The sequence below is a fragment of the Haemorhous mexicanus genome, chromosome 2 (assembly GCF_027477595.1).
Source record: "Haemorhous mexicanus isolate bHaeMex1 chromosome 2, bHaeMex1.pri, whole genome shotgun sequence".
Lineage (NCBI taxonomy): Eukaryota > Metazoa > Chordata > Aves > Passeriformes > Fringillidae > Haemorhous > Haemorhous mexicanus.
In genome coordinates this window covers 14,443,394-14,501,798 of record NC_082342.1, presented here as the reverse complement: position 1 = coordinate 14,501,798, position 58,405 = coordinate 14,443,394, and the positions used below count along the sequence as shown (strand labels likewise).

General features: G+C 39.2%; 1 protein-coding gene across 1 annotated transcript; it reads left to right on the top strand.

Moving 5' to 3' along the window:
- Nucleotides 1–7,200: 7,200 nt before the first annotated feature.
- On the top strand, nt 7,201–17,389 carry MRPL39 (mitochondrial ribosomal protein L39). The gene is made up of 10 exons (XM_059873043.1): nt 7,201–7,301; nt 8,528–8,734; nt 8,957–9,096; nt 9,730–9,829; nt 11,078–11,145; nt 12,476–12,588; nt 14,123–14,188; nt 15,377–15,530; nt 16,541–16,588; nt 17,258–17,389. Exons 1-10 carry the CDS (start codon nt 7,259–7,261, stop codon nt 17,342–17,344), a joined length of 1,026 nt encoding a protein of 341 aa, XP_059729026.1. The 5' UTR covers nt 7,201–7,258; the 3' UTR covers nt 17,345–17,389.
- Nucleotides 17,390–58,405: the final 41,016 nt, after the last annotated feature.

Below are 58,405 nucleotides of genomic sequence, written 5' to 3'. Positions count from 1 at the left end.
ATTACACATAGAGCCCAAAATGGAAGAATTTGTTTGAGATGCTCAGTTTAACAGTTATTTTTGGAGAACTTTCCATAGACACTCCTTTTTAGAATAATAAAAATAGTCTATAATTAACATCTGCACACAAAATGTTAGTCAAGAATAGCTATCTTATTTTGTGATAGCTGTTCCAGGCAAGTTCTTTGTATAGAAAAGCCTTGAAAAATTGACTGTAACTGCAACATGATTTCAAGATTTGGATGTTTTGTAGCAATCCCAGGAATTAATAAAATGAAAGACTGCTCTCATTTTATTAGGCAATATTTTAGATAAATCTACATTCTTACATTGCAATGGAATTCTTCCTCTTTTTGATGAAACTTTCTATTGCAAATGTGAAGTGCTGATGATAATCTGTTCTAATAATGAGTTGACCTCTTTTATTATTGCACCATCACTGTGTTATGGTCCAATTTTTAGAGTTATTAGAAATGCCTCTGCTTGAATTAAGGTGCAAACAAGACCATATGCCAAAGTCAATAATATGGGTTTTATTTAATTAGAAATATGAGAGAGACAGAAAGAGAGAAGGAGAGAGAGAAAGAAAGAAATAGAAAAGAGGTGAGGGACAGAAAGAGAATGACAAAGACGGATCAAAGAAAATATCACTACTGTGTGAATCCCAGCAATGTTCTGTTGATCCTCTTCCAGCTGGTCTTCTTGGTGGTGAAGGTCCCCCCTGAAAAGTATAGAATCCTATGGATTAATGTACCCTCAGGCCAGGCCAGCTGAGAATGCCCAGGTACCTCCCCTGGAAGGAGGCAGTCTCTTGCAGCAGACTCAGGATCTCTTGCATCGTTTTGCATCCATGCAGTGCTGTGGTGCTGGGGAACACTTTCAGGATCATTGATGGATTATGACACCCCCTCAGCTGCCTCCCATGTGAATGTCCCATGGATGTGGCCTGTGGGGCTGGAGGTTCCACAGCTGGGCTGGTTTGTGTAAGGGAGGATGGGTGTTCACATCCGAAACCTCCTCCTCACCCCTCGGGTGGGGGAGTCGGTGCAAACCTGGCCTCTGTGGGCTGTGGTCTCCCCCAGCCCAAAGCCAGCCAGGGATGGTTCTTTGCTGCATTTGGCTTTCTTGTGGATGAATTCATTTCTCTCAGCCTTGTTTGTTTCTCCCCAGACTTGAGATGATTGAACATAATGTTGCATTTATCTTATCTGGGCTGCTTAACTCACAGTCCAAAGTTCCAGTCAGGCATCTTCAAGGAGGGATGGGCTTCTGAGGCTGTAACTTCTTTATACAGTTTTTGCTATAAAGGGCAAAACTCCTTCATAACAATGTTTAAGGCATGAACCACTTCAGTCTGTGACATACTGTCAAAGAGTTCTGTTCTCCTCACCTAACAGAAAAACTGTCTTGAAAAATAATTTGTAAAAATTCTGTGAAAGACCATAAGACTCTGGCTCTTCACTTTCACTCTTCACATTTTATCTTTCCTAGCTGTGGGATGCTAAAAATGAATAAAGAGAAATTAAGTTATATTAAGAGAATCCTCCTTTTGGTTATATCTCCACTCAAAATATATCTTATTTTGCAGGAGGAACAAAAACGCTCTAGATTTATTCTTATACAATTAGCATGCTGATTTCTACAATAGCTCTGATGTAAAATAACATCAACAAAAAATCAGTATAACAAATTGGAACTGCTAAATTTGGTTGCAAAGGTGTAGCCAGGCTGGTCTCTACTCCCAAGTGACAAGTGATAGGACAGGAGAAAATGGTCTTAAGTCATGCCAGGGGAGGTTCAAGTTGGATATTAGGAAAAATTTTGTCACAGAAAGGGTTGTAAAGCATTGAAACGCTGCACAGGGAAGTGGTGGAAGTGTTCAGAAAGTAAGCAGGTGTGGTACTTTGTCATATGGTTTAGTAGATATGATGGTATTCAGTTAAAGACTGGACTTGATGGTCTTGGAGGTCTTTTCCAGCTTCAATGATTCCATGACTCTATAATTCTATGGTGTTATGAAGAATACACCTCTTAAGATGTAGTTACACTGCATGTTGTCTTACAAGGCTATTGCTGCTTCTGGTCATGGATTACTGCTCTCACTTTGCTTGTGCATGAAAATTAGTATAAGAAATTATGTTAATCATATGAATAAAAAAATTATCTTTCAGTACTCATCCTGCAAATTGTATCACTTCAGCGACCTTGCATTCAGTGCCTTGTACAGTGCTGCCACAGTTGTTTACCTAGAGGATGAGCAGAGAGAAACAGCCAAGAATGGCAAAGGGAGGCACAGGAATTTTTAAGCCAATTTTACTTTTGAAGCCATCTTTAAGTGAGCTCAGAGCTGGCTTTGGGACTATGAGGCTGATAAACAGTCATGGTTTGTTGCTTACACTCTTCTGTGGGGTCGCATACCATGGCATAAGAGCAGTTAAAGGGTTCCTGTTGCTTCAGAGGGAAACCTCATATTTTCTTACCATTATAAAATAATAGACATTGTTTTCCTGAAAGTTAAAGGGCTTTATGGAAACTGGTAGGTTGTAATTATTCTTGGACCGTTCTGTTGAGCAATGTCTTCTTTGTTTTTCTTTAGGCATTGAGGGTGGGCTGCCCAGGCTCCTTTGGATGCAGCCCAGGACACAGTTGGCTTTCTGGGCTATGAGCACTCACTGCTGGCCCATGTTCAGTTTTTCATCAACCATCATTCCTAAATCCTTCTACACAAAGCTACTCTCAATGAACCCTGGGTGAAATTTCCAGCACTTTTGGATGTATTTTGATTGTCTCTGGGTGGGACAGCTTTGCACTGTCATTGGCTGAGGGTTACCAAAAGGCAGATAACCTTGCTCCTCTCTGTAGTCTTCAATGTGTTACAAATCCCAGATTTTTTTAAATCTACATTGTGCTTCCAGAGCTACACCAAACATGGAAAAGGACAGAGCAGATATGCTACCATCAATTCTTTCTGAAGATTTAGCTGAATAAAAAGTTGCAAATACTTGTACAAAAGAAGGTTTAGAGATTAGGAAGTGCCAGTTTAATGTAGATATGTATAACAAAGTGTGCAGTATTAAGTAGGACTTAACTCCTGTCATTCAATACTCCCTCTGAGTGACAGAACAGGGTTGTTTCTGTCTCCCATTCTCTGAACATGCTGAATTATCTACTTATAGAATAAAAGTGTTCTTTTGATACCGTACTCTAGTAACCTTGTTTTGCTTATGGTTTTTTAACCATTTAGACCAAAATGATTTGTCATATGGTCATTGACTGCATATGATTCCTTGAGTTAACAGGAGAAATGGTGTAGTTGAGGTGTAATTACGCAAACACTGGCATCACTCTATGTAACTTGTATTTAACTCATTTTAAAAATGAGGAAGCAGGATGATTGAGTTGCTGAAATTCTTAACCTATCAAATAATGTAACCAAAGGCACAAACAGCTACCTTACTCACACCCCCGGTTTTATGGATAAGAGCCCAGGTAAAGAGGGAAGCCAGTGCAGGTACCAAACCAAGGGGAGCCAGCTGTCCCCTTGTGTGTTTCCACAGTGGAAAATGACATGTCTTTAATTTTTTTTGATGTTGAGTTTAATTACATGCTTTAGATCTTAATGACACTAATTCAAAGTAACTGTCTGACATTGGCTTCATGATGGCTACTTATATCATTGCCAGCTGAGGATTGCAATGAAGGCCATCATCAGCTAAACTGTAAAGCATCAAAATGAACTCTTCAGTTATTTAATAAATTTATTTTTTGATGTGAACTATAGTTTTCCTACATGGGCAGCAGCTAGCTTCTACTTGTATTCAATCTTCTGGGGAGGAAGGACAGTTGGGAGGTGTGAGGGGTTGGCCTTGGCTGGACACCAAGTGCTCCCTAATCCACTTAATCTCTTCCCCCCTCAACTGGACAGGGAAGAGAAAATATAGTGAAAGGCTTGCTGGTTGAAAGATCACTCACAAATGACCGTTACCAGCAAACCAGACTGAACTGAGGAAAGTTCATCTAATTTATTGACAAATCAGAGTAGGGAACTGAGAAATAAAAACAAGTCTTCTCTCATCTCTCCCTTCTTCCCTGGGTTCACCTTTACTCCTGATTTCCCAACTTTACCTCATTCCTCTCCTCAGTGGTGCAGGAGGATGGGGAATGAGGGCTGCAGTCAGTCTGTCACATATTGTCTCTGCTGCTGCTTGATCCTCATGAGGAGGACCCACACTTTTCCAATGTGGGCAGTGGAACCTCTGCTCTGGCCCCTGGAGCACATTCTCTCTCTCCATCTGCACTGACCTTGATGTCCACAGGGCTGCTCCTCTCATGCATTCTCAGTCCCTCCTTATCTACCTGCAATTGCTGCTTAAGAGTGAAGAGTAACTCTTTTCTCTTCTTAAATCTGTTAGCCCTGAGCACTACCACTATCACTGATGGTTAATTTTGGCCAGCAGTGGGACTGCCTTAGATCCAGCTGGCATTGGCTCTATTGGTCACCAGGAAAGTGTATCTGATATCTTCTCACATAAAAATAGAGGGGTCCTCCCCTTTAGCTCCCCTGCTCCACTCCTGTGTTGGTTTTGCATCATGGAAGTGATGTTTTGGGAGAGGCTGCTGGCAGCTTCTTTCGTGTCTGATAGAAAACAATCAGTGGTTGACTTTGGGAATTGACAATCGGATGAACCACTGCAAAGCTGTACATGCCTCTGTGAAAAACACATGTTAAAGATGAAAGAAACCCGTGAACTTTCTCTTTTCTCTCCTGGCCAGCAAAGAGGTCTCAGCCAGGCTGGGCCAGATGGCTCCTGCTGGGCCCCACTTTTGGCTGCCAGGCAGGGGAAAGGAGAAGCCCATGTGTGTTGGCTGCTGAGGTTGCAGTCACTCCGAGCCACAGTTCCTGCCCCAAGCTACTGAGCCCAGCCAGGTTAGTGACCATCTGCAGGCCCCAGGCAGGACATTACCACTTGCAATGCTTCAATCCTCCCTCAAGTGAGAGAATGAGACAAAAGTGCAGACATGTAAAGAAACAACATGAAGATGCTGATGTCAGTGAAGAAGAAGTCAAGAAGTCCTCATCCTTCCCATCCAGATGGGAAGGATGAGGAGATGCCTTTAGTTTTAAGCTGAAATCTTCTTGTAAAGCTTTCCCTATAGCGCATGAAGGTATGGGGATATTAAAGTGCCCAAATTATAAATATCAAGCAAAGATCCCCATCTAAAGTAAGTAGATTTTAAAGTAGCTGTGATTCTATAAGAAGTTTGAACTTCTAATAGAGAAAGAGTGAAAAGTGATGAAGATCCTGTACCCCCAGGGAGAGAAGAAGATGATCTCTGTTCCTAGAGATGAAGATGATTTCAGAGATAGATAATGAGAACCTTTGCATTTGAACAGCTCACCTTTAAATCAGTACCCCATAAGTTGACATGGCCCATAAATGCAGCTGTAGGAAAAGCTTGTGGAACATGGGAGTGATTTCATGATTGCAGATGTCCCTGGGCAGCTGCTATTCATAGAAATTGAGAGCCACAAGAGAACTGTTTTCTTGTAGAGAAGTCCCCATAACATTAACAAGAGGGACTTCTCTCCCTAAGTGAACTGAAGAAACACTATTCTAGAGGTGGTAAACCGACTGAAAATTGTAAGTTTTTCTGTTTACATTGTCAACGTGAAAGAAAAGGTTGTAGGGGGAGGAGAATTGTCATGAAGGTTTTTGTTCTGATTCTTATTACTCTTTCTTTTAGCTGCTGTTAACAAATTTTTCTTTATACTCTTTTTTAAGTCTTGAGCCTGCTTTGCCTTTCTTCTAATCCTACCCCACAGAAAGAGACGAGTGAGTACACTAGTGATTGGCCAGCACTGAACCCACCACACTAATTAGTGCATTGGCTGAAAAATCTCAAATTAGCAAACCTAAACCACTACACGAAATTGGTGTTTCCGCCTTGTTTCAAACTGAAACTGCCACATCTTCCCAAATCCTAGCCATCCAGGTGAGCAGTGTTAGCAAAGGGGAGCAGGCGGCCAGTGGTAGAGGTACAACATTCTGGGATGATGTTTCTGCCTAGAGTAATGCTCAGAACTACTCTCCAGGACACTGGAAACAGCACCAAGACTGTCGGAGTTCACAGTGTTTGGACAATGCTCTCAGAATCACAGAATGGAATTGGGAGACACTACCTAGTTCAACCTCCCTGCTTAAGCAGGGTCATGCCAGAGCACATGGCACAGGATTATGTCCAGATGGTTGTGGAATATCTCCAGTGAGGGAGACTCCAGAATTTCTCTGAGCAAACATGGTGTGACTCCACAACCTCTGTCTCAGGCATATGGTGGTGGGATTCTTGGGGTAGTCCTGTGCAGGGCCAGGAGCTGGACTGGAATCACAGTCATAGATTCACAGAATGGTTTGGGTTGGAAAGGACCTTGAAGGTCATGTAGTTTCAACCCCTTGCCATGGACAGGGACACCATTCACTAGACCCGGTTGCTCCACGCCCCTCCAACCTGGCTATGAACAATTCCAGGGATGAGGCAGTCACAGCTTCTCTGAGCAACCTCTACCAGGGCCTCACCACCCTCACAGGGAAGAATGCTTTCCTTGTATCTAATCTAAACCTACTGTCTTTCAATTCAGGTCATTTTTCCTTCTTCTGTCACTACAAGCCCTGGTAAATAGTCTTGCCTCTCTTTTCTGTAAGTTTTCTTCAGGTGCTGGAAGGCCACAACCAGGACACCCAAAAGCTTTCTCTTTTCCAGGCTGAACAATCCCAATTCTCTCAGCCTTTCCTCATAGCGGATGTTCTCCATCCTCTGATAAACTTGGTGGCCTCCTCTGGCCTGGCTCCAGCAGGTCCCTGTCCTTGCTGTGCTGGGAGCCCAGAGCTGGATGCAGCCCTGCAGGTGGGGTCTCAGCAGAGGGGGCGGAGGGGCAGAATCCCCTCCCTGCCCTGCTGCCCACGGGGCTCTGGATGAGCCCAGCACTCGGGGGGCTCTGGGCTCCCAGAGCACAAGGGCGGGGCATGTCCAGCCTCTCACCCACCAGGATGAGATCGTCTGATGATCGCTGCGGGTCCCTTCCAAGGGAGAATACGCTTTTGTGGCTCGGAGTTGTGGAGGGGCTGCTAGAAGTGGCGGTGGCAGCGGGACCCGGAGGCTCCCGCCGCCCGGCGGCCGCGCTCGGGACAGCGGCGGAACGGCGCAGCTGCGGCCGGTGTTCCTGCCGGAGCGCGGGAGGTGGCACCGGGGCTGCGGGAGCATGGCCGCGCCGTGGGCCGCCCGCGGGCTGCGGGCCGGGAAACGTGAGTGCGGGAGGGAGCCGGGAGTGCGGGAGGGAGCCGGGAGCCGGGAGTGCGGGGCCGCGCCGAGCTCGGGCTGGTACTGCGGCGGCGCTTTCAGGGGCTGAGGGGGCCTTATTAGGCCGCGGGGGAGTTGGCCTGTGTGAGGGAAGGGCCTTTGCAGCCAGGGAGCGACATTAACCTTTGCATAGAACGAACTACCCAGAGTAGTTAGGGCTGGAAGAGACGTCTGGAGATCATCCAGTCCTGCCACGAGCAGGTGACACAGGAACATGATTTGGAATGTCTCCAGGAAGATACTCCACACCCTCCCAGGGCAGCTTATTCCAGTGCTCTGCCCTTTTCCATGGAAAGAATTTCTTCCTCATGTTGAAGTGAAACTATTTGTGTTTTAGTTTATGGCCATTGCTTCTCATCCTGTTGCTGGTCACCACTGAAAGGAGCCTGGCACCAAACTCCTGGCACCTGCCTTTAAGATATTTATGTGCATTAATGAGATTTCCTTTCAGTCTACTCCTCTCCAAACTAAACAGGCCCAGCTCCTGCGGTCTCTACTCATAAGAGAGATGCTTGAGACCCCTCATCATTTTTTTGACCCCTTTTGTTGCCTCAGTCTTGTGTTGTGACTTTGGGCAGGCAGTGCAGGGTCCCAGCGTGCTGGAGCTGCAGAAGTGCTACATTGCACATATTGAGACAGACAGGTGGGTGATCGGTAGTGTGGTAAAAACCAAAACCTTATAAAGAAGCTTTGAAAATTCAGAATGAGTCGCAGAATGTTTGAGGTTGGAAGGGACCACAGTGGGTAATCTGGTCCAACCTCTCTGCTCAAGTAGGATCATCCCAGAGCACATGGCACAGGATTGCATCCAGATGGTTCTGAAATATCTCCAGTTAGGGAGACTCCACACCCTCTCTGGGCAATCTGTTTTAGTGCCTGGTCACTGTCCAGGAAAGTTCTTCATGTTCATGTAGAACTTCTGTGCATCTGTTTCTGCCCCTTGCTTCTTGTCCCATTGCTGGGCACCACTGAGCAGAGCCTGGTCCCTGCTCTGACCCCTCCCTGCAGGCACTGACAGACACTGATGAGGTCCCCTCTCACTCATCCCTTTTTGAGGCTGAACAGCCCCAGTTCACTCAGGCTTTCCTCACAGGAGGGATGCTCTGTTGGTCTCACCCCAGGGTTGCTTGCTCTGGGATGATTGCTTACTCAGTGTCTCTCCTGTTCCCAGGGTACATCTCCACGCCAGCTTTCTCTCGGCTGACGCCCGATGAGGTGGTTCGGATGCGAAATGAGCTCTTCACCAAAGAGAAAGAGAGACAATTGTCTCTTCACCCACGGATTGAGAAGATTGAAGTGAAATACACTGGGAAGCTGCACCCTGGCAGTGTGTTTGTCATGAACAAGGCTCTGTCCACACCGTATAACTGTGCCATGCGTAAGTGGATGGATTTCTGAACTGGCCCCTCATGGAGAATGTAGTGCTGCCAGTTGAAATAGAAACAGTTAATTTTTGGAGGCTTATTTCGTAGTTCATCCTTCCAGGTCATTTACAAATATGAAACTTGTAGTTGTTAGAAATGCAGCAGTCTGAACTGCTAATCCTGAAAATTATGGTTAATAACTAACTAATACTTCAGGGTTTCTTTATTTTCTTCAGATTTAAGTGAATGGCATTGCAAGAACTCTGTTCTGGCTTTTGTGGATGGTGAAATCTGGGACATGTACAGACCCCTGACCAAATCATGTGAAATTCAGTTCCTTACCTTCAAAGATGAAGATCCAGAGGAAGTAAACAAGGTAAGTTATTATCGTGTTCCATTGTAGGTGACCCTGTCTCATTGCAGGTGGCCCTAATTATGCCTTCTTGGTTTTTGATTCTGTGTGCACCTTTCAGTTCCATGCCTGTCTGCTTTTTTGAACTTTGTTGTCATTTAAGTTCAGACATTTTAATGCCTTTTTAATGGTGCACTATGGCTATCATTAGCTGGACTAGTGTGTGGGCTAGGTGAATTGTTGACTTTCCTTTCAACTGTTGTATTATTCTGGGATTTCAGATTTAAATAACTCCAGGGTTATATCTGGCTTGCATTCTAAGTGCAGTTTTGATTTTTTTTTAATTTGGTTCTGTTTGGAGAATCATCTCTGAATTGAATTTTAAGTTTTAAAGAAAGTAATCATAGAATCATGGAAAAGCTTGGGTTGGAAGGGACATTAGAAGCTCATCCAGTTCCACCCCCTGCCATGGGCACGGATGCCTCTCCACTAGACCAGGTTGCTCATAGCCCTGTCCACCCTGGCCTTGAACACTTCAGGGGTGAAATGCTTGAGTTGGCAGCTAGGTTTGTGCATCATCCAGTTAAGCTTTGGGAGATTTTTTGGGAATATTTAGCTTCTAGGCATTAAGTTCCTGTCCTGAAATTCTCTTTGCAGGCATATTGGCGTTCCTGTGCCATGATCATGGCGTGTGTGCTAAAGAGAGCATTCAAGGATGAATACTCAGTCAATCTAGTTAAAGCTCCAGAAGTGCCAGGTGGTAAAAATGTTTTATATTGATTGTCTTTTGCTGCTTCTCAAGTGAAAACTTAGAAAAAATTATTTCCAATGATTGATGGTACTTAGCATTGATATGTGTATTGCATGCTGTTGTAATTGCCTTTAATTTATAATAACCACACTGAAAACAATTTTGTTATCAATGTTCAGAAAATAGATCTGTGTGGCCACTGGGTTTCAGACCACTTAGGATTTCATAGCTGATTAGTAACTAATTGTGAAGTGACATGAGCAAGGTTTCCAGATGTGATGAGACAGATATGTTTCTGTGGAATTTGCTCTAATTACTGCATAACCTTGTCCATCACTTGAGTTTCTAAAAATGACCGTCTACACCAAATTGGAAGATTATTGAGGTACAAACAAGCTTAGTAACAACTGCTCATCTGTGATCTTATTTAAGATTTAGAAAAGTGAGAAAATGCACAAGAGAAGAGGTTGTTTCAATAACAAAATCTGCATAATTATGCATTTAATATATGAGAAGATTGGTTGCTGGTCATATGGACTGCTATAACTGCTTCTCTTTTTAGCAGTTTTAGCATTTGTTGTAATTAGTAAGTACAGGTAAATATTTCAGTTCTACCAGAGTTTGGAATAATCTTGGATATACTCAGCTATATCATTATACTGCATGTATAGAAATACTGTGATCTTACTGTGTTCATATATTTGATTTCTAAATAGCCATAAGTCAATATACACAAAAAAGTGTTCTAACAACTGTCAGATAAATTTGTGTTGCCTTTACCAGAAACTTGTGCATTGCTTGTGTCATGGTTAAACAGCTCTAATGTTGTCTGATTTCTCTATGCAAAAAATTCCTCTTTGTTATTTAATAGCTCACATTTATTGTATGAGGCATAGAATAGAAAAATGGTGAAGTATTTTTAAAGTGAGTGGTTTTGGTTTTTTTTGCAGAGTTAGATGCAGTTTTGTGAAGCAGTTTATTTTTTCCCCTCTTTATTGGGATTCTCTTATACTGATGTTGCATTAAAACTCCTTTCAAATTACTTTCTCATTCAGTGAAGTGAAATTAAAACAACACAAGTTCAATCTGTTATTTTATAGTATAATCAGACCTGAAAACTTTTATGATGAATTTCTAGAAGTAATTCTGTTTTTCTTTTTCTTCTAATTTATTTTGTTGTAAGAATATAGTATGATTGTGAGATCATACTTTGTTACAAACATGAATGTTTTTCTCTTTGGATTGGAATTGCAGTGATCTCTGGAGCTTTCTGTTATGATGTGGTTTTGGACAATAAACTGAATGACTGGAAACCAACAAACGTAAGCACTTTTCCGGCATAAACCCAAAAAGTTCTAGAGCTTGTGTCCTTGTCCAGTTGTTCTTTTTTGATAGGGGAGAAGAGACAGAGCTTTTTTCCCTTTCTGTTAGTGCACATTTGGAGTAGTCTTTGGGAGCTGATCTCTGCATTTACCACACACTGGTGCTATGGCATAGTGCTCTCCATTTCCTTTCAGACAAAAATAAACCTTGTGCTGTCTTCCACATGCTTTCAGGCTTTAGGTCTGTGGAGCTAGAGAAAATTCTAGTCTGAAGTACAAGTTCAGAAACATTTGATGGGGCCTTTGGGACCTCAGTGCCATATTTGTTACTGTACAGATCTGTTCCTCCTCAGCTGCTCTTGCCTGGTAATGTAGATGCAGCCACAGTCTTTGTGTGAGTAGAGTCTCTGAAAATAAAAGTGTCTATAAGGCATATTTTCTGGTGGTTTACAGCAGAATCAGTTTGTTGTTGAATAAAATCTGTGAGCACATTCAGCTGCAGCTCTCCTTTATAGCTTGCTTATGTTTCATGCTCTGCAGTAAATCTAATAATCTCAATGCTCTAAGTCTCACAGCCATTTGTAATCACAAATGTTTTACCCATCTGGGGCCCATTCTTGTTCTTATGCCCAAAAAGCAGCAGAGGGGTGTATGGCTAGCAAAGCAGTGTTGGTACAATGCAGAATTTTTCTTCAATATGATCTTGTGGCTGAAGTAATTTAGTTAGAAATAATTTCTACATGACATTTTAAATGTAATTCCACCTCATAACAATTTCTTATTTACGAGTAAATCTGAATTATGCAGAACCTCAGATTCCAAGGTGGCAAATTTTTATTTATTAAATATTCATTACTTTTTTTTCACTTTGATCTATCATAATAGAGCTTATTTATAAGTGAAGACTCTACTCTGGGAAACAAGATTTATAAATGAGTATTCAACAGTAGCAAGACTGTGTTTGTAGTACCATGTAGGTAAAACCTACTATTAAACATGCCTACTGCCTATTAATTAAACTGCAGTTTAATTAATATATATTGTTTTTGATGGAAAATGACTATTTCTCATTGAAATGACTGGGCACTGAGTTTGTCCATTAAAACAGTGGTGATCTGTAGTGCTCTTATGATACTAGTAAGACACTCCTACAGTAAAATTGCTGTATTTATAGTTTTATATTTGTATTTATATATATTTAAAATTGCTGTATTATAGGGTTTATAGTAGATGATCTTTGTTGGTTTGAGTAATATTTAGTGTTTGCTCTGCTTTGTCTGTTCACTACAGCTGTGAAAAGATGGTTACAGTTTTTATGTTCTTTTATTAGGACAACTTCTGTTCTCTTACACGGGATGCCAAAAAGCTAATCCATCAAGACCTGCCCTTTGAAACACTGCATGTTGAAGCAAAAGTAGCTCGTGAAATGTTTCAGCATAATAAGTGAGTGTCTGAATTTGCCTTTCTTTCAAAGAGGCAATTAGAAATCAAGTCAAATCTCTGGTTGGTTTTATAAATCTAAAATTAGATGTGATAGGTGAAGTAAGAAGGTACTTCTCCCACTGCTCTGAATGAGCCTGCCTCCATTCTCTTCCTACCAACTTACTCACACCAGCTTACTTAGTTCTTGTTGTTCTCTTCAGAGGCCAGCACCAGGCACCTTTACTGGATGTAGATTTGTGACAAACTGAAAGTCTGAAAATTCTTTTGTTCACTAGTGAGCTTCAAGATTCCACTACTATTAAGTTGAAAACTCTGGTGGTTAGCCTTGACATGGTAGCCTTTTCTGAAAGGCTTCCATATTTAAAGAAATGTGTATTTTTCACGTCCTGGTATCTTCAAATGGAGATTTAATGAAATGCGGTTTTTGAATTGTGCAGGGGAAAATGGGTAAAATGCTTTGGTCTGTGTTTTAAAAAAAAAGGTTTGTTCAAAGGTGTTCAAGGTGTGTCTTTTTTGCTGAAAAAAATACCTCAGCCATGTTTGGGTCCACAGCTTTTTGGCAGTTGGAGAGATGTAGGGGAAAATGAGAAATTATTTATCATTTTGTGAACCAAAATTAAACTATAATGAAGCTAAAGTTGCAAAATAGCAAATTTTTTAGCTCTATGCTGAAGGTCATTTTAATGTGACATATGGATCATCATCTCCACTTTGTTGGCTGCATTGACAGCAGGTGAGAGCTGACTTTTGATGGTCCCTTTAGATTTTGTGTGTAGAAAGCACAGAGAACACTTCCCTGTATTGCAGGAGACCAGCTGTTAAGGGCTGCACATTGCATCAAGTCAGTTTAGGTGGTGTCATGGTGTCTTCTAGTCTTACAGGTGACCTGAAAAACTCTTATTTGTAGTAGTAGGTCCATTGTATCTTTCTGAATTAAACTGCCATGGGAGCATAGCTCTTTTATAAAATAAGCACAGAATAGACTGGTGTAGATATTTCAATAGGAAGGGACCTACAACAACCACCTAGTTCAGCTGGCTGACTGATGCGGAGCTGACAAGTTACAGCAAATTATTAAAGTCATTTCTCAGATGCCTCTTAGTCAGTGACAGTCTTGGGACATTGACCACCTCTCCAAAAAGCCTGTTCAGTGTTTGAACATTGTCTCCTAAGGAAATGCTTTCTCATGTCCAATTTGACCTGCTTCCCAGCACAGCATTAAACTATTCCCAAACATCCTGTCTCAGGATCCCATGTTGACTGTGCCTGATGATTGCACTATTTTTAAAGTGCCTTTCAGTAGTGCTCAGTAAAATCTCTGTAGTTTTCCATGAACTGAGGTTAACTAACAGGTCTGTTAATGAAGCATGTCAATATGTGTTCTCATTAGGAATTTAAACCAGTCTCAAAGCTCACATAAATACAAGCATGATTTTTAGGAGTTTTAAATGAATTAAATTAGTTTCTGAAGTGCTCTTATAAGAGCAAGGTGTTAAAGGTGAGGATTTTTAAAATATTTTTTTTTCTTGTCCAGATACAAAATGGAGATGATAGAAAGAAAAGCTTCTCAGAATATGGAAGGAATTGTACCATTACATAGGTAAGCAAAACTGAACTTTCATTCTGTAATGATTCACTGGAACATTTGAGTATATTGCAAGTACTCTCTGCAAGTGAGAAGAGCAAGTTACTTGGGATGGTTTTAAATTTAAAGATCACTTGTATTCATTACTGTCTGTGGTCTATCTTAAGTTAGTGTGGTTTGTTTCCTTGGTTTTTTTAATGTAACCATTATTTTGTGATACTTTGTGATAGTACGTTTCTATTTCTTATTGTGTTAAGGGTGGTAAGTGCCAGAGAAGTCTTAGCGTTTCCTTGCTTTTACATGGAAACTAAATACATCTCTAGAGCTTGACAGGCTAAATAAAATACAAACCAAATACTGTTTGAAAACAAGAGTTAGCATTGTATAATGAATTTTTCTTTCAAAGTTGTCAAGATCTTCCTAACTTGCAATCTACTGCTTTGTAGTGGTGGAGATTAGAATAGAACAGCATCCTGGGGATTCAGTGTAAGATACAGAGGCAGGATAATTGCCTGTATCTCAGGCAGTTCTCTGTCTTAGGCTATTATAGGATATTCGGTTGTGTAGATGTCTAAAGAGTTCCTAATTTGTTTTTGTTCTATCTAAAGGAGCATCATCTATCTAAAGGAACAGCTGTCTTTGCAGTGGTGGTTCTTGAAATTCTAGAACAATGTTGTGTCATTCTTTCCTTCCTTCCATTCTGATTTGCTCAATAAAGGGGAAAATGGGCTTACCCATTGATTTCTGGGAGAGGTTCATTCTCAGTATTTCTTTGCTGTACTATGCTGTCTCTCTTTTCTTAATTGATTTGCAGTTTTCCAAGAACTGGAAAGGGAAATAACTGTGCAGGTTGTAAGCACTGTACTGTGGAAAACAGGTGATCTTGGAGACAAATCTTTTTCTGGCAAATGACATCCCAGTTTTAGAGCCAACATGGCAGCAAAGACTTTTTAAACCTAAGATCCTTTACTAGACTTTAGGTTTAAATTTTCTAAGTTCATTTAAGGAAATTGTGTGACCTGTACTTTTGGTTTAGGAAACTTCAAAATGCTGAGCTGGAGGTTTGTTTAGATTTGGTTTGGGATTTGTGTGGATTATCTTTCTGTTGATTGGAATTTGCTAATCAAAAATAAAACCTAATCTCCTTGTATTTTACTCAAACTATATTTGGTATATAAACTGGGGTTTTTTTCATCCCTCCAGGTTTGGTGACTTTGTAGATGTCAGTGAAGGTCCTCATATTCCAAGGACAAGTTTCTGTTTCCAGTATGAGATAACAGCAGCCCATAATCTTCAGACTGACCAGTCTGAATTGATAAGGAGATTCCAGGGTGTGTCCTTGCCAGTCCATTTGAAGGTAAGTAATCCATTTTGCACAGGTTTTCTTTCTTTAAATTAGAGCATTTTACCTGTGTTTCCATTTTTCTAAGGTGCTGTGTTGGTAGCTAAAAGGAATTCATAGTTGAGAGCCGTAGAAAGGGAGGGCCCCTGATGGTGACTGTGTTGGATATTTAGGTTCATATTCCTGAAACAGTTGTGGATGTGCAGTCAGAACTAGAAAAGTTTGCATGAGAGGGCCCATGATGTTATTTTTCAGTATGGAAGGTACTGTTTCGGTTGTATAATTCCTGCATGGATATTTCATTCTGCTTGCCTAAGTTGTGTATGCCAGTCTTCTGACATCCAGGCTACTGACAGTGCTTAAAAGAGCAGAACTTTGTATTTGTACTCATGATAAATATACCATTCAAACAATTTCATGACAGCAAAGTAAAAAGTAGCATCAACAAAAAATGTCCTAACTCTAATGAGTCTTCTTAAACAAAGAACTGAAGGTGGAGGCAGGAGTCTTTATTCCCATTAGTGTTGGCTTACATGATTTTGACATTGTGATCTAGGACATGTACTATTGTCTTAGTTGGGGAAATTTTCAAGGGTTCCTCAGCTGATCTCTGTGTTCCCTTCCTAAGCATAATTCCTTTTTCTGCCAGTTAATTCCTAAAGGATTCCACACTGTGGATGAAATCATAGAACCATAAAATGGTTTGGGTTAGAAGGGACCTTAAAGTTTGTGCAGTTCCAATTCCCCTTCCATGGGGAGGGGCACCTTCCACTGGACCGGGTTGCTCAAAGCTCCATTCACCCTGGCCATGAACATTTCAGGGATGGGCCATGTGATGGGTAGACATTTATTCAAGTTCCCCATGTGAATATGGGCAAATTGGACACCAAAATTTTAAGTTGTTAGAACATTTGAACTGGGCATTATTATGGTTTTGTGCCATCATGTCTATACATTTGTCAAATCTATTCTATGATAAATTATTTTTTACCTCTGCTAACATCATTTAATGACATTTCACACAGGCTCACCACACTGTGTGGCACAAACTGCTGGAAAGATCAAAGAGGCTGGTAAGTCTCACAAGTGGTAAAGTACAGGTTACCAAATACAAAGGTATGCTGTGATGGAGGACACTCTGAATGATTAGTGGTAGGTAGTATACTCAAGAACATATCTTTAGGAATGGAAATATTCACAGGTGAATGGAAATCAGAAATCTAACTGCTTGTTTATTGAAGGATGTGGTAGCACTGTTTCTGAGGTCTGTTATTAAAAAGCATTGCGCCATTTAAAAAACATATACTAATTGATTGATAGGATTTGTCCAATTAAAAAATACTTCAAGGTAAATTAAACTATAAGGTATTATAACCCACATATAACCAAATAACCACTATCAAGAAATATTTAAACATAGGAAGTCTTTGTAAGAATTAAAGAGCAGCTGTTGTAGAGCCTTTTGATCAATAATTTTACTTGTTTGGTAAGAGACAGAAAAAAAAGTACTTCATGTCTTCTGAAACTTGTTAGCCATGGATATGTTCTGAGCCTGCCCCATGGCATTTTCCCTGAACTTAGTTTGAATATTCTTGTCCTTTTGGTTGTTTAATTTTGGAGAAGATGATAGTCTTTGTAGGTTGTCCTTTCTTGTTACAGTGACAGAATGAGGGGAGGAATTTCAGGACCAAGGAAAGGGAAATAATTTTTAAAAATATAACAAAATTGATTTCTTTCTGCAGGTCACTGAAGAATATTTGGAAACAGCAGCACAATGTCTTGAGGCGAAAGATGGAACTGAAGAAGGAAAACATATCAATTTAAATTAAGTTGAACCTCTAAATGTACATAATAAAACATGTATTTTTACATGACTTGTTTGTGCCTCTTACAGAAATGTCTTGGGTAATTAATTTGAATTCTGTGACATAAATCGTAGATAAGTATAGACACAGGTATACACAAAATGTTTCAGTCCACTTTAAAGGTTTCCTTAAAGAGAAAAAGGGCGGGTGGAGGGAAGTTAATTTTTTATCTGCAATAACTTGCAAGTTGCCCCTGTCCTTATCTTGACAACAGTAATTGCATGTGTCCATCCATATGTTGTTGCCTACTGCAACCAAAAGTTGAGACAAATAGTGTCTTAAAAAGATACCCTTAAAAGTATGTAAAGGTATAATTGCCACTGCTTTACCAATAAAAAATAGTAGAATGTAAAAGCCAGAAGGTTCTTGGAGTTTAATGATTTCTTTCTGCTGCACAAGTGCTGTTAAAGATAATTTTCCAGAATAATACCAGGAATTTAGTTCATTACTTGGATCCCTAGTGTACTAAGATTTATTATGCATTTTCTTTGTTTGACATTTAAATGTGGTGACTTCAATTAAATTTTGCAAGGGGCTTTTGTTAGATGATGTTTTCTGATGTTTTGTATTTTCATCCCTAACTCATTATACTGAACTGTTCTCATTATACCAGAGGAAATTTTTATTACTTTTTGAAGTGCAAATATTTTCTCTGAATTTCATCCCAATTATTATTTTTACCATTAACTGCATCACATGGTTCCGAATCCTGTTGACACCACAGTTTTGTGAGAGCAGGGTAGTAGTTCAGTAAGATACATTTAGGTGTAACCCATGTCTTCTCAGGACACTTGGAAAATGGATGGTGCTTTTTCCTCTTGATTAATGTTGCAGAGGACTGTTTATAATGGTATCAGATGCTTATTATTTTTTTAAGTCAGATTTTTGATTCAAAGTTTACCTTCAATGAACACATATGCATTTACACATTCTGTATATTTTCATTAAATTGAACTTGCTGGAGTGTACTTTGGCTTTGAACCTGTTGTTCTTTTGCTGTTGAAGAAGCAGGCATTGTTTCTTGTCTTAAGAAACACAAAAATTTGTCGTTTGTGTTGTTCTTTTGGGTTTTGTTGTGGCTTTCTTTTAGTTTTGCTTGATTGGTTGGTTTTTGTTTGTTGTTTAATGCAGTACTTGCCATCTTTGATTAACCCAAGACTGGTGAAATTTTGCCATCTGAATTTTGGGATCCAATCCAGGTGGTCTGTTTTGAATCTTAAGCTTGTTCTATTATAACCCAGAAAGCCCCGATACCTGCTTGCCATTTTGGGTATCCAAAATTCCTCCTGGATTCCACCAGCTGCAGAGGAAGGTGAGATGGCTGCTATCACTTAGGAGTATCCTTTTTTAACCCTGTCTAGAATTTCAGAGTTTTCCTGGCATGTTCTTTTTTGGGCAGCTGGGGAGAGGGTTGGTTGTTTGTTTGTTTGTTGTGCTTGGGGTTTGAATTTTATTGGTTGGAGCACCAGGAAAGTCACCCCACAGGTGAATCCCCACAAAAGCGGGATTCAAGTGCAAGTGTAGTCACACACGTGACTACAATACTGAAAATGTTTTGACATCTGTAGCAGACCCTTCCATGGAGGTCATGCATAAAATGTTGGAAGCTCAAACTCCCATAGAACTCTGTGCTATCTCACACCTTGGCTTCCATGGGGTCCAGAAGACAGATCTTCCTTCGGGAGAGATGTAGCTGGAGGGTGCCTTTGAAAAGCACCAGGATCCTCACAGAGCACAGCAACAGTTCAGAGAACTGGGCAATATTGTTCATTTCTTTCTCACCATAGCAGATTTTGAAATGAGAAATTAAGGTTGAGGTCTGTTCTGCCAATGTGGGATTCAGAGCCACACGTGCAGAGAAGAACATCTGTGGTTTTTGGGGGGATGTTTCATATGGTGTTTTGAGTACTCTGCCTGATCTGTATTAAGTGATGGCACTGCTAGAAAAGTCCTGAACATTTCTGAAACGAACATGAGAACAAATGGAAGCAGTGCTCAGTGCCCCCAGCAGCCACAGAGCAGCAGGGAGATACCACCCTGAGCTCAAGGCCATTTATTTTACCATTGACTGTTGGTGCATAAAATGCTGAAATTGTCTACTGAGAAGGCTCAGCAGCAGGTGAGCCAGAGTGATGCTTCCTTACTCTTTTTGACTTAGGTTTTCTGAACTTCAGCTGAACTGCAGGGTGGTTCCAGACTGGCTGGCTCTTTGGGGCTGTGCTCAGACACACCTGCAACTATCACTGTATACCTAACTTAAAGATATGGGCTTATATAAAATACCAAAATGGGCATGGTGAAGCTCTGAATGAGTGTGGATTCTGGATGTTTGTGCTCTCTCCTGCCCTCCCTGGGGCCTGGCCCAATCTTCTCCTTTGGAAATAGAAGACACCATCATTGATCAGTTCAAAAAGAGACAAGAAAGTAGATGTTGTTATTTTCTATACTGAATGCTATAGGAAACTGCAGGGATCAGGGGTGAATAGATGGACAAAAGAGACTGCAGAATTTAGCCAAGTTCCCTTCTTGGCTATTTCTTTTTATTAAATTTCTGTGTGTAAAGAGGCCATTTTTACTCAGCAAAAGAACTGCAGAACCAGCTAAAAGTAAGGAAGTATCTAGGAGAACACAATGCTGTGAAGTGGAGAAAGGGGAGGGCAGGGTCACTTAGGCCAATATACATGAGCAGAAGCCGATACTGGCCAGATTCTGATAAGGAAAAAGAATTTTTTGTGGTGAAAGTGGTGCAACACTGGAACGTGTCGTTCAAAGAACTTGTGAGTACCTCAGCCTTGGAAATGTTCAAGGATGGGTTAGATGGAGCTTGGTGCATCCTGATCTAGTGGAAAGTGTCCCTGCCAGTGGCAGGGGGTTTGGAACAGTATGATCTTTAAGGTCTCTTTGAACCAACCCATTCCAGGATTCTATAATGACAGAGGAAAAGGCCTGAAGCCTTCTTCCTTGTTGCACATCTCAGCAATAGTTTAATGGCTTCTCACATTCAAATTGTTCCTCCTTCTGCCTCTTGTTTGAAAGAGTTGAAACTTTTAATTTTTCCCTTTTCTTTACTGGTTTTATCCAAAAAAAGAAAACCCTATATTAAGGTTAAAGCTATATGGTGTCTTGATCCAAATAGGTGGCAGTAGGAAGGTTGAAAGTATCAGCTGACACATATAACCAACTGAGAAATTTTTTTCCAAAGAAATATTCTATATTTCATGTTATCATGGATTTTGGAGGTAGAAAAGGCAATAGGGATATAGTATGACTTATTTAATAACAGAAGGGATTAAATGCTAAGAAAGAGTTGGTTTTTCTTTTTTTTCTTACCAGGCAGTAAAGGTCTTCCCTGGGAAATTGAACACATGCAAGTGATGAAAACAATCATCAGTAGACATCAAGTACTTTCATGACAGCAGCCAGAACAAGTTTCCCTTTCAATTTTAACTTCTGTCAAGGAGTAATCTTCTACTGCTTTTTGATAACTTATCTAGGACTACTGTGCTCAGCACAGTATTTTGTTATGTTTGAAGCCAGTGAACTTGCTACATTTATTTTATTAGTTTTTACAGACACAGGAACTTGGCAGCATAAAGGTGTTTTATGGGAAGAGGTGACAGTGGGTATTTCTTGAAGAACACCAACCATCTGAAAATGGTAATGCTATCATGCTGTGGTTTTTCATGAGACTTAACCCCAGTCATGGACAGCATTAACATTTTTTCAGAGTGAAAAGAAAACCTATTGTTTTAGTATCTGCTAATATAATATCCACAACCTAACTACATCCTAACTACACTTTTCAGGGGAACCAGCTGTGCAGAAAGAATACACATAATTGGTCTAACATTTGACCATATTTATAATAGCTATCTATTTCTTAAGTTTGCAAGTTACTCGCATTTTAAAGAGAGAAAATGTGAGGGAACAAATATTTGATTTTTATGGCATGACTATGAATCAGGATGGTGAGGGGAAAGATCTGTTTTCTTCCTTAAGACACCTTCTATTGACACGTGTCTATACAGCATAGACACTCTAGGATCATCTTTGCTTCAACAAACCAAGGCTGCTGAATGTGGCCTCAAATGCACGGGGAAATCCAACCGAGCTTCAATGCCACCCAAGAAATGAGACTGTCTCTGGACTCTCCTCTCTTTTGCCACAATCTTCTTCCTGCTTTTATAGCCATTTTCTCTGGAAATTTAATAGGAGTATGCTTTTCTTTACCAAAATATGCTGCACCACTTTGAGAGCTCCCTCTCAGAGCTATGGCTATGACTTTGGAAAGGGTATAAGTGGCTTTTCCTTTTTGGTGGTTATGGCCCCCTCAGCTGTATGCATCCTGGTGGAGCCACTTAACCTAGAGCCTGATTTGGAAAACATTTATGCCCTGCAGCAGTTCTGTCTGAATGTAAAATCACTTTCAGTGCGACTCTTTGTATGGGACACTTTTTTATAAGACCATTGATTTGTAAGTTTCTGTGGTCTCGAGTGCTCTGTGATCATTCCTTGTACTGGGGATTCACAGGCAGAGCATTGCTAACAGAAGGAGGTGTTTATTTTGATACATCACAAACATTAACCATATTTCTTAATTTATGGTGAGTACTTTGAGTTTTTTAGTTTTCCCTTTTGTTCTCCCGTCAAATTAATGTTTCATAGCTAAACTATTTCCCAAGCAGATTTAAGTAGAGATAAGAGAGAGTATTAAGGACTGACTCTGTCATTCAGGTTTTGTGATGGTGAATATTCAGGCACTATTTTGACCTTCCACAAAATAAATATAACAATATTTTCCTGTTTCTTTAAAATTTTCTAAGACCTCTTGAAGTTTGTAATCAGGATTACCAGTTTGCACAGGTAATCCTAAAGTAAACTAAAAATACTTCCATTTTCTCCTAATGACCTATTGACCCATTTCTCCTAAAGAACTGACAACAGAATCTCAAAGAAACGTTTTCTGTCAGTTTTTCTCTTATGTATAATAAATTCTATAGAAATTAATAGAAGTTGTACATGCCAGAAGTTTAATTCATAAATTTTCTTTCCTAAATAAAAACAAAGAAATGAAATATTTGTATAGGAAGTAAAAACAAAAAAGCTAAAAAGTGATAAAGTAAAACACAGGTTGTTTTGTTGAAAATGTTACACATTTGACATCCTAGTAAGAACCTGCTAATACACAAAGCTGCTTTTTTTCACTGCTTTTCCAGACTCTATACCTAGCAAGCAAGCCTGTATGCAGAACAACATGTCTTTTTACATGTAGACCAGAGGTTTTTCCCAGCATAGCACTGACTGATTCATGATTTCTGTTCTCCTCCCACAGCACCAGTTTGTTCCGTGTGAATTCTGGTAAGAGGCATGGTACAGTGTTAATGCTAACGTGTAGGAGTCAGTCATAGGTAAAAACCCCTATCACGATTAGCATTAACAACATACAGCCAGCAGAACTCCAGAGACTGGAGTTTGAGACATAAAGAACTCAAAGCACTGGGTTTTCCCCTTGACATACCTAAAGAAAAAAAAAAGAAAAAAAAATAAAAGAAAAAAAAATACATATCAAGAAATTATGGCAGAGGATGGAGAAATATCAGAGAGGGAATTATTGCAGTTAAATACACAGGAACCATCTGCTGTACATTTAAACCCAGTCAAACTTGCCATTGTTTTAGTTAGAGAGAGAACCAGGCTGCATTGAGCAGTGAGTGCATTGAGCTTGCTGTGAGCAGGCAGAATACAGATTGCAGCATGGTCTTGCTTAACTTTGTATCCCTTTAGACATCAGTGAATGAAGACTTCTAATACAAACCCAGTTCCTCAAAATGTTTTAAACTCCCCAAAAAACAAAACCAAAAATGAGTTGGTCTATTCTGATTTAGCTAAGAAAAAATGCCTCTCAGGAGAGCTGACTGTTTAACAGGAAGTGTGAAACAGAGCTAAAACACAATCATACTTTCATCAGTATACAAGGTTGATGATTAGGCAAAAAATATTCCTTTGGATTCTGGTATAAATAAGCAAACAGAGAAAAAACCTTTTGGACAGACTTAGTTGCTGGTCTAGAATCCATATTCAGGGCTCCAACTCCCTCATACCTACCTCTAACCAGTACGTCAGCATGAGATGAATTACTATAATTGCATGGGTTGAACCATTTGCTAATTGCTCCATAATATTAACCAGTCCATTAACTTATGCTTTGACCATAAAATTTATGCGCTGAATCTTTTTGACCAAAGTTCAACAATTTTTTTACTTATTTCAGCCTATTATCAGTTCTCCTCTGGAAACAAACAAGCATATACAGTTTTAGAAAACAGCAATTTCAAATATCTGCAAAGAAATCACATAATGAAATAGAAATACACTCAGTAAAAGCAAGGGTAGAGAATCATAATTATATATTAAACTACCTGATTTATTTTTACAATTTTCAGTTACTTACATCAGTAATAAAGGTTGAATTGTTGAGACAGTCTTTCCAAGCAGTTCTAAAAAGGCCTAAGTAATGCCCATTTAGCTCTCTGCTAAGTATGTCTTGATTGAAATATATTTTTCTTTATCTATCCTTCTGAAATAAATATCAGCTCCTGTGCAGAGTTCATAAATAGTTGAATCTTGTTTGTTTTCTCTTTGGTCTCCCAGTAACCGCTTAAAAAAAACAACCACTTTTTTGTTGTTTAATCAAAAAGTAACAAGAAAGCTTGTGTGAGAAATGAGACATTATATATGAGGCAGTTTTGGAGATCTTTTTGTGTATGTAAATTTAAAGAAACTGATGTACTTTTATAACTTCCTTACTGTTACTAACACATGTTTTAAGGGGAAGTTAAAATGTCATTGTAAGAGTGTGATCTAATTTAGAGATTTTAGGGAAATTACCTTTCACTTTGTGCCACTCTAAATGAAACCAGCCTCATACATGCTGCAATGTGTGAGTGGCAAGCAAAAATTCCAAGGTGAATAAAAAATTTTGGTAGGCAGAAAAAAAGCGGTTTAGAAATTTCCAAACCTCGGGTTTAAGGTGATGATTCAGAGCTCTGGTGAGTGTTCAGAGTAAACTCCCACTAAAGCTGGGCACAGAGAGCTGTGGTGTAACATTTGCATTTGTGGGCAGTGAAGTGAACAGTTTTTAAACCTGTGATAAAATGTTGCATGTCTATTTGTGGTATGTGTTTGTAAGATGAGGGACAAAGGCCAGGGAAGAAGGATAAAAGTTCCAAGTTAAGGTATTAACTTTTAGTGGGTTTTTGTTTGTTTGGTTTGGTTTGGGGCTTTGTTTGTTTGTTTGTTTTAAAGGAAGAAAGCAAACCTGTAATTTCTGTCAACAAAAGGTTATTGTCTTACCTAAATTCATAATGCATTGAACCTTCTTTGAGCAGGGCTTTGAATTTGATGATCTTCAGAGAATCTTTTTAATCTAAATTATTCTTGAATTCAATTACTGTGCTTTTAATGTCTCTAAGTCCCTAAGCCCTTATTCACTTGATGTCACCCAGTGAGCAAAGGTGTGTATGAAGGGCTCAATGCAAAACATCAGTTCCTACTGTGGAAACACTAAATTTCTCTTCATTAAGCTTTGGATAAAGATCACTTTAGGCAATAGAACAAGAGCTTTCATACCAAAAGCTTCTGTCACTTCCAAGTCCACTGCCCCTAGAATATTTGTAGAATCTGTTTGCTAATTTGCATTCTCTTGAATGTATTCCAGGTTGCTATTCTTTACACCATGCTTTCAAATTCTAATTATTTAACGTCTTACATGGGTTTTGCTAAAAAGCAAATGATTTTATCTGTGGTTTGCAGCAGCCATTTGTGACTGACAGTACTTTTCAGTCTGCCTGTGTTCAGTCTTGGAGAAGAGATAGTTTTGAAACTGATCACTTAAATAATCTAATAATTGTTTCTCTAGAAGCTGAATGAGTGCTGTACTTGCCCATGCCCACTTCCAGCAGTATTGTTGAGCAGTGATAGAAGTGAGAGACTTTGGGTAACACTTGGTCTCTGCAGCTTTACTCCAGAGCCAGCCCTTCCTGGCAAGCATGGGGCCTTAACCACAGATGAGAATTTACTTTGAGGCTTTTCAACTCCCATGAACTTGGATTTATGTAATGGAATAGTTTGCCTAGGCTGCTATACTTGCATTTCAGTTTAGGAGTTAAAAGCTGCATAGCATCTCCAACACTGCCAACTGTCTGGCTTCTGTGTGCTAAAGGCAGAAATACAAATCATGCTTTGTCAGGAAGTGGTGAGAAATGACACGTGTTTCCTCTTGCTGAACCTTTGTAACAGCCTTTTGTACAGCTGTCAGGTTTCCTTTACATGAACAAATACCTGTGTTGCTCCCTGCTGTCTTCTCAAACAGCTCTAAAAATGTGGCCTTGACATCAGTGGAAACAGTGACCATCTCCTCAGGTTTAAATATAATGAAATAAAATCCCCTGTTATTTCCCTTGCAACATTAATAAAGAAAAAGCTCATAAGATCTGGTGTGACTTTCCTCTTCCCTTTTCCAGCACTGTCTTTCTTCCCCTGTAATCAGAATAAAACATGTATCCTTCCTATCTTGTCTGCTGACCTCTGGTCATTAGGTCCCACCCACCCATCTGCTTCTCTGTTCCTTCATCTGTTGCAGTGACCTCACACAGGTGTGTGTTTTATTTTCATTTTCAGACTTCATATCTGCTCTCAATGCCACTGCCTCCATGGAAGCTGTCCAATTAAAAAGTCAGATTCCCTTCAGAAGCATCATCAAAAGTATAGTTCAAAGTACTTAATTAAACTGTGACAAATGCTTCTTTCCCCACCTGTACATTTGGACATTTTTGTGTGGTACCTAAAGGCTCTGAGGGGATTTACAGTAGCCCACTGAAGGATCAGAAGTGTCTAGCTCATTAGTCAGGTTATGTGAATCTTAGCCAGTTTTACCTCTCCAGTTCCAATGACCAAATTCTTATTTACTTATTACCCAGCTGGAGGGGCTTTTTTGCCACAAATCTGGAACAAAATTCAACTTTTTGTCCCTGGCTTGATAGGAAGAAGACATGCAAGCTTCTTTGGTAGTACTTCCCAATATTTTTTATTTTTTTTTATAAATGAAAAGCATGTGCAGCTTAGGAAAGTAATGCCAACTCTGCAAAATTCAGTAGCCAGTTTAGAAAGATAAAAGGCGTTTCTCCAAACAGCAAAAATAATGTAGAACTTGCCTTTTGGGAAGCCTTATCTGCTGATGCTTAGGGTTGTGCTGTCACATCTACCAAGTCCTTTTCTGGTGGGAGGAAAGGCAGTTCACAAAGGCCAGAAATCTGCAGTGTGTAAGTATATAAACTCATGTATAAGTGTGTAAACTCACAGTCATGTTGGAAGAATTGAACTGTGGTAGACCCCTAGCCTGATGCTTTGGTAGTGTGAGAGTGTCTTTTGAATCTTTATTGTTCTGCAGTTCATGGAAAACCCCATTTTTTGTAAAAAAAAATAATACCAAAGTGGAATGTACCAATTTTAGCTTTGAATAGCAAAAATCTAATTTTGACTGAAAGAGAATTAGTTAATACAATTAACAATTCTATGAATGTTTTAATCACCTACAAAAGGCTGTTACATATGAACAGTACACAACCACCCATTTTCAGATATCCTGTTTACATTTTCAGGAGGTTTTTAAGTCTTCTCATCTAATTTCTCAGAAAGCAAAGCTATTCTTTTAAAAACATTAAAAAAATATTGAATTCAGGTTTTCAAGATACTGGAAGAGCTCCAATGATGTGTATGCAGATAGAAGAAGCTTTCCTCTGCCAGAAATGGTCCTGTATAATAAAACATGCCTCCACTTTGTGGCTCAGTAGCTGGATAATACTAACTTTCAGCTTTTTTAATACTAACTTTCAGCTACTTTGCTTGCTCCTTTGTAAATTAAGAATTGCCATATTGAAAAACTAGTGGAATAAATTACTGATCCTAGATATTTGCTGCCAAAATTTTGCAGCAAATCCAGAGGAAATTATATCATCAAATAAAACCTTAGTTTTTGCCAGACAGGTATTAATGATGAGCATGGAGATCCTGTTTTGTGGATATGATTAGGGATTTCAAGAAAGCTATGTTGAGTTCTTATATCAGCATTTGAATCATGTTAATTTTAAAAAGAATTAAAACAAACCATAGCAAATAATGCAAATCTAATGGGTATATTTTAAAGAAGGCATTTCTCTGCTGCTTATTTATGAAATGAGGACAAAAAATTGACACATTATCCAAAACTACTTCTTTGGTCAAAATTTAGCTAGTTTTGCCTCTGACAGGCTGTAGGCAAGACAGTGACTGCAGATGCATCATGAAACTCTTCCAAGTAGGCAATTGAAATGCTGTAGAAATTCTATTCCATGCTGGATGGTCTTCTAAACTATTGACCTCAGAGCAAAAGGAGGAGAGCATGAGCTAACAAGCAGCATGCAGGCACCTTTCCTGTGTGTGCTGTCCCACCTGGTAAATGAGCTCTCCATGAAGGAGAATTCACAACCAGCAAGGAACTGCCTTTGGGTTCTCTGGAGGCTGCGTGAGTCTGGATGGCTGGAGGCATATTCCATAAGGATGCCTGCTAGAGTATTTCTGCATGTGTGCAAAAGTTTGAAGTTCAGCCTCCCTGACTCTTGAGTCCTCTAAGCCCTGCCCTGGGGGCCCCTCCCCAGTCTGGTCCCATCTCCTTTAGATCACGAGCTTCTCATTTTTAAAAAAGAGCACATGCAAAAATAAACAAACACCAAAGAACCAAGCTAAAAAAACCTACCTGCTATGAGGCAGTGTCTGTACACAGAGATACAAGCAAAACCAATGCAGCAAGAAGGCCACAGACTTCCTTTGTTCCATCTCACAGGTTAACCATGATCACTCAGCTTGGCTTTTTTTTTTTTTTCCCTTTTTAAGGAGAGAGAGAGAGCAAAAGAGAGAGACAGAGAAAGAAGGTAAATGGAAAACGAGTCAGGAATAGTTGCCACAGAGAAATGTTGGTCTGGCTGGCTCCTGATATCCCTTCAGTATGAGTTAGGTGAAGAAAGCCCGCTCCAAACAACTTGAGACCCTTTATAAGACATGAAGGTGACTCATAACTAACCGACTTGCCTTGCTTTTAGTAAATCCCCCGCTTTCCTTTTCTTAGAACAGAGCTTAAAAAAAAAAAAAAAAGAAGAAAAAAAAGTAGAGAAACCCCAAGGAAAACAGAAAACTCCAATCAAATTGAGGACTTTTTAAAAATACACCATGTACTTTCCTTGCCTCAGACATCTTGACATCAGCCTTTGAATTGAGTAACAATAATAATAATAAATGCAAATGATTGTTTAGTGGTGCTGGTACACTTAAACACATTGTGTGTATGTTGTGTGAGAGAGAGAGAGTTCATGCCAGTATCTTCTGACTGAAGAGGGAGATCACTGTGGTGAGGTGTTTCCCACTTTTCTCTGTATTCCTCTTGCATCCAGGGCTGTCCTGCATGGATTTTTTGTGTAACAATTAACCCTGGCAGATCTAGGCAAAAAAAAACCTCAAAAAATGTTCAGAGACACTGGACAGCTGTAGCTGGAACAGCTACAAAACCTCTAAAACCAGGGACATACTTTAGTGAAATTAGGGTGTATGTGGAGGACTGTAAACCAGTGGGTTGTGGAAACCTATTACTGAAATTATATAGCTTTTTTAGCACCATTGAAAGACCGCTGCAGATGACTGGAAAGACAGGTAGGTCTAAATGGACAGGAGATACAGTATTATACAGTCCTTAGGTTTGGAACATATTCTCTGAAAAATCCAGTTTATTTTAATTTCCAGCAGCAAAAATGGTGGCTGCTACTGCCTGATTTTTCTCAGACACTGGGGTTTGTATCTTCTCAAAATTAGTACATTTTCACTGTGAATACAGGATCTTTTTGCCCTGAGCTTTGGAAGTTCTATGATGCTTTTAATAATATTTTGTTTCAGATCCGACTAAGATGGCTGAAATAAAATAGTTCCATTAACCAACCACTGAAATATAAGGAAAAAACGCCATCAAATCCCATCTTAAACATACTGTTCTTCTCTTTGTTTTAAGTGTGTGATTACAAATGTCTTAATTTTCCCTAGTAAGCCCACATAGGTTTCTGGTGTTTGCCCTCATATCTGCGCTTCCATGGTTCCATCAGACCTTCACTGCTCATTAAAAACGGGATAGGGTTTGACTTCCATGGTTATAGAGCCGAGTTTGAAGCTGTGGCTGGAGCAGTGGTGTTACCCAGGCAAAGCAGCTCTTAGAAACACAAACAATTCTGTCTCCCAGGGCCCCTTCTTTGGGAACACTGCTGGAGGAGAGGAGAGCAGTCAGCAGGGCTGAGCTCTAGTGCTCATGCCTCTGGATAGGTGGGGAGGCTATGGCAGACACCTCTCTGTGTTCTTCCTGCACCTGTGCCTTGAAACAAGGCTGGATTTCTCTTGGGCACTTACTGAGGAAAAAGAAAAAGTCCTGAGATACTTGGTCCTATTCCCCAATGATCTTCTCCCATGTGATATTTGATGTAGGGCCAAAACTTGGGGCCAGATTTTATGGGAAGGAAATGTGAGATTAGACACCGAGATTGTCTCCAACCTGATCATATCACAAGACAATTGCCACAATTTCTTAATTTTTACCACATATTCTTTTTTTTTTTAAACTTGCTTGATTAGCTTGATTTCAGTATAAATTGTAAACCTATATTCCTAAGGAGATGAGACTTAGGGAATTATTTTGTATGTCTGTGAGCATATCCGTTGGTCTCCTCTCTAATAACTTGAAATCAGGGATTAATTTGGACACATTTGATGATGAAGGGGTATTTCTAGGATATGAAGATCTTATAATTTCTGTGAAAGCAAATGTGGAGATTAGACAGGACGTTATTAAAACTCCCTTTTGTGGCAAGGATTGTAATTGGAGTTCAACTCTTATTAAGTATCGCAATTTTGCAATTCTATAGGCAATAAGATTTTGTTCATTTTACCACTCAAAAAATGACCAGGTTTGTAAGGGATTATTTTATATGCATGAAAACACCACTTGATACATTGATTGATACATAATTTTGGGCTAAACAACATATAAAATCCTAATGTTGCTAAGAACAATATGCACAGGTAATTTAGCAGGATAACTGCCAGCTAGGTATTGATGCCTACAGAGGGTTAGACTGTTTAGGGCTCTGTACATACATTTGTTTAAAGGCAGGTAAAAAAGCAGCTCCAAATGCTCAGGCCACAGATGCTGTGAGGTGGTCTGGTGGCATTCCTGTGGGCTGGGTTGCTGCTGAGGCCGTCCCAAGCTCTCTTCCTGCTCCTCTGGGTTTCACTCCCTAAACACTATTTTCCACCTTTCAGCAATTATCAACATGGCTCTGCACTTGAGCATGGTGCAGCATACTTTCCAGGGAGAGGAGAAACACTATTTGTATTTTCAGATGTGTCCATATGATTCCAAAGTCTACTCTGAGGCCCAGAGGAACATCACCTTGCAGAAACATAATAAAGCCCTGGAGTCTTTCTAGTTGTCCAGCTTACATAGAAACATAAATCTCCCGGAGGACAAGGCAAAGATGCTCAGGTTTCCTGTCTTCTATGAGCAATATATTGATACAAGGAATAGATTCCAGTCCAAAACTGATGGGATTTAAGGTGAGTTTGAGCTGAGTGTGACACTGGTCAGACCCATAACACTCAGCACTAACTTCCCTTGAGGTAGTGGTTAAGGCTCAAAATAACTTACCAGAGACAGGAGCAAATCACAATTTGGGCTCTATTAGAAAATAGACAATGGAGGAGGTGGACATGCTAGGTTTAATTTAAGTTGCTTAATGACAGAAGTACTATTTTCAAACAGAGTTTCTTCATGAGTAACTGCAGAGCTTTAAAAAATGGGTCATTGGGAAAGGTAATAAAAATCTACATGTAACCAGCTTCTCTTTTAATTAGCTGCAATTTTTTTCAAACTGTCCAGACTTATCTTCTCCTTTTTGAATTAGGTTTTGTTCCTTAATGAGGCTTTTTCCATTGAAAATTTCAAAATTGCTAAAACTTGCCTTTGCAATAAGAGCTGCCTGTAAATTTTTATTTTCAGCACCCTTTTTATATTTTCATGGAAATTTTGACATTTATTAGACAAGATATTTTTGAACAAAAGTTCCTGAAATGTTACCACTTCAGTTAGCCAAAAAGTATTCCATATAGTTTAATCAGTTCTTGTCACACTGTGTAGTCTAAAACATTTGAGATGGATGTTTGAAGCTTTTTAAAATAATCTCTCCCCATTCTCCTGAATTCCTTTGCCACAGTTCCTGGTTCTTCAATTCGTGCAATCCTGGGTCTTAATGTAAAATTAATTGCTTTTAAAGGAACATATGTTTTTCTTGTGGACACCAAAATTCTGCCCAAGTTACTCTTTTAAGTGCCTACTGTGATAATGAAATGATGAGCCAAAGAGAGGACAGAATGTGATTGCTCAGATCTATCTCCCTTTTCTGGTGGAGCTTTAAAACTGATGAACAGTGCCTTCTCTTCCTTTTCCATCTTCTTGTCCTTGCAATGGAGATGCTGCTTTCTAAATCTGCCACAAAAGCAAGATGCTCTGCAGGACCTCCTTGGAACTTCTTTTCTGAGGACCTAGAGCTAGAGCCAGTGCCCCAGGAGATGTGCAGGCTCAGGAAAACCTTGTGGTCCTCCTCCATGCATGTCAAAATGGACAGTGAGGAATCCAGGAGCACATACCAGAACAATAAGTAGGTGGTGCAGATGGTGGAGTGCAGCTTGGAGGGTGTTCCAGTGAAAAAAATGGGCATCAGAATTTGAACACGAACTCCAAAGTCCCCATGCCCAAGCCCTGGAAAGACAAAGTAGTGGTGGAGAAAACTGCTTGAAAAGCTGGATCCTATGGAAAACAGATTTCTTCTACTTTAAAGGAAAGACTCAGTCCCAGAAAGCAATGAAAACTGGAAATAGTAAGCAGTTTTTAAAACAAGAAGGAAATGGTTGTTAATGTGAATTGCTTTTGAGATTAACTTTACATGGTAGAATGGGCTATGGTCATAAAATACGCATTTTAATGCATCCTGGATAAGTCTAAATGTGACTGAATAGAATTCAGGTATTATTAAAAAATGGGTTTTAATGCCTAAATAATCAGTGTAATTTTTAAGTGCTTTGAATTGTATCCAGACATCAAAGAATAATGTTTGCATTTATATCCCAATGTCATTTTTCCTAACAGAGTCCTCAACTTACAGTTGGAGCTTGCATAGTTTCTGGACGTTTTCTTTATTACAGCCTTTCATTCTTAAAGGAGAACCAGGCTTTCAGTAATTTTAATTTCTATCAGACTGTGACACAATTCTTTATTTTTCATTATGTTTATCATCCATGCTTTTTCCACTTTGTTTCTAGGAAGGAAGGGACAATATAGGACAGGTAGAAGAGAAATCCCTGCTGGGCTTGGCAGGAGGAAAAGGGAGAGGGAAGTGCTGCCTGTGTAATGAAATGGCAAAAGATGTTTTTGTAGCAGAGTTCAGAAAAGTTGAATTTCCATGTGTCTCCTCATGAAGAACCTATTGGAACTTTACTGTTCAGCTGTATAATGTAGTCTACAATTGCATTAGGCATTGAAAAAATGACTGAGGAAGTTAATCACCCCAAAGTGTGTTTAGTCCAAGCTGCAACCACAAAAATATATATGTAACCTTAAGCAGGGACGTTTTATGTTTCTGTGGCATTTTTTACCCTTGGTGTTGGTAGGCATGGGACAGCATGGCACCATCTTGGAGAAATGACCTTCAGGAACCCCTCAGGTCCCTCGCTAACCTAAAACATCTGGTATGTGTCCTAGTAGGGATCACAGCAAAGCTTCAACGCTAAACTAAAAGGGGATTTTTTCTCTCATCCTAGCCCAACTGTTGCACTTGTATTTTCACAGAGAAGGTGTAGCCACATTTCTCTTCACAGAGAAAAGCAAGGCACAATTCTTCCCAAGAATATTCTTATCTCATTTGCTGTGCCTGTGTTGTGCCAAATAGAATGCAATACAGAGATTGTTTGCCCAAAGTGAAGATGTTTTGTTTCCTTGGCCTGTCAGGGCCACGTGTGGGTGTGTGTGTCAGGACTGTCATCTGACAGTCACGAGATTCAGTGTTGTGTGCAGAGTTGAGTGCTTGGCAGATTCAGTTTAGATGTAATGTCATATAGTATAGAATAGTATAATAGAGTAATTAATTAGCCTTCTGATATGATGGAGTCAAATGCATCATTTCTCATTCCTCCTTTGTCAGGGCCTTCTCAATGCAGCCCTAAGAAGGGGAAACCAGAGAACTCTGACTGCCTTCACTGTTGTGGAACCTCCTTCTCTCTGTAGGCCATTTACTACTGTATGCCTCCCTTGTGTGGCATTTGAGAATAAGTACCCTTAGTAGTCAGAACAGCAGTTGTATGATTTTTAGACAGGTTACACAGAAAAATGTGTCAGTCACAGGTAAATGCTCCCAAGGGCAGACCTGGTATCAAATCCTTCAGTTTTCACTTCCTTCTGAAAAGTCAGAATTAAATTTTTGTGAATCAGAAGAACACTTCTATAGACTATTGATCACCTAAGCTGAAGAAAACTGCAAGTCTGTGGAATTTATTTCTTAGAAGTTTTATTGTATTTCTGAGGGTTGTAATTGTGGGGTTTTTTTGCATAAACCAGGTTAGTGCTGTGAAAGAAATGCTGTATTCTCTTGTTCCCACCTTTCCCCAAACAAGTAGTTTTAGATGTGAAATTGGACCAAGGGACATCTGCCTTCAAAAATAATCACTAACTGTTTGAGCTTACTGAAATATTATTATTAAATTCCAAAAGTACAGGGTCACATATCCTCAGCAAAAGTGTGGGAAGTAGAACAGCAGTTCAGAAGTTACGAGAATGTAAGACTGAATACAAGGAAGAAGAATGGCAATCCTCTTGTTTCCTCACAAGAGAAGAGCTGGCAATGTTTTAGGGGCTATCTGAAGCTTTTTCTGAGTGCTACTGGAAAGACAAAAATCCTTTCCCTGAAATAAGACCTATTTTGCCTTTAAAGATGATTTGCATGCTGTTCCTTCTGAGCTGCATCTGTGTTCTCTTTGGTGGTTGTGTTTACTCACTTTGCCCTAAGGCCAGATGCTGCAAGATTAGGTTGATCTTGTAATTGAATTTCCTTCCAATCTGGTGTTATACAGTGGTTCCAACAGGAGAATTCAGGTAGAATATAGCACAGATAAAGGATTTCTTGGAAAAGAATGCAAAACTCACAGATAATAGACAAAACATTCTGATAGAAGATGAAGGTAATGGTACACATTTTGGGTTTTGAATCCTGAGTTTATGATCACTGCTCACCTCTTGTTATGGTGTAAGCTAAGGACCTCTGCCCTGTCTTCTCCCCTTTGTATCACAAATTTTATCCATATGAAATATTAGGAAACTTCTAAGTGAGTATCTATTTTGACGAGCCATTATCTGCAGAACATTAGGAATCATTAAGAATTCCGCAGTGCAACGTATCCCCACAGCTCCAGAATTTCTCTTTGTCTATATGTCTAGGAAAATTTAGATAAGGATTATGAATTTGCATTGTTTTATTCACAGCTCCTAATCTCTTGCATTCTGCCCATCTCTACTCATCCAGCAAAAGATTTCAGCAAGAACTAAATCAGAAATATCTACCATGAGTTGATAATTTAGAGCTGGGTCTGAGCTCATGACACAGCTCTGTTTCAACAACATACTAGAACATACTAGGCTGCCAAATCAAGAAGAAAAACAGAAGTTAATTTTCTAGGCTGAGAGACTATGCTAAAGTTTTGTATGAGAAAAATATTTTGCAGCTGTTAGAAAAAGCAATGTTGTAAAGAACATGAAAACACCCACAAATATTTTCTGTGGATAAATAAATTACCCAATGAGTAGAACAAAAAGTTCATAAAGAAAAAAAACCCTCCCCACAGCCACTGCTGTTTCCCACTGAGACTGTTTTTCTTTGCTGTAAGACGTGCTATGTTACAAGTGTGTAAATATAATGTGTACTGAAAGGGTTAATGGAGTTTATTTCCTTCTTTTATACTCACAGGAAAATGACTTAGGTCAATTTCCTGTACGATAGAGAGCTGTATCACACCATGAAACACCCAGCTGACAGTTTTATGGCAAGAAATGGAAGGAGCAGCTCTGTGAGGTCTTCAAAGACAATAATGTGGGTGGGGAATTTTTACAAGCTACACAAAAGTTCAAAAATTTCTGAAGAAGTCAGTCTTCAATCAATGATTTTTCTTTCTGTAAAGTACATGGGATTTTGTGCTTTTTTCTCCATGATGAATATTTCCTTCCCAGGATGCCCTTAATGACAACATTGGTTGGTACTACAGAGACATGAGATCAATGAAAGAAAAAAGATTGCCTGGTAATATGGTAGTAAGTATTTTTGTGTCAGAGAGGGAGAGGGATGTTGAATAAAAAATTACATGTTTAGATGTAGTCTATGCTTTTCTGTGTTTCTAGGAAAATGTAAAACTTTATAAATTGTTCCACAATTGTATTTTCTTTTAAAATGTTAGCAAGGTGTATTAATAAACATCAATAAAGTTTATTAATAAAGTAGCAGTAGCAATAGAGTAGGAACAACAACAAACTATTTAAAAACTCATTTTCTGAATCACAGTCATTAAAAAATTTTATTAGATGCAAGCCTTCTGCATTCAAGACATGGGTAAATAGGTAAGTAAAACAAAAGCAATACATAAACAAGTGGAGAGGGTTTTCAGGGAGGTAACACATCTCTGAGAATGTTTTTTAGGCAGGAGAGTGTCACAAAATCACAGCTGGAGCAGAAACTCATTGTGTAGGAAAGATGTCACTATAGCCAATATCACTATAACTTCACTTCTATTTGGGAAAGGAAAAATGGGGTCTACCTTTCCTGGGCTGTCATCCTGGAAGCTCATGGCTGCAGGGAGGACAGGGTGTTTCAATGCCGTGAGGAGCTCTAGGGCTCCTAATCACAGCCTTCTCTAAGTGGCAGTGGCAGAACTACAATAATCAAGCCTTGAGGCTATAACAGCATGTGGTGCCAGCATCAGGTTGTCTTGGGAAACCAGCTAGTAATTATGTACCTAAAAATCATGTTATTACATCACACCTAACATGGACTTCAAAGGAGAGGCAGTGGTCTTCAGTGCGGCCATCACTTTTATTTTGAGTCACAGCCTCAACAGATTTCTTCTCTGTTGGAGGGAGGGATGAAGTAATATATCTGTCTTGTCAGAAAGAGAGCAAAAAAACCTTTCACTGAGAAAAGTTACAGCTGCATGTACCAGCATGAGCTCTTTAAAAAAGGACATGGTAGCACTGAGGATTGTGAGATGAGAGTCCTTCCTCACACAGCCAGCCATGTGTGGGGTTAAACACTTGTGTCTGTTAACAGTAAGATCTGGATAATCTACATTTCTGGAACTAGAAAAAAACAAATTAAAATACTCCAGTCCAGAGCTTTCCTCAATACATATGAGCAAACACATATGAGCAGAGAAGTAGCATTATACCTAATAAACTGGCTGACAATGTGACAGTGTAGCAGAATCTATCTATCTATCTATCTATCTATCTATCTATCTATCTATCTATCTATCTATCTATCTATTGTCTATCTATCTATTTCCATGTAGGTTGTAGTTCTATGAACTCTCATATTTCAAGTTACCTCAGCCTAAGAATGGCTAACCTGGACACACAGGTCACTGCATGAAAGTGAAGTGGAAGTGGGGTTCCTCAAATGTGATGCAGTTGGAGCACTGGGCAAATCAGTGGCTGCTAGAAGCAGCCATCAAATTGTGGGCAGGTATTTCAATCCAGAGAATCTCTGTCACACAGGAGTGGTTGATCCCTGGTATGAAGTGCAAAGCCCAAGAGAATAGCTGGCTTCAGAAGAGACTCCATAAAACCCTACATATGTGTGGGGCACAGCAGGGACCAAGGTTCCATCTCCTCCAGAACTGCTGGAGTTTTTGCTAAGGCATCTTAAAAGTCCTACTTTAATTCAGGGCAGTTTGGTCCTGGGGCAGTCCTAGTGGAAGGGAAGTAATAGTCTGGGGCCAGAAGCTTCAGTGAGCAGAGCTCACTGGGAGAGACAAGGTGTCAGGAAACCAGGGGAAATGCTGCTTCCAACTTAGTAAGAGTTTTTTGAAACACAAATGTTTCCACGAGGCCTATGGTCATCATAAACTTGCACTATGTTGTTGGATTCTTGACCAACTCTATGTGATGTCTCCAAGTGCAAAAGCTTTGGTCAGAAGCAAAATGCCAGCATATTCACTTAGAAGTGGTAAACCATTTTTTTTCCTGATCCTTCATGTATTCTCCATTTCAGGACAATTTTTTCACTTTCTTTGTGCACAGCCATGAGGGCTTGCAGGGTTCCCTGAATGAAAACTGGAACTATGGTGCTACTACAGAATTCTTGAGTCCAAGTTTGCTAAGGAAAACACCCAACAACCCAACACTTCAGTGTTGTGTTCTGCCCAGTGAAATGTGGCCACAGCAGAACCTCATTCTTTTAGCTTGTGCTCCTTTACCATGCATCCTCCTATCCTGCAGGAAGAGCAGGTGGCAGAGTAGAACAAGGAAGATCTGGTATCAGCCAGAACATTTACCTCTGTCATTTCAGCTCCATGCAGTAGCTACCAGCTACTAAGCACAAGGGAAACTTTGTGGGACATAGTCTCTTCTAATGATTCAAAACATCAGACAACTGTGTTGCTGTGCATTGGATGCTACAAAGAGATAAATTGGTATGAATTTCCAGTTTTCCGCCTGCAAAAGAACATTTATTTGGCCAGAAAGTTTGCTGCCAAGGCAGAGCTGGTGAGATGGAAAGGGATGATCTAGTTGGGAGAGATGAGACAGATCAGTAGCTGTAAAACCTCTTAACCCAAGGGAAGATAGTTTGAGATGAAGAAACTGGTTGCAAGCAAAAGTCCACTCCTCTTAGGACATGTAAAGACCTTGCTCAGTCTGCCCTTGGAGGTTGAATGTAATCATTGTAAGTGTGTACATTAACATGGATTTATCTCTTTTGTCTCCACCCCAGCCAATAGTGGTCATTGCTGTAGGTCCTCAGATGACTGTGGGCACTTCTCAGAATGATAAATGTGTTGATGAATGATTTTCAGAAAAAAAAAGACAACATCAGATGGAGGATCTGTAGATCTGTAAATTAATTTATGATTACAGAAAATGTACAAGGTTAAAACTCACCGACACACATGCACACACTTCTTGCCCCAGATCGTATAATACCTTTCTACAGGGTGTACCTACATTCTAGCATAAAAAGAAAACCTTCAGGCATTAAATGTTACATATTTCTCTGAAATTTCAGTCTTTGAAAGATGAACATTTATAAAGGACAGCCCAAAACTAATAACAAGAAGTGTGTCTAGTATTTCCTTGCCCCCCACATAGATATCCTCTTTTCAAAGTGACATAGCTTCATGCACAAAATTTGAATTTCTGAAGTGACTCATGAAATGTATGCAGGCTCTGTTTATGACTTCTTCACCTTCTTAAACAAAGAATGCCAAACCACTGAACGTTAGGAAGCATTCCTACTTCATTTCTTAGAAGTTTTTGCTGTTCCCCTTTCCAACGAAGGCTGCCGTTACAGTCATATGTCAAGAATGATTCATATAACACAAGATAAGTTTACTTATGCCTAACTTTGTGTACTTTCACTTATTCATAAACTTACACACTCAATCTTGTTTTAGATTTTATTTTAATCCTGGATAAGTATGTGTGTTCATTTACTTACAGACACACCATTTATCATATTGCATGGACTTTTGTGCATAACATATATTACCTGGGCACTTGGGTTCTTTATTTAAAAAAAACCCAGACATTTAAAAATGAACTCTAAAAACTAGCTTGTCCAGATACATGTAGTTTTGTCTCCTGTATGTCATACTAGAGGTACATGGCTTTATTTTACATTTACTGTCCTAATTTGACTGGTTTAAGCAATTGATAGTCATTTGTATAGTAGTTATTTTGCCCTATTGCAGCACATGGTGACCTCACAGATTTCCAGATGTTTGCCAACACAGGCTACTGGATATTTCAAAATCCCAGTAAAAGATGTCTAGGGCAGAGTTTAACTATTTCATATGTAAACTAGAACTGGGTGGATCTGGATGCATGGAAAATGTCAGTTCTTGCTCAAGATTTACTGCATATGCAGGTGAACAAGTAGGTTAATGGAGTCCTTTGCTGCCAGTGATGTTCCAGGGACAATAATTTTAATGGACAGGAGCAGGGTGATTCTGAAGTCTCTTTGGGCTTGAATGCAAGCAGGTTTAGGTTGTTGACAAGGGATTAATCTCATGAGATGGACTTTAATGATATTGATATGTGTGTCTGTGTTAGATTCTCTGTACAGTTTGTAAGCGGGAAGAAACAAACTTTTTTGGACACAGTTCTTCTGGCCTGGTTTAGATTACTACTTTAGAGGGACGTGACTTGTAATCTAGAAGACCTATTTATCTCCATGCCTATGTAGAAAACCTAGATATTTACCTCAGATGCTCAGGTCTACTTATGCTAGATACTACATTTTTTCAGACTAATCCTATTCCTGGAGCCCAGCCTAAATCATAGATTAACCAGAAGAGCCCAAGGAAGTGCACTAATCTCAGCATCCTACTGAAGCAGGGGGTTAGATAGGTATAATAACTGAGATCCAGTGTTGATTCCAACTTTACCAACATGAACACAATTCCAAACTTTTTGTAGAGTTATTCTAAAATATTTCAGGTGTGTATTAACAAAATTGATTTATTTTAAACATATGATGTTGCAGATGAATACATGAATTTGCTGTAACAAGATCCAAATAAGTCTCTAAGATTCCACAGTTAAAAGGCAAAGAAAACGTCTGAAATCCATTTATGAAAGCTACTACATGGACTTTATCAATTTGTGGTTTTATCTACAGCTGGCTCAAAAAAATCATCTGAGTAAATGTACCTGTATTGACCTCTATTTGCCAAAGGCTGTAAATAAGGAGAAAGGCTGGACATCTTCTGGCACAATGAGGCTTTCTGGACAGGCAGTGATTGCAGCTAACTGATTAGCTTCTTATTTACAGAGTACAATGCAAGAACATTTATCTTGATCTAAACATCAAATCTTTCTGTGGATGTTTATATGCAGAAGTCCAAATTATGATACCCATATTTGAGCCCTTAAAGGCTTGTCATACTCAGATGATCAGATTTGTTTGGAGTTAGTAGACTGGATCCATAATCTAGATCTAATCTAATCTAGATCGTAACCTATGGCACTGCCATAATCTAGGAATGCCGCAGACATAAAAAGGTGGATAGAGAAGGAATTTACTTACAGCTTTGCAGAAGTACACATTACACCTTTATTTAGATGTGCCACTAAGGACCTCCTCTGATGGCATTCATACCTCCTGGTAAAATAGGTAAGACAATACACATGGGTATTGAGTGCAGGGGATGCTTTTTCTTACATTCTGAGCTGTAAACAAAGGTTACTCCATACCCCACAGCTCAGAGCACTGTGCTATGAAAGCAGCTGCACCACTTGAGTGCTTCTGGCATTGCATGCTCCTGAAAGACTCTGTTGCTCCCCTCTTTCAAACAGGAAATGCCACTCAATTTTATCAGATTTTTTAAAATAGGACTGTGTTTTAGCCACAGCATTTTTTCTATGAAACAAAATTACTATATTCTGACTGACTTCTGAGACTTGCACATGCACAGGGAAAAAAAGTAATTATTTTTTAAAGAAAAGTCTAACTTGGATTTCAGCAAAAGTTAGAATCAAAGAATCATAGAATATTCTGAGTTAGAAGGGGCTCATCAGGACCATGGAGTCCAAATCCTGGCTCTGCACAGGTTACCCCAAGAATCCCACCATGTGCCCAACAGTCTTGTCCAAACACTTCTGGAACTTTGTCAGGTTTGGGGCTGCGACCATTTCCCTGAGGAGCCAGTTCCAGTGCCCAACCACCATCTGGGTGAAGAACCTTTTCCTCATATCCAATCTCAACCTTCCCTGACTCAGGTCCAGCCATTCCTTTGAGTCCTGCCACTGGTCACGAGAGTGAAGAGATTAACTTGTGGACTAGGGTGACCTCGAAGGACTTGGAAAAGAAAAGATGCTTCATTCCAATCAATTATATCAATGGAAATCTGGCACTCTCAGTTCCTTCTGGGAAGTAGGCTACTAAGAAAGGTAATTTGTCCATTAAATATCAAACACATGAGTGATATTTAATTTCAAACCACAACAATAAAACTTTTGCATTGGCATACATGTTCCTACTTATTTTTTAAAAGTAGTATGAGTTTTCCAGACTTTTCCCTTGGAACAGATTTGTTAAGAAACTATAAAATAAAGCTAAATAGAAAGAAATGTTTTATCATCTGGAATATATAATTAAATTTAACACTGATGGAGTATGAAACCAATTTTCTTGCAGGGTATAACATGGCATTAACAACAAACAGTGATTACTCATTAGTTGAATGGATTCCTAAAAATAGTTGGTTATTCAAACCCATATTACCTAGTGTCTTGTGATCTTAATACTGGATCCCATGGGACATATGCCATAAGAATATCAGGTTTCATTTTGTCTGAATATTATGTAAAATTAATAAAGATTGACTGGAGAGAATGAATGGATTTATTCATGCTGTTCCTACATATATATCATAATGCTGTATCTATTGAAGACTCTCACTTTCTTCACTGTGACTTGGAAAAAGCTGGGTCCAAATATATGAAGACAGAAAATATGAACTATTTCTAAGAACAAAGAGTTTATATATATATATATATATATATATATATATATACACATATATATATACATATACACACACACACACATATATATATATATATATACACACATATATATATATATGATATGTATAGACCTTGATACATACACATACTCAGAGACACTGTGAAAACATAATGTTAAATTAAATAGAAGATCTTGTGTAATCTTACTTTTTGTCACATGCAACTCTTACTTATTTTTGATTTTCCAATGTCTCAATGGCTAGAAAAACCATGTGGAGACAGATTTCGCTATTTAAAGTAGAAAATCTCATCTGGGATTATTTTTTTAAATTGAATTGAATTGAATTGAATTGAATTAAATCAAATTAAATTAAATTAAATTAAATTAAATTAAATTAAATTAAATTAAATTAATTTAATTCTATTCAAAATTAAAAATAAGGTCCCAGAATGAAAACCTAGTTGAAACTGAAAGAATATGGAGTCTTACTCAAGTGTCACTTCTTCATGTTTCCGTTCAAGAAATGAAACTGATTTTTGTAGTGGCCTGTGGTTATTTGAAGCTGAGAATCTCACTGGTGTGAGGATGGTTTGATAGCTCTTTTAGGAATGTTACAGGGAAAATCTAAAACTTCTCGCTTTTACACCTTTCATGCTGAAACTTGGTGCTTTAATATGAAATTACTCAGGGTTCTTACCAGCCATAGGAGAAGAGTGTGCTCCCAAACTTGTCTTCTGCTCTCAGAGAGGATGAAGTGATGCCTTCCCTTCATTTCTTCTGGTCTACAGGCCTACTGCTGTGGTTGTGGCACACAGAAGTGAGAGCTGCTCTGTTCAACATGTCAGAAGACAGTGCTTCTATTATCTTTTTGTGAAGCATTAAGTGTAGTAAAAGTAATGATACCCATTCTCACTACTTTTTTTTTATTAGTGTCACTAATAATTTCTTGAATACACTTCAAATTATTTTATTCATTAGGAGCATGTCCAGATAAAATATGCTCAGCAATTTTCAGGTATTTCAGCAATATTCAGTGTGTGTGTAGCTCTCCTTAGCATGACATGAAATGTCCTTCATCTCCTTTACACTCCTAGTGGCCTACTCAGCAACATGCTTCTTTGAAAGATATTTTAATGAGCTTTGGAAACTTTCCTGTAGTCACAGAAATCCTGATAACAGCGCTTGGCTTCTTGTGAAAGAGGAATTGTAGCAAACCTAATGGGACTATTGAAAAGTTTAAGGTAGAGTAAATGTTTGTAGGATCAGAACCTGATTTTCTGCAAGATCCATGGAGATCACCATGATGCACGAGAAGACAGTGAAATGATCTTTTAGATCCCTTGTAATATACCCTTGAGAAAGGCTATTACCCAAAGAACATTTACCTCTCATTTTTGGCTGGTAATCTGTTTCCTTCCTGGGACCTGCACCTGCAATGAGTCATTTTTTTTGTATTTTAAGGCCTCTAAATCACAGATAGAGAGAGAAGATTGGGAGACAACAATTATTTCCTTTGGATAACTACATGCCATTAAGTTCCCTTATAATTCCAGCTGTTTCTTCCATCCCAGGGTGGAGATGTTTTACTGTGTGATATATATGAGTATTCTTCAGTGATCATTCTGACTAATTAATGTCATGTCTTGAAATCTGCTTATGTTAATTTTTGCATCTCTTCATGCTTTTTCCACAAAGAGAAAAAAAACTAAATCGTTTGCCACCAAACTACAGGCAACAATTTAAAAAGAATTATTAATTTTGTATATATATATGAATACATGTATCCCTTTGCTATTACTACAGTCTTAGAGCTACGATGAAGCAACATGGCTTATGCAGAGCGGACTTAAAATACATACAGAAATAATGGCAAATGAAAGCTTTGACTTAAAAAAACAACATATTTTTTAGTGATTTTAAGCCCAAGGTGTCTGGAACAGCATCTCTGGTTTTGGCTAGGACAGGTTGAACCACGGCTATGATTCATCCTGGCAATTCTCAGTTGATTTTTTACATTGAATGGGGATTCCCACTGAACAAGGGTAATTCTAAAAGAGTGGTTGAAAGTGAATTTCTGCATCTCAGCAGATTTCTGATCTCAGCCCTGTTGTGAAGATCAGGACTTTATCATCCTACATGTGCATCTGCTGATGTGTTCTCTCTGACACTCACGTTCCCTCTATCTAAACCTGGGGGGGCACTGAACTCTGCAGTGGAGGGGCATGGTACCATTTCCTTGTAAGAGTTGACTTCTTACTTTCATACTGTTTTCCTCATTGTCCATACCTTCTTTTCCTTTTCAAAAAATCTTCATCAGAAACAATAAAGAAAAACTCTTTTCGATCTCACTCTCTTGTCTTCCTGAGTTTTTTATCCAAGACATTTTCAGTCATTTACCAGCAGCCCTGGTTAACCCAGAAAGGTCTCAGTTGACTGGAAATTGGCAAATATGTCATTTACCTATAAGGAGGGCTGGAAAGCGTATAGGGGGAACTACAGGGCTGTCAGCCTGACCTCAGTGCTGGGGAAGGTCATGGAGCAGACCATCCTGAGTGCAATCACACAGCATGAGTAGGACAGCCAGCAGATCAGACCCAGCAGCATTGTTTGTGAAAGGCAGGTCCTGCCTGACCAATCCAATGGCCTTCCATGAGAAGGTGACTTGCTTAGCAAATGAAGGAAAGGATGAGGGTGTTGTCTTACCTGGCCTGTAATAAAACCTTTGACACCATTTCCCACAGCATTCTCCTGGAGAAACTGGCTGCTTATGGCTTGGACAGGTGTATTCTTCACTGAGTTAAAAACTGTCTGGATGGCCAGGCCCAGAGAGTGGTGGGGAAGGGAGATAAATCCAGTTGGCTGCTGGTCACAGGTGGTGTCCCCAGGGCTCAGTAATACCCTGTTCCACCTCTTTATCAGTGATTTGGATGAGGGAATCGAGTGCACCCTCAGGCAGTTTGCAGATGACACTTAGCTGGACAGGAGTGCTGATCTGCTAGAGGGCAGGAAGGGTCTGAAGAGGCATCAGATTAGATGAATGGGCTGAGGTCATTGGTCTGAGGTTCAACCAGGCCAATTACTGGATCCTGCCCTTAGGTCACAAGATCCCCAGTCAGTGCCACAGGCTGGGGACAGAGGGGCTGGAAAGCAGGAAAAGGACCAGGGGGTGCTGGTTACAGCAGCTGAACTTGAGCCCAAGTGTGCTTAGGTGCCAAGGCACCAAACTTCATCCTGGCCTGTATCAGTGATAGTGTGGCAGCAGGACCAGGGCAGTAATTGTCCCTCTGGGGACACCAGTGCTGGGCTCTGGTGAGGCCACATCTTGAATCCTGTATTCAGTTTTGGGCCCCTCACTACAAAAATGACATTGATGGCTGGAGTGTGTCCAGAGAAGGGCAACAGAGCTAGGGAAAGGTCTGGAGCACAAGAATGATGGAGCTAAGGGCACTCAGCCTGGAGAAAAGGAGACTTGAGGGTAACTTTCTCACCTCTACAATGCCCTGACAGAAGGGTACAGCCATGAGATGATTGGGCTCTTTTCCCAAGTAACAAGTGGCAGGACAAGAGTTGTGCCAGGAGAGATTTATGTTGCATTCTAGGAAAACATTCTTCATTGAAAGAAGAAATCAAGCGCTAGAAGAAGTGTTTAAGTCATCCCTAGAGGTGTTTGAAAGACACATAAATGTGGCACTCCAGGACATGGATTAGCAGTGAACATGGTAATCCTGGGTTTACTCAATGGTTTTGGAGGTCTTTTCCAGTCTAAAGGATTTTATGATTCTATCTAGTTCCCTCTGCTGTCAACATTTCAGTGACTATGAAGACTGTCAAAACTGTCTCTGGAAATTTGGCTTCTGAAGAATTTCCAGAATACAACAAACATGTGAATACTAGAGGAGACACGTTGAGGAGTAGAAAGCAATCAAAATAGTGCTGTTTAAAGCAGCATATGTGACTGACTTTCTAGCACTTTCAACATGGAGCTGTTTTTTTAGTTCCAAGAAGTAAATTAGGACATTACTGCTAAAAGCAGATAAAGAAAATATGTTTCTTGAATGCAGCACAGATGAAATTTCATTGAAAAGCTGAATCTGAGCAGATGAACTGTCCTCGTTTGAAAAGGAAGTGAGTTTTTTCGGAGTTTGGTGGTCAAACCAAAAGGTGCTGAGATTTTAATATTGGCACCTGGTGTAGCCACTGAGGACATGGATACGCCTCTGAGACCACAGGGGGTTAAAAGCTGAGAACTCCCCTGGGGAAGCTCTCTTGGTTCCAGTGGGTGAAAGCGGTCAGAGTGCCCCTGCCCAGCTGCAGGGTGGGTGCAGGAGAGGAAGCCATGAGACCGGGTGAGGTACGCTGGACCTTGGACAGAGAAGGGAGGTGAAGGCCCCTGCAGGATGGAAGGGTGGAGGAACCCTGAGAGACATTGGGCAGCCCCAGAGAGAGAGAGGGAGAGAGAGAGCCTGTGTCTGTGCCTGTGCCACCTTGAAATTCAATATGATGTGCTGGCAGCACGGGCCCAGAGAGAAGGTGCCCAGCAGCCTTGGGAGAGTTCTGGGCGGGCAGAGCCCGAGGTTTTAACCCTTTTCTTGGATGATGGAAACCTTACAAATGCTGATCCTCCTGCAGCTGAATGAGAAGAGAGATAGAGATGGAATAGCAGGAAATGGGCAAATGTGATGCAAGTTGGTGCAAGCGAAAGATGTCTGAGAGAAGCTGAGAAGAATCCTAGGTGGGAGGGGATGATGGAGTGGCCACTGGCTGGACTTTTCTTGTATAGCTATGGACAGAACCAATTTTTCTTTTCCTGTAACACAGGCTGCATTTAGGGGTAGGCAATGGCTTGGAGCCAAGAGAGGGCAGTGATATGATGTGAAGGAGTGCGTGAACAGAGACGACGGGTGAGGAGGGTGGTGGTGGTGGTGCCCTCCATCTTCAGAGAAGGAGAAGAAGATCTCTGTTCTCGAGAACCCTTGGCCCCAGGGGGTGAAATCTGGGGGGTACAGGTGTCCCGAAAGTGAGAGACTGTGCTTTTTGGAACTGGGCAAAGCACCCTTTAAAAAGGAAAACCCTAGAAGCAGCTCTGGTCCATGTGCAGTCATGAGAGCACTGGGCATGGAAGGAAGATGTCACAATGGGAAGCGTTCTCCGGGTGGTGCCACGTGTGACATGGAAACACAAGAGATTTCAACTGTGTTTCCTGGGGAAGTCTATGGTACAAGGGGGACTCGTTTCTCCTTGATGAACTGAGAATTGATTATCTGAAGGGTCTTGATGAACTGAGAGTTTGTTATCTGAGGGGTGGTAGCTGAATTGAGAATCCAAGGTTTTGTCTCACTGTGCTGTGTTGGAAATTTGGTAGGGGGGAGGAGGAATGTTTTTGGAAGGTTTTCATCCTGAGTTCTGTGTGTTTCTTTTATATATTGTAAGTTAATAAAGTTTCTTTTTCCCTTTATTCCTAAGCTGGAGCCTGCTTTGCTCTATTTTTGGTCACATCTCATAGTAGACACCAGGGAGAATGTCTTTTCATGGGGTCACTGGCATTGTGCCAGCGTCAAGCCATGACATGAACTCATGTGTGCTGCAATCTTAATCAATTGATAAACCAAACTGAAAATCTGGATATTCATGAGTGAACTGAAGCATGTTAGAACACACTTGCTTCCTGTTTTTTCTCAGTATCTACTTTTCTTCAACACCTCCTTTCCCCACCAAACACTGGGTCTCATCCTGAAGTGCAGCTGAAACACCTCTGGAGTGACTCTTTACATGGGAAAGCTCTTAGTGTTGACATAGATGATAAACTGGTGAAGAGAATGTTTGTCCTGGGAAAATATTCCAGGCACACTTCAACTCAGCCTTTGCTTCAAGGTGATTATTTAAACCTGGAGATGGAAATCTGTTGATGATGTTCCAGGTTATAGCAGAAAGATTAGCATCAAGTTTCTCAGTTTGTCTTGAGAAGTTTTTTACTTTCTTCCATCTAGAGCATGGGTGGACATGTTAACCTCTCTGCTGGGAATGGAAAAACAATGATAATAATTGTGCATCCTTGGCTTTAAAAAGACTTTTTTATAGGTGATAATAATAATATATAGGTGATAATACTTTGGTTTAGATTATTGTTGCTAAAGATGTATTTGCTTTATTTTGCTCTTCCAAAAAACCAAATATTTGGCTAGAAAATGTACATCTAAAACTACGGCATATGGGTTTAACCTATGCTACCTCAGGGCAGGCTGTTTTCATTCCCTGCAGAGACTGCATTTCTTTCAGGAAGGAAAGTATTGCAGTGACCTCAATGAATTCAATAAGGAAGATGACTGACTTCCTCTAACTTTTTCTTGAAGACAGTGGACGAGATACTTCTGACAGCATCTGCGAGATCTACCACACCCAGCTGTGTTGGAAAAGAGTCAAAAAGGAATGAGACAGTAACACACAAAATTCTTAACTTCTATAAGAAAAAACATAACTCCTTTAAGGGTCCTCTTCTTTAGCAAGTGGTGTCTTTGTCTTTTGTCAGCTATCCATGGGATTTAGTGTCTGGGAAAATGTCAGCATGTGGTCCACAGGACAGTCATGCAGGGGGTCACTTCCTACTCCACACCCCTGAAAGTGCAAATGGGGGTAAAAGGGAGTGATGAGGTCTACAGGCAGGTTTTGTTGGACCTGGTTTGTGTCTGGGGCAGCTATTTGAAATGAGAGAGCAAGCTTGACATGGGCTTAAAATCATTCACAGTTCTCATTGTAAACCTTTAGAAAACAGGTGATGCTAAAAAAGTCCGCAGGAGGGCAGGCACATCACAAAGGGAATCTAGGGAGTTACAGACACTTATCTTTTATTACCAAAAAATACTGAGACAAAGAATAAAACATGGAATTTATAACCCCCTACAAGTATAGATTAATTAAAGACAAATTGAGTCGAGCAGTTTCATTCATGATGGTGAACTTGGTTTTGTGCTAGGAAAGATGCTTGATTTTACATCTTTTTACACTTTCTTACATGACATTGCCATAAGTAAACCGTAGAAAAATTATCTAGATGAAACTGCTGTAGAGTGCAAAACTGGTTGGAAAACTGTTCTTACAGAGTATCAATTAGTGATTCTTCACCAGAAGAGGACAATAAATTTTCATTAGTGTCCATGATGAAGTAATAGGGAGCATGACTTATATTTACAGATGACATGAATGACACTAGAAGATAGCATTAAAATTCAAACTGGTAAACTTCCAAAAATAATTCGAAAAAGGTGCTATACAATAAAGAAAAATGCCAGGTTGTGCCTTGAAGGTCAACTTTCTGGTATATTTACCATGCGTTCATCAACCAGAGTATTTCTTTCAATCCTCATGCTACACAGGCAATACAGGACAATTGGAGAAGATTTAAAAATGAACAGCAAGAATTGTTGACCTTCTAAAGCATGTGACCTACAAGGAAATCTTGAAGGATCTGGAGTTGTTTAGTCAGGAAGGAAATGAGAGAGGTAGCAATTAATCAGTTTTAAAAACCAGAAGAAAGAGGAAAAAAAATAATCTGTTCTCTGTGTTCTTGATTGTTAGGATAAGAAATAATAGACTCTGAGGTAGAAGAAATAACAGACTCTGATGTAAACTCTTTCAGTTAAGAAGCTTACACAAAACCCTAAATAATTTCCAACAGGGCATGTATCTTAGGCTTATGCCTTATATAAAGCCATTACTTGAGATTTTTCAGATCAGCTTTTAGGAATAGCAGCAGTTGTACAGCATTTGGTACAGGTGAATATACTAGATGGTGTCTTTAAACCTTTTCCTCTCCTGGTTTCTGTGGTTCTGTGATACAGCTTTTGATAGACAAATCAAAAGTTGCTGCTTATAGAAGTATTAGTCTTGAATTTAAGAACTGTTTTTTGTGCTTCCTGTGTCTCTTTGGTTAGAAATGACTGTTTTTGTCTTGCTCTGGTTGGGGACAATCATGCCAATATTTAGCTTGTATTTATGTACTGGAAAAACCAAGAACCCATAGCCTGGCATGGCTGTGTTCCTTCTGACTCCATTATCAGGGCCTTATATAGACTATTAAGCCATAAACCCCCTGACCAGCCTCACCTGGGGCTTCCACCCACACTTGTGGTTCCAGGAGCTCTATATAAGATCAGCCCCAAGCCTGCTCTATGTGGCTGAGCTGGGATCCTCAGCTCAGGCACAGCCTTGCCTTGGCCTCTACACAGAGCCCTCTGAGCTGGGGGCCATGTGCTGTGGAAGGCAAATTTTTCATAGCACAAAGAAGTACTGTGGATGAATATCAGGACAGCAATAATTTCTGTTTAGATGGGCAATACATACATGTGGTTTTGATTCACCTCTCCAAAGTGTAAACCTCTGAAGTACTCATTTTTATATGACAATTTGGACCTTTTGCCTATGCCGTGCCTATCGTGATGCTCCTGAAGGATTTCACAAAATGAAGGTGGCAAAAGGGGACCCAGAATAAAAATCTTCACATGGAGGATGTATTTTACATTATAAATTCCCAATCATGTCAGGACTTCAAACTGCTTTTTTTTCTACAAATGACATCAGCTTGGAAATAACCTATGACTTCTCTGGATAGAAGATATTAGTACAGACTCTTGATCGTAGTATTAATCATATTTTTCACTTCTGTTATGCATAACCTTGGTAGCACAGACAAAGTGAAAAACTTTGAACTACAAGATTAAATAACAGGTTACGTATATAAGGGACACACCTAAATTAGCACTTAAAAGCATAGGCATTAAATTCCTGAGGGAACACAGAAAAACTGCAAACAACAAATGAAGCAATATAGTTGTATTGTGAATTTTAGTGTAGTACTTTCCAAGGCCCTTATTTAACTTGGATGTATATACTTACTATTTTTTCACTCTTTAAATCTTGTTTGTGCTGAAACTAAAACAATTAACACTGACATTTAGTAGACATGTAATTTATATATTCTTATTTTTTTAAAGAAGGCTTGAAGAAATTAGGAACAGAAATTATGAAAAAACCCTAACCCTTTCTATACCCAAATGTTCCCTTTCCATGTCAGTCTTGGAAAATATTACTTGAGTTGTTTTCCTCTTCTTTGTAAGTTTTGGGTTTTTTTCACTTATAACCTCCTGACTGTAAAAGAAACAAAATACTCAGAGGAATTGAAAAAAAAAAAAAAAAAAACCTTTGAGATTTACGAGCTCTACTTCAAAGAATGAGGAAACAATGGAGAAGCTAGGAAAAAGCAGTCTTTAAGGGTTTTCCAAGGAAAGTTATATCAATCTTTATCAAGACAGAAGGTGGCAATGTTTGGATTTTCAGGTATTTTTTAGTGCTGAACTACTTATTTGTGTTTGTTGAATTTTTGGTGATCCTGGAATGACTAAAAGAAGCATCTGCCACTTGTCAGAGCTCTGCCCCTCATAGCAAACTGTTCATTTACAATCCATTTATAGTAAAAGGTTGCAGATACTTTTTTGATACTACAGAAAGAATAAAATTGTAAAATGTTCTATAAAATTTCAGTACAGCAGTAGAAATGATGTTCAAGAAGATGACACTGACCGCTGAGGAATAGTAACAAAATAGTAAGGCCCTGATCAGTGAAGAAATATATTGGGTTTCATCAAGTGTGACTGTCTAACAGATATCTGGTTGCACTAAGACTTTTTTTAAACCTTATTTATTAATATGGTTATTTTTCTAAAAATAATTGGTAAAGATAGCTCCTACCAGCTGTTGATTCAGCCTTACTTTCTTACAGACCTATATTAAGATGCAATTAATTACCCTGTGGGTGTGACTGTATGACACAACTTTTCTATCAATAAATGCTCATTGGGCTCTTGGACAGCTATGACTGCATAATTTTTAATTTGCATTTCTTGCTGTCTCTTTAAAGAGAATTAGAAAAGAAACTTGATCCTACTATGCATTTCTACTAGGCAGCTTGAGCAAGATGCCAGGCCCTGCTGAGTGCCCAGTGTTATAACTGTGGACAGGGATGTCACACATATGATATCCACATTTCTGCAGTAATTCTTGGCTGAAGAGGCACAGGAAGGTCGCTTGAATATGCAAAATGAACTGCTTCCACTGGGGATTTCCAAGCACCTTGCATCTCATATGACAAGGTATGAGCAATGCATCCAGTAACCACAGTGAATCTATTTCCTGCACAGTCTAACTGGTAATGCTGTAGCCTGCATCCCTAATACTCAGTATTCCTATATTCTCTAATGCCAAAGGATTTGTTTTTCTTCCTGTGCTGATATCACCAGTGCTTTACAACTGTATATATTACTGATAATTTTTCAAGTACCATTAGCTAAATTGCTTTAAAATATTTTTGAGTATAAGAGTCCCCTGCAGAGCTACACATATGCTCATAGCTCTGCTCCATACACTAAAGAATAATAATTTGGGGGCATTGGGGGCAGCTCAGATTTTTTGGGGGAGAAAAACCCTGTACCAAAATGTGAGAATGATTGCTCATGGAGTTTAATTTTTAAAAAGCAGAAGCTGCTGCTTCTTGCTTCTGAAGGGTCACTTTCCAGCCCCTCTTAGGATTGTCCTTTCTACATACTGTGATTTATCTTCTTCCTCATCTTTAATAATTCAGCAGTACCTTTTCTTTTCAAACTTAGCATTCCTCTTTAGTATCTGGATATTAAAACAGAATTTTCATGCTCAGGTGATTCTCTGTTTATAGTCACAGGGAGGTATATCCTCTCCCTAGACTTTTTAAATGTATTCAGTTTTGATGTTTTTTCTTACTTTAAAATCCCTCAAGTAGAAAAAGATTGCTTTTTCACAATTTAAAAATGGGACCTCCCTTTTAGCAAAAATTTTTTATGTTGGCAGTTTTGTTATAGTAAGTCATCACCTATTATCAAAAAAATCCTCACAATTTTAGTCATAAAACCTCAGTTTATTTTCTTATCATTTTGCCAGTATATGATCAGTAAAACCAAAATTTTGCAAGTTGGTCATCTTCCATCCAAAAGTTTTGCTTCAGTTAATTTGGTAACAAGTGGCCATGAAGATGCATCAGTTGTGAGGACAGCTTTAAGAGCTGAACCTGTGATAGTTGGTCTGAAAGTTTACGTTTGGATCATAGGGCTAGATTAGCTTTGGAATGAGATGGATATTTCTGGTTAGTCCTCCACTGTTCTTTTGAATGTTCAGTAATCAGTGCAGGAAGTATTGGTAGTTAGTAATTTGGAAAAAGAAAAAAGTGTCTCAACCACAGGAGCAACGTTTTCGATAAAATTTCCTTTTAAATGTTAAACAGTCTGTACAACAAGTGAGTAAAGACTTAATCATAAGTATCACTAAAGGCAGTTTGGGGAGCTGGATTGAAGCCAATCTACCACAAAAAAGCACACCACATATAGTTCTGGTATATGAAAGATTATTTTTGAACTTTCCAGTCTTCTGCCTTTTTCAGAAGCTGATGAAAATTCAGTCTCAGAAAATCAGCTTCTAGTGTTATTAATACAAAAAGCTACAGTCTTTCTTGGTGCTCAACACAGACACAGTCATGTAAATACAAATTTCTACTTTTGGTTTACCTGCTGCAATTATCTTTGTATCTGAGTGATTACTTTTGTCTGCTTCAATAAACACTAGCAACAGCCAAGTTTCCATGACAATAAAGCCATACACTTCATTTTTTTGCTGATTAATTTCTGTAGTCTATCCCAGTGACAGGAGCTTTAAAATGTAACAGTCTTGTGAGACAAAAAACGCTGAACCAAATGAAGTGATTTATTTGGAACTCTTGTAGTTATGAGGTGCTACTGATAAGCTGCAATTGTGAGTTTGCCCTATTCTAGAAATGAAGAAAAAAAGGTTACAATTTGATGGCAATATCACATATAAATATGCTGATTCTTGCAAAGGTGTCAAAATTATTCTGTATTTGTAATTCAATCAATGACTAGATTGAAGGGGATTACATGAAATTTAAATATTAAAAATCTAATCTCTCTTATGTAAAAAGGAGCCTGCTCCAAGATCAAGTATCTTGAGCATAAAAGAAGAAAAACTAAGGATTTCTCTGTGTGTGAAACCTTACTGCTTGGCAACACCCTTATGCATATTTTCCTTGAGGTATTCTGTTTATTTTTCATTGTTTCAAATTTATGCTTACTTAGTGAGAAGTTATTTAATATTTTATTAATATCACGGTGTGATTCACTGCAATATTTACTCTAATTTGCCTTCTTTGAAGACAAAATAATAACTTGTGATCTTGATTATTGAAGTATGATAAATTTTTTTAGTATACTACATGTCTAGAGACATGTAAAATTATCAGCTTGCTTTACACAGATGGGAAACTGAGGTACAATATGATTTTAGGTTTGAAGTGTTTCAGTTTTGGATGCCAACTTCAGGTTGTCTGGAGCTTGATTTTTATCCAGGGATTTAATGAGAAACTTATGATTAGTAGACGCCCGAGAAAGTAATTTAAAAACTTTTCTGATCAGCTGATGAGTCTCTTTGACATGGGCAGGGATAAAATGTGATTCAGTAGGATAGATTTCAGTTGTCTTACTCAGAAGGCCATCTTGATTTTGATTTCAGTTTACATCTCCTAGTGTCAATGACAAATCAAACCAAGGTGTTATTAGCAAGTGCTTATTTTGCTGCAAAGTAGTGATGTGTTCCAAGAAATAATTTGTACTCTATACTGAGAGAGGTAGAAATCTGCACAACATGTGATAGTATGATTAAGACCTTTACAGTGCATTCAACCAGGAGTATGAAATAGTGTGACAGACACCACTTTAATCCTCACATTTCTTAATTTTAGTGTAATTAATTGTACAGTAGTCACTTAAAAATATGTAATTGTTCATAATTTTCAAGGTCTTATATCACAAGACAAAGAGTTAAGAAAGAAAATTAGGGCCTATAGCAACATACAACTACAAGGCCAGTTGCTACTCTTAAATCAGTAACTCATACTTCTGGCATTTAAGTTAAAAGCAACTGATAAAACTGACACTTATTATCTGTGTACTGCTACTAAAGTGGTGCTAAAACTTTCATTTGGCCAGTGGATTTCACGCTTTCTCTCTAATATCAGAGGAACTTGACCTTGGAAATTTTAGTCACTGATAGAGGACCTAGATTATTTTAATATGTTACTAATTTCAGATTTTTTTTTCATGTTGATGTTCTTGGAAATTATTTAGCATTTTTCTCTGTTTTCTCTTGTCCTGGTCCTAGATAGTATTTGCTTGAGGCAGAGACAGTCTTTGTCTGCTGTACATAGTCCTCATTGCTACAGGATTCTGGTGATGAGGCAGGCTGGTGCGGGGCTGCCATTCTGGTATGTGCTGTTGCAATACAGTTAAACACATATATTCACTCTTCTTTCTCAAAATTAGGCATGGCCATCCACCAATGAAGTATGTTTCATGGAGATCTTGCACACTGTAATGTATTATATATCCAGTTTTCAATTATCATAGCTCATCCAATTCCAGCTCATCTGCAGAATGTATTTGCTCATGGTTAAAGTTTTTTTCCTCCAGCATATTTGAGCCAAATAAAGGTGGAAAGTATTATAATATTTTATTATTTTCAGCAATATCCTCTCAGTATTATAATATATATTCATGCTCCTCCAATTTTCTGCAATAATTTATAAACAAGACAAGAGGACACAAGACTTCAGCTAGAGAAAAGTTGTTCAGAAGAATGAAAGTGCCTGGAAACATAACTGTTTTGAGGAAAAATCAGTCTGTTTCTCAGAGCACCTGAAAACTCCCCCTTTCAGTAGAGCTTGTTATTACCTGTCAAATATTTTATGTGAGCTATTCTTCAGAAACCTGAAGACTCCAGATATTAACTTCTAAATATTTTTGAACAAAGATTTGAAAACTGCATCTTTCTCATAATTATCAGGGTTTTGGGTTTTTTTTTTTAGTATATGCAAAGAATATTTTATAGTATTAATATCAAGTTTCAAGATATAATTCCTGTCTGAACTGATATCCTAGGGACAGAAAGGCTGTACAAAAATTGTACGCTGATTCCTCAACTTCAGGATCCTTAGATACCAACCAGAATCTGCTGTATGCTATGGTAGTCAGATTGGTGAAACGATGGAGCCCTCATCCAGACTCTGGGTTTCTGACTGTCAAGAAAGGGGTTCACAAGTTGAACATGCATGAGCAAAGTGCAATGAAGGAAAGAACCACCCATATCCACTGTATCAGTGTAAAAGTGTAGTCAGCAGGCTCAGAGAAGTCATTGTTCCCTTCTGGGGAAGGCTGGACTACTGTGGCCTGTTTGGGGCTTCCCCAAAGAATGTACAAGAAAGACATAGGCATACTGGAGAAAGTTCCCTGGAGGGCAACTGGAACGAAGGGTGGGCTGGAACATGTGGTGTACCACGTGCTGTCTTTGTTCTGTGTGGAGATAAAAAGGCTGAGATGGGGGGATTTTAATTGCTGCTTTCAGATAGTGAATGAGCAAATATAATGAGGATGGAGCTAGAGTCTTATTTCAGTTGAACAGTGAAGGGCTGAGAGATAAAGGGCATAAAGAGCAGTACAGGAAACTCCAATGAGATAGTAGAGTTTTTTTTTTTTTTTTTTTTTTTTTTTTTTTTTTTTTTTTTTTTTTTTTTTTTTTCAATAAGGTTATTTAAGTAATAGAGCAGATGTTCTAAAGAGATTGTGAAATCTCCAGCCTTGGAGGTGTCCATAATTCAACTAAGCAGCTGGCTCTGAGTTCATCCTGCTTTGAGCAGGCCTCCAGAGGTCTTTTACAAGCTATACAGATCTAAATTCTCTAAAAAAGTCTCTTTGCCTGGGCAAGACAAACTTTTAAAGTAAGACTCATCAATATTTTTTTTACTAGCAATCATATGTTGGTTCTTAGGGTTACAATATAGTAAACATGCTCATCTATCTATGATAAAGTTCTGGGTGATCAAAGTGAGAAACACTTGCACACTGAACTCTTCTGAGTGCAAAGCAGTTTGCTGATGCCATATGTCACAGTCACTTTTTTGGGATAGCACACCTGTGAGACACAGGTATGGTGATTATAAAAAGGGAGTAAAGTCTTCCAGTAGCTGCTTTGTTAAAATGATGGTGGAATGGGAGTCTGATCTGTATTTTCCAATCATGTGAGTCAGTACAGTCCCTGTGTTAGGACTGTTTTCACGGCTGGTAAAACACTCCTGCACAGAGTCAAGGAGTCAAATGGCTTTTTCAATTTCCATTTTAACCACTCATCCCAGCTGTGTATGAGAAATTGTCACAGTTGCTAACTATTTGTGTCACTTGGCACAAAAGAATATTCAGTGAACCAGCAGCAATATCCTCTCAGTGAACACCTGTAATTTCTTTACCATGGTAAAAATTCTTGAATGATATTATGAGTTATAGTCTCCTGAAGATGCTGATTCAATCCTTTCTCTCCAAATCAGAAAGAGAAAGGGCTATCTACAGCTGAGTGGTCTTGGCAGTGCTCTCATGGACCAATCCTTTCACATAAAAATTAAGAGCCTTTAATATATTGTCATAAGATATGGTCAGGACGCAATGGTAAACACTTTATTCCTTCTCTGCAGTAGGAATTGCACGGACCTTCTCTGTAGGGTAATATCTGCTAAATTCCCATAGCATGGCCTCTTCTTTTCAAGAAGCCATTGTGGGACCCCAAGAACATGGCCACCCATTGCTCACGCTCTAATTTCTTTCCGGGTCTGTGGGGTGTGCATTATTAGCTCTATGGAACTGGTGGCATATGAACTATGTAAGCCTTGATCTTAGGTGGTCAGGCTTGAAGTTCTCAGGACAGAGAGATATTGTTAGTTTCTATGTTTGGGCTCCAAGGTAAAATTAATTGTGGTAGGTTCAGTGCTGGCCAATCACTAGTGTACTCACTAGAATGTTCTTACTCATCTCCTTCTGTGAGGTAGGATTAGAAGAAAGGCAAAGCAGGCTCAAAACTTTAAAAGGGTAAAAAAAAAAATTTGTTAACAGTAACTAAAAGAAAGAGTAATAAGAATCAGAACAAAACCTTCAGAACACTTCCCCCCACAACATTTTCTTTCCTACTGACAATGTACAGAAACACATCC

Excerpts from the sequence above, each read along its gene's own strand:
- MRPL39 (XM_059873043.1), top strand. The coding sequence starts at position 7,259 with ATGGCCGCGCCGTGGGCCGCCCGCGGGCTGCGGGCCGGGAAAC. Across the intron at positions 14,189-15,376 it reads GGAATTGTACCATTACATAG|GTTTGGTGACTTTGTAGATG; the intron begins GTAAGCAAAACT and ends TCATCCCTCCAG. Across the intron at positions 16,589-17,257 it reads TGGAAAGATCAAAGAGGCTG|GTCACTGAAGAATATTTGGA; the intron begins GTAAGTCTCACA and ends TTCTTTCTGCAG.